Below are 60,948 nucleotides of genomic sequence, written 5' to 3'. Positions count from 1 at the left end.
TGCTCCTCATGGAAGTCCCCGTTTCTAACTCACAAATGCGCGAAACAAGACCACGCATATGGGTCCAACCCCAATCCAACCAGTGCGTAAGTGTTACACAACCAGCAACGGACCGTGGCTGCTGTTAAAACTGAGAGAAAACGGGTGCTAACGAGTTTTATACATGAATGGCTTCGCATTTACAGACCGCCAGCGCTGCCTTGTTTTCTCTCAATTTTGTCAGGCTTGGGTTCAAAGGTCCCACACTTCTGAGACTGGAGATCCCAACACAAGTGGAATTATCCGTGATCTGGAGACTGCAGAAATGAACATTCATCCAGATTGAAACGAAACTGGAAATCCAGGAACACAGAACATTTTTCTAAAACAGTTTAATAAAAAAATCGTGAAGTCTCTTGAAAAATTGAAGAAACCCAAAGCATATCGTGTGTGTCACCTGTCTTAGTCACAAAGAAACACAATTGTCAAAAAAGATATTTAAGTTTAATACAAATTTTATACAAAGAAAATGTGAAAAAATACTTCCATATGCTAAAAGCAATTATGCTTCACAAATAAGGCCAGCTAGGCTATTTCTGACACAACTGCAATTCACGAATATTCTGTTCTCGCTTTTTTTCTTCTAATACATTTTTCCCTCTAATATGGGTACTAGCTGGAGACTGTACAAACCGCATTCTTTTATAAACAATGGGAGAAATCAACATGACTAAAATGTACAACAGAATGTACTGGAATGATATCATACAATTAATTTTCTCATATACATACATCACCTTTGCTTTGTTCAATGCTTTCGTTTTACACAACATACAAAATGGTACTACAGTATAAGTGTAACAGACGGCATTTTCAGGGGTTACTTTCTCTCATACTGTACTGTTTCATGCTTACATAAAAACATAAAATCCATCATATAAATAATACATGCTCTGAGCCCAGCATCAAAGTCCTTTGCCCATGTTTCCCGATCCACGTTTTTCTCCACACCTACTTCTTGCTCCATTCAAAAAGCTTTTCAAAGTCCTTTTTGGAGGATTTTAAAGGAAAGAAAACTGAACTGTGAAGCATAGCAAAAAACTTTACTTTTCTCAATCTTTGATATCAATGATCAGGGATCGCGCTACAACCAGCTGGTATTACACTTTCCAACTTTTCAGATATTAGACTGAAGGAAATTTTAACTTAATTGTAACCTGTAAACAATATAAATTTTCATAGTCTGGTCATTGTGAAAAACAGCGTAAATCTCTACGTATTTCAGGTCCATGGACTGGAAATGTCATAATTTGCCTAATAGAATTAACTGAAAAGATACCCTTCATCATTTGGTTGCTCAAAGAAATTCTACAAGAGTTTCAAAGTGCAGAAATTTTTTTTCAATCCAAATGCAAAACAGGTTGTTCGGATTCTCATGATTATATGATTTGATGCATAACTGCAATTTCCCAAGACCAGTTTTCAGTATTAGCTTGTGATAAGGCTCTTTTATACCTTCCTTTTCCAACTTCAAACGCTCTTTATAAGTTAAAGTCAATACAAATATAAAAAGGAGATGGTACTCTAACTTTAATGACATCCACAAATTGTACATATTTACAAAAGAAGCATAGATTTAATATGGATCTTACCTGTCCTCAGCTTTTCTAAGCCAGCGCTAATGCTTTACATTAATGTAGTGTAGTTAATGCTTTGTACACATATACAAAGCTAAAGTCTGAACCTTTGAGGTTAATCCAAAGAACTGTGTTTATTTTTCACATTTCTATTAGATTTATTTATTCCAACAATTGTATGGACTTCTTGTTAGCAGTTAGACTCTTCGTACTTGGACTGGCATTGTGGTCTGAACATACTGAACTCCAGTTCTCATTGCCACTGTCCCAGCAGAAGGACTTACCACTACAGGAATGGTCTGTGGATTAAAACCAAGAGAAACACATTGTTATGTTAAAGGTCACATAAACATGACCACAGAAATAATTTTTTTCCAGGGAAAATCCAGAACAAGTTCCAATTTTGTGCGAGAATTAATACCTTTATTACCGCAATATTACCTCATTCCAGGGTAGAAAGTAGTGTATTACTTTCCTACAGCCAAGAGGTTTTCTGTATTATTATTACTACTATGTAATTGCAGGGACAGGTGGTCCTAGAGGTAATGTACACACTCTGTCTGTGCTTGGAGAGTTAGGTTTTCATAGTTACATCCAGTTACGTATTTTCCCCAAACTAGTACATGGGAAGAGGAAAAAGGGCTAAGAAAATCCTTCGTCATTTGAAAAAGTTTTGACAAATCAAACTGGAGTACAAAAATACCCTTGTTTATAAGTATATTCTTGTTACACATTACTTAAATCTTTTTCCCCAAAAAGAACTCCCCCATGCATTCGGTCGACACAGAAGAGAACAAAGAACACCCATTTGAACAAAAAAGTACTTAAGTTAACTTTTGCACAAATCAATAACAAAAACATCAGCATTACTGGGAACTGTCTTATACACCCTGTAAAAATATTAATATAGAATAAACTTTTCACTTCCATCATACAGATCATGATTTATAAATCTCGACAAATGAAGTTTCAGGACATCTCTATAGGTGGTAACTGATTCTACAGATGCAGAGACAAAGGCACAAGAATGTTAAACAATCTGGTCAAGGTCACATCACTCTGGAAGATCTGGAAAAGGATTTATTGAATCTGAAGTCTGTATCTTAACCTTCCTCCAAAAACGTGAGAAAGTCTAGAAATGTCTATACCATACAAACTGCAAGTGTGTTTTGATACAATTCCAGTGATGCCCAACTGGCGATCAAACCAATGCATCCATTTCAGTTCACAATGTTTTGTGGAAGTAACAGGAAGTGAGATTTTGAGGAATCTGAAAGGGATGCACAGATCTTCCCCCGATGGTAGTGGGACATTCCACAGAGAACATGGAAGAAGAAATACAAGTTCACTGAAGCCCAGTGTTTCCCCACACTCTTCTAAGTAACCACGTTAGTGCCTTAATGGTATTCGACAGAGATTGCGAGTCTCCCTACTGAGATGGATCGCAGCCTAGAGTGTTCATCAGCTCCTTGGTGACAAAGTCTCTGCCTTCCAGAAGCCTACTCATTCCATTCCCTGGAATGCAAAGACGCTGAATTTGTATTTTTACATTATTTTAACTGCAGAAAGAATAACAACCAAACATGGAATTAACCTGCTAAATAAATTCAAGATTACTGCCATTTTGTAATGATTTCAGATGTGTATAGAGGGTTCAATGGAAACGGTACCCAGAAGATACACTGGAAGTTGTTCAGAGGAAGAAATTCCTAGTTGGAAACAAAGTGCAAACTGAACCTTAAATAAGCCATTCTGTAAGTCACTGTTAGTCCTACGGGTGGGGAAATTAAGGTTGCCACAGTCGCCTTTTAAATATACACACTTACACAAATGAAAAAATTAAGTTTCAGTTCTTATAGTGATCAGGATATGGAATGTGTGAGACTCTTAAATGTGTTAAGATCATTCCCTGAGAGGTAAATTTTCCACCTCTGCCAGTTTTACACATATGTACATTTTGCATACATATTAAACATGCACTAAGGTTTAAAATTCTTTAAATTGCACGTGCAGTCATTAGAATACAGAGGTGTCTGTAGCTGTGCAAGACTAATGCAAATGTGTACAAAGTTTTAAACATGCACAAATAAAGGCTGAAACCTTTCAGACGTTCCAATTAAGCTTTACAGAGCTCAATACACTTTGTATTACAGAAAACCGATGAAGGTAACTGCCATTTTTCTGAACATTACACAAAACCTCCTCATGATCTTACAACCTCTCAGCTATTCACAAATGAGCCTAACGTCTTTGTTGTTTGCTATTTGATTTTAAAACACATATAAAACCTTGTTGTTATGGCAATTCAGTCCAAGCAACTCAGGGCCAGTGCTGCAAAGGTACACAGTGCTCTCAGTTGAGACAAAATGAGTTGAGTTAAAACGCTCCTAGGAATGTGAAAAGTCATGATCCCCACTAAGAGCAATAACATTTGTGTGGAATAGAATGGCTATGAAATACTGTATGTACGTGTGCGGGTGGGTGTATTCATAGCCAGACGCACACAGAGACATGTACGCTGCAGCTGTGGGGTCGTGGTGTGGGGCCTCACAATCACAGTATGACTAAGGTACACTGTTAAATTAGTAGTTACTATTATAACTTATCTAACGTCAGACAGAAAACGGACAAAGGTTATCCACACATGGGCTTCTCTGTTGAAGCCATCACTGAGACGGAGCGTGCCGAGTTACCAGTGCAGTAGCAGCATCTTTCCTTTTGGTAAGAAGAATGTCAGCTCAGATGCCACGCTGACTCTGAGTGAGCACTGCAGAACATGACCAGTTGCAAGAATGGGATATTACGGTGCATAAAATACAAAAATGGAACTCAGTTCTGTCCCATCTCCTGTGATTGACTCTAGGGAATTCAAGTGTCCTTGGTTAAGTCTTTAATGGAAAAAACCAGGTCTGATTCCAATGCTATTTCTCATAATTTCCTAACGCTAATGTGCAAGACTGCATGGGAAATACACTACTGATGAATGCCTATTTTCTTTCATAGTTACTGAGATGTCACAGGAATATCAAGCATAGCTCAGAATTAATTAAATCTCTTTAGTATACCATAGACAAAAAAGGTATTTAAAAGATATTTTAAATGAATTCTATGTATTTACATTGATGGTGTGGTCAAGTATATACATGAAACGGACAAAGAACTAACGTAATAATGTAAAATGGAAGTCTGACTGTCCTCAGTGTCTTTGCTATACTTAGTGGCAATTTCTGAATCCCTGTAATAATGAATGATGAAATGAGAGGGTGGAATGTTGCACAGCAAAATAAGACATTTTGCACTGCAAGTTGAGACTATACCAGTGAATTCATATCTTGATAGAACAGCAGATGGAGACAACCCCCCAGAAATACTGAGCAATTTTAATGCCAGGAAAGTACTACTGCAGACTTTAAATGATGATATTGTACTTACAATTGTGGGTTGAGTAGTTGGAATATAGGTGGTGGTCTGCGGTACCTGGACCAGTTTTATAGGCTGGTTGCTTGTCACACCTGTTGCTATCTGCAGAGACAGCACAGGCAACCTCAGTAGAAGTCTCAGCTTTTACATAAATTCCACCTAGTTGTTATTATTATTATTGTAATATGAAATTTATGTTGGATGTTTTGTTTGTGTTAAAATTTTGCATCTTAATGAATTCACAGGTTACTGCTTTGTTAATAAAACAAAATTCAAATTATGAACATGATCAATGTATACAGCATGATGTTTCAGGTAGAACCTCTACATGAAAGCAATTCCAGATCTGTATAAGTGGAATACTCCCTGGCAAAAGTTTTACGTAATTGATTTTCTCCCATTCCCTATTTCCACAGTAATACAAAGGCTGTGCTGCCACAGACAATGCACATGAACATTGACTGAGCCAGAGTTTAACTAACTTCGACAAAGCACTCAGGTGGAACAGCACACCGTTTTTCCCCTCTTCAAATCTGTTTCCCACGTTACTCCCTTAGATGACATGTCAAGCCCAGAGATCTAACACCAGACAGTAGCAAAAGTGTCAAGAAATGAACACAGCTCTCTAGTTTACTATGCTTCCCAATTCTATAGGACTATCTCAATGAGACATCATGCTGGAATCACAATACTACAAAATTAGTTTGCTTTTAATATTTTAAAATACAACAAGGCTCCTACTGATGTGGGGGATCATGTGTAAGGGTTTGAAGGATCAGCCCCCCCCCCCTAAAATTTTTCATTTAATAAATCTTGCAAGGGCAGAAGAAAAACAATGCTGAAATTGCTAATAGTCAAGCCCTACCTATAAAGCAGAATCTTCTCTATAAACATTTTCTATATATGCAATGTTAAGTCCCTTTTATTAGAGCATTTGCTCATCCTTGCCTACTGAATACTATCAGAGTAGATGCTATGGAGGATTTCGTAACTGCACACTGCTCCGTTAACTGTAGATCCAGGTGAATTGTTGTATCAGTGTTATGGAACATTGTGGTACCCTAGTGGCAGTCTGTTGTGATAAAGTAAGTTGATTTGAATGCAGGTCTTGAGCTTGGCCTCTGAACCCCCAGGCAAGAAGGGCTTGGAAGTGCTGCAGTCAGTATTGCTTATCAGAAGGCAACTTGTATCGAAAGATCCAGACCAGAAGCTACACTGATGGGTCCTGGAGAGAGAGAGAGAAAGAGGTCCAGTCCCCTTTGGCTGGAAGGATGAGTCAAGCCAACACAAGTTTTTACCGGGAATCAGTGAAGGGGAAAGGGTGTTCCCAGAGGACAGAAGGAGATTTTTATTTTTTTTTTTTTGCCAGGATGAAGGAAAAAAACCCCACAACTCACTATCTCACTCCCCAAATCACACTCTTCGAAATACGCAAATGGTCATAAATTCCTGGCTGATCCAGGGAGGCTTTTAGGGGTAGGTTTCAGAGAAATCTTACATACTATTTTTGTTTGAAGTGACCACAATGATACTCACTGTAACACTCTCTTTGCTTTTATCAGCTGAACCTTCCTTTTCCTTAGGGGTGCTGGCTGTTTCTGCGGGCGTAGGCTGCACACTTGAACTGGGCTGAGATGATTTATTTAATGTTTCTGTGCTAATTTCAGTATCTGTTTCTTGCTGTGTTGCAGTAGCTAAAATAAAGGAAAAAAGATAAAGTAGCCACTACTCATGTACCAGTCCACAGTCACTCTTCACAGGCACATCTGCACCCATGCTAATGAAGAATATTGAGGCACTGTGTATTGCACCCACCCTCACCCCCCCTCAGCTGCAAAACAGGCAGCCCAGAGCAAGATTACCTGACTGTGTGCAAGATTTCATGTGCTCAGGCCAGTGAGCTTGTTGGCAGGGATAGTCACAGTAGCTAGTATTCCAACAGCAGTAAAAAATGGCCTCTTTCTTGCAGTTAGCACACCACTGCTTCTTTTTAGTTTCATCCACTGCTTGCTGCTTTTCCAATTCCAGCTGCTTCTTCACCTCAGCAATCAAGCGATCTCGTTCTTGTTCTAGACTCTGACGCATTTCAGCCATTGTCAGTTCTACTCGAAATGCAAAGAAAGATGGATTTTTCATTTTCTGCTCCCCAACAGCAAGGTGCAAACCAGTAATTTTCACGAGTTTAAAGACAACATGAAATTAAAACTAACAATCCAAGTAATTCCCTGAGTTTGGGCATCTCTGTTTCATACCTACTCAACAAATGAAAGTCTTCCATCTTCTTTTCTTATTCTGGCACCATGATTTTTACCCTTAACCATTACCTTCCATTTGTTTAACACTTTAGTTCTAGATGTCCCACACAGGATCAGAATCCAGGTGTACTAGCTGCAGCGTAAACACAAAAAGAAGGCACGCAGCTGCTGCTAACATACTGTGTCTTTACAAGCCCAAACTTTTGTTCTGCTCTAATATTCAGAAAATACAGAGAATTATATTTCTTCTCTTGGCTCAGAAATAAGTAACAGCAAATCAATTGTTCACTGGATCTCGTTTTTTTTACAAAGAAAAATGTGAAAGTTCCAAGAAATAAAATGTTACTAACAAACCAAAGACATGAGTCTGAATATGGAGTTATTCAGCCCTTAATTCACTTCAATTCCAGATCTGCTCTGCAAAAAGAGAGTCAAAAAGTGGATGAGGACTCTGTATTACACAGTCCTAAGGCTGTTTGTACTGCATGTAGCTTAAAGGAGACTTGATCACGTAATTGCAACCTTCTTCCCAGTCAGTGCATTAAAAAAGATAATTTAAGAGGAATCACATTTTAATCAAGGTTTCATTTCCGGCTCATATGGTTGAATGAATGTAGAGATGAAAATCCCCCTCCTAGGAATAATATTCTTTTATCTGTTTAAGTTAGTACTTTGACTTTATTTCACTGACAGTCTGGCACCAAGATTGAGTCAAGGCTGTCTATTCACTTTCAGTAAATGAACAAGTATATAGACCAGCAGCTGATCTGAACCAACATGTCAGCCACAATCTACAAAGATTCCAGAGGAAGCAGGTTCCCCCAGTGGCTGTATTAACAGAACCTGGTTCATATGAGAATTAGTACGAAATAATCAACACATAGTATCTCATGAAGAGGGACTACCCAATGATGCATTGGTAGTCAAATCAATGACTATCAAAAGCTCTCTTTAGACTAAATTTGTCTCAGAGGGCTGAACATCTGTAGTTCGACATGCACAGATAAAGTAATGCTGTATACATACTCGAAAGGTGTTTGCTAGCATCAGCACAGCACATTATATAAGGTTTTCTGTCCTTCATCTAGACAATTTGCAGTATCAGATGAGGAAGGTAATACATACTACAAGCATTTGGATTTTCTATTTATGGCAAAAAACTAACACACTATTTTGGACTAAATTTTCATACCTAGATTATGCTTCATTTCTGACAGTTCCTGTTGATGTAGCCATTGAAGTTTTTCTATCTCAATCCTCAAACGCCGAATCTAAAGATTAAAAATGTAATAGTTAGTAATAATAAACAGGGTGCAGTGTATAATACACAATTACTACACAGATAAACATGTCCAAAACGAAGAGCTTGATCATGACTTACATCAAGGCTCCTTCATATTAACATGAGGACAAGACCATAATAAATCCCAAACCAAAGTCTGATCTGGGCTTGATGGCTTACTGTTCTTGCTGCTTATCTTAGAGAGCCCATATGATATTTTTCCAGTGTTTTACTTCTAAAACAGCATAGAAATGAGGATCTCTAGACAGTCTTGATATATAATAAACTGTAGATATAGTTATATGGTACTTTTTATTTTATACCATTTTGCAACTTTCAAAGTTAAAATACAAGCAGTATTATTTATTTTACACTAACCTCAGCTATTGTACTGCCAGTAGTATTTTTTGAAAGATCATTGTATATTTCCGTCATTGTTCCTTTGATGGCATCCATCATCTGAAAGACAAAATGAAAAAAAATTCTTTGAGATATATGTTTCTTATGGATGACAACCTTTACTTTCTTTCAACTACTCTAATGTGAGCTTATATCACTATCAACGATGCCCCCTATCTCTCTACATATTTATCTGGGTCTACTTTTAGAGGACTATTTAGAAGGTAGAAGACAACACTTTTGATAAGGACTCTGATTTTTAAGTGTCCTGAACTGGTGGACTGCTTGACCTTCTACTTTTCCAAGAAATTGCCATTGATGTAATTTACAAACAAAAAAAATATAACCAGTAGTTTTGGGAAGAAACTAAATTAAAAAAAACCCCAACAACAACAACAAAACAAAACCAAAAAAAACGCCAAAGACATTTACTGACATTGCTGACCACTGACAATCCCACCCAGACCATACGGTTGAGCGAGAACACTGAAAGTTGACAGTCAAGATTAATTCCAGTGCTTTCAAGGCCTGAGTACTCAACTTTATTTCCTTATGTAGTATTCACCTTGATTTTTTAATTTAAAGTCTAAGACAGTACATGAAAAGCTAGTGTCTCATCCCTCACTGTCACTATTATGATACAAATATTACACCACATCTTCTCTTTAATAAATTAGCTTCTGTTTTAATACATGAATACACACTTATGACAAGCAACATCTGATAAAGCTATACAGTGTTTTAAGACAAAAGTACATTTTTGTCTATGTATTACTGGACACAGATGAAGAAATATGAAAGTTTACTGTAAATATGATACTGAGGGGATATCTACACCTTTAGGAGAAAACACAGAAAATGGTCCAAAACACATGCAATGTAAATAAGAAACAGCAGTGGGGGAAGAGACGGAAAAAGTCTAAAGTGTCTGAGCAGCTGAAGCCCATCATATACGCACTCTGGCTTGGAATGGCAGCATTCAGCCAGCTCTAAAACGATAGTGGGGCACTCTCATCAAAATCTAACAGTTCCTACCCTAGTAGAATGAATATGCAACATATGACAACCTGACAATAAAGTTATTGCAGAATTTGAAATGTCAAAATTTGAAAGTTCATTTCAAAATAAAATTCCAAGATGACCTTGCTCAATAACTTACTTTGCTAGTATACTTAGCAATATCTGCAGCCACATCAGCTGAAGCTGTTGCAATTGGCAAGTCTGTATTAACTGAGGAAGAAAGTGTACTTGCAGATCCAGAACTGGTAACCATAGAAATAGGTTGAGTACTTGTAACCAAGGTTATGGTGGATGTGGAAGTGCTCTGGGTGATCTCTTTTTGCTGCACAGCTAAGAAAAGAGAACACACGGCGGATCAATCACAAACAATTATGAAAATGAATAGTCAAACTTCTAACTTTGATGTCTAACTTAAATGCGTGCACGTAACCATTTCCAAGACTTATATTATTTATACAATGGTACCGTTTAATCAATTAATTATACAGCATCCAGCCACTGAACTTGTACATAACTGTAAAGCTTAAAGGTAATGAAGCAAATATATCTTTGAAACTTAGCATTTTAGACTGTCCAATGCAAAAGCTTCCCTCAGATCTGTATTCCTCCCACTTTGGGACTTTCCCCCCCCACTTCTTAGGAAGTCAATTCCTAACCCTTCAACTTGGAGAACTCCCAACTAATACCATACATATGAGCGTTAGTTAGACTTTGATATTTTCATTTGTCATAATTTTGAAAAATATTATTGAGTTTCTTTTTGCTTTGAAACAAGGTTTAGTGAGCCACGGTTGAAGAAAGCCTACTTTAGTAATACCTCCTGGTATTATTCCCATTCTTTTGTTATTAATGCTACTAATTATTACTAGTGTTGTGACAATTTAATATACATACATCCAGATCGACATTAGCCTTTGGTTGGCTGCAGAGCAAGGAATGTAACATTAGATTAACTCATTAAAGCAAAGAATTTATTCATAGTGTTAACTCAAACAGGATAAGAAAAGATTTCTCACCTTTGGTCAACATTTCAAATAATCTTAAGCAACGGGTAATTAAAAAAATGAGAGTACAAAGCTAAATGCAAAGACCTTTTAATCCCTAATGATTTACCTGACTTAAATACTTTTCAATCTATTTTAAAAGATTCACATTACAAAAGATGTCTTCATTGCCACTATCCTCAAAACAGGAATTACTGAAATAAAAAAGTTATTCAAGTTATCTGTGTGTACTATATTTTTGTTTATGCCAATTCAGTATACAAGAAATCTATGTATTTTATAGTTTTCATTTTATATATTTCTAGCACATAATATTTAAGATGGAACATAGTTATGATGCACTCAGTAGGAAACATATTGATAAGACAAACTCATAGGCTGAACATTTAAAGTTCATTCCATATTATTAAGCTCTCATATTAAAGTATGACTCTACTAAAAATAACACTTCTTCAAGTTTCACATTTATTTTTCTCACTGAGTATTTCTGTATCAAATTTGTGCAGCCTACAAATAGAAAGATACAGCTTCTTCAACACTTCTTAAATGACAGTCAGAATAGCAGTTCGGTACCAGAGAAACGTGCCGCTGGTTAACGTTTGTATGTGACACGTTACCTAAACTTCTCTTCTGTTTGAAATTACTGGCTTGCCAGCACTGTTAGCAGAATGGAGAACATCTACTCACAGGAAATAGTTCAGTTTATTAACTTGAAATTACAAATAAAACTACATTTGCATAAAGTTGCTGTTCTGTCAAGTGAAGCAATAGAAACATGGACTTATATTACCATGTGCCTACTACTAGTAAAACCTCTGGCAAAGGGCTGCTAAGAAAACAGTTATGAAAAAATTCTAAAATGCCATGGCTGTTTGCTCAGTAAACTAGCATCAAAGTCTTGTTAAGAGTTAAGCAATAGGGATTTCAAAGACACATGTAGCCTGGGTAATTTCACTGTTATCAAATTATACTCTATGAAAAACTGTACAGATCAGCTTCTTGTCAGACAAAACTGGATTCAGTTTGTAGATATTGAGGTGATAGTGGTAATCATGCAAGTGGAATAGAGTTAATGGTTTTATCATATAATCCAGAAAATAATTCAGTTCGCTCTCCCAAATCTGTGATGGCTAAGAATGGCAAAAATACTTATACAGATACACACACAAACTTTTTGTCATTAAAATAAGGAGACATGACTCTAAATACACACCAGAAAGAGCAGGTATCGTGAGTATGTTCTTGTATTTTAAAGTCACTTATCAGAGTAGAACCACACTTTGAGATTTTGTTTATATGGAAGAACTCCTGGTTGGGCAGCCTTGGAGCACTGAGATCATTACTGGGGAATTATGGCACCACAGGCACATTGAGTTAGAAAGTGTATACCTTTAACTGCTTGTCTTGTCTGATATCTTGTCCCTTGAGAGGACTGAGGTTGCTGTGACTGAGACTGCTGGCTCTGCTGCTGTTGCTGCTGTCTCTGCACCTTCTGCATGTGCCATTTCTGAGAAGATGTCTGAAATTTATTTGAAGAATTCCACACTACACGCTGCACAGCAGGGGCAGTTTCCTTAGGCAGCAAAGGCCTCTGCTTTTTCACAGGGCTTCCAGTGGCTGCAGATGGAGCACTAACAGTAGAAGAAGCACTAGTAGTTGCTGTTACACCAGCTGGTGGAGTCTGGGATGCAGAGCGGGTAAGTACTGGAGTTTCTGGTAGAGGCTGGGTGCTTGCACTGGAGGAAGGTGGAGTTTTACCTACAACTAAACAAACATAAAATGTAATGCCAGCTTTTCACCAACATATACAATTCATGTCAGTCTTCCAGTCTACTTTTAATTATTTTTCTCCAAAGGTAATTGATATTCTACGAGTAAACTCATTTCAGTCTACTTGAAGCTGGCAGCAATTCAGAAGCGCTAGCCATTAAGCAAAACAAATCAGAAAGTACAAAACCCAGAAAACCAGCCTGAGCTCCTTTGGAAGGTATGTGAGGTGTATGCATTTGTTAGGATGTTTCTGGGCTACCACTTAGATCCATCATCCCAGTTTTTTTCTCATTAATTGAGATAGTGTTTCTTTGTGTTGTTAAAAGGGGAAAGCAATCTCCAGGACAAATCATGTGATTTAGCTGTTCTTTTGATTATTACTGAGAGCATTTTTGTTGATTTCAATGGGATGTTATGCAATTTGTACGGTAAGGTCCAACTTCTTCTATACCTGCTATTTTGGGAGATCGATGGAAATGTAAAGATTCAACTGAAAGTCATAAAAATTGCAAAATAAATTCTAAATTTGAGACAGAACAAATATCATGGATATTCATAGTTTTTTGTTGATGAAAGAAAACTCAATGAAACATATCTTATTTAAAACAGAAACTACAATGGGGGCTGAAAACTTCTTTCGTAGTTAAAAAGAATGAAAGATCACTCAAAACACTGTTTTAGTACAGATATTTTTAACATCTTAATGCCAAAATAAAGCTAACAGCTCTGGCTTCGATAACAGCCCTATAGCACAGAAGAGAAAAGGAAGGAAAGAATTTCATCCTACCATCATGTTTAGGGGGAGTTTCTTTAGATTCTTTCTTAGTTTTCCTTCCTTCACGGCCACAATGATCATCTCCTAGATCGATGACAAGTTCACTCTCAGAATCGGAGTCCAGTCCTAGGTGCACAGTTGGAGAGTCCGTTTCATCTTTACCTTTTAGTTTTTCTTTTGCAGGATGCTGTAAACTTTTTCCCTTTTCAGAAAATTCTTTTTCATTGTCTGTAATTGCCTTTTCTTTGACCAGGTCATCTGTTTTCTCCACCTCCGGACTTGTGCTTTTAAGTTCCTCCTTGTCTTCATTCTGTGCTGGGGGCTTAGGTTTTTTTTTCAAGCTCAATGATTCTTTGTCACTTCTCGTACCTTCCTTGTCCTCTCCATCTTCTTGATCATTCTTTGATTTCTGATCCTCATCACTATATTCACTGTCACTGGTGTCGGATTTTTCAGAATCTTCAGAGTCACTGTGTTCTACTGCAGTATAAACAGCTTCAGATATTTCATTTATTCCTAATTGTGGGGAGGAAAGTACATTCCATGCTGACATCAGACTGACTGACATTACAAAAAAAAATACTCTATATACTGGAACAAAGCATATACATACTATTATCTTAACCATCAGTCCTTAAGCTATAAACACTTCCCGTAGTGCCCTATCTCAATACCAGAATGTATAAGAATTACCTTCCACATATTGCAATTGATACTTTTATTTCATTCAGTGCATTCCTTTCACTGCTTTTTTCCACTACCTGCAAGCTCTTTTGTTCAATTTAGGACCAGCTGGCAAATACAAAGAGGAATTCTTTTTATCCACAAGAAACCACCTTAAAATCAGTGACATTATTGACCTGATTAAAGTTACTTGCATGCATGTTTGCAGAATCAATTTTAGACTGTGCAAGTTTTGCAAGGAGAATCTGTAATTTTTTCTAGTGATTAAAAAGTCTTAATTAAGTGCTAGACAACACTAATGTTTTTAACAGCATTCAGCTCCTATGTGACTGGATATACTCATTTGTGCAACTGACATAAGTTACGTAGTTCTTGAACTCAATTTACAAAGGAAATAGCGAGACTATAATTCTGTCATAGTATCTACATCAGCCTGGTACAAAAGCAGATTAAAAGATGAAAGCTTTTTGACAAAAATTTGAAACATCAGGTCTCACTGTATTTTAAATTAAACTAGTCAGTGCACTCTACTTGCCTCAAAGAGTTCAAATATCCTCTACTCTTGTGTTAATGCATAAAATATTTAAGGTTTTACTATTTGAAAACTTTTAAATTCCAATCAACATTTTCTCAAGTGTATCCTTCAGATGTCCATTGTTTTCTTGAGATATACTTACCAAGTTGTGCTTTACAACTCTCTATTGTCTTGTCAAGATTAAGCTGGAACCTACTACGTATCTGTCGTTTTGGTGAAATGAGTTGCACAGGAGTGGTCTGCTGTTGGACTGACTCACTCAACTCTTTCAGATCCATCTCAGCTTTGCTACGATCTAGAAAAAGAAAAAGGAACTAAGAAAAAATATTTTACAAAAAGAAAGAAAGATCGCTATCCAGATAAAACATATTTTACTGGGTAACAATGCAGAGACAATCTGAAACATATTTCACTAGTTTTATAATTATGGGCTACATAATAATTATAAAATTACTTTACTACAAACAACGGATTATTCCTCTCTGATGCTACATATTTCACAGGCAAAAGGCATGCATGAATTACATGGACATTTTCTTCATCAATGTGAAATTATCAAAAAATCATCGTTCAGGTCTGTAAGCTGGCTGACAGTACTTCTAGTAAGGTACTGCTGTTATTTACTACTAGTAGTAATTTTTTCACTAACAAAATTAAATATTAATAAAAATCCTTATAGTCACCATTTAAAATTCAAACAATAAATCATGAGAATAGAAACATAAATGTGGATCGTTACACTAGACAGATTAATAAACTTAAAATAGTAGGTTTTCAATGTATGTCAGCAAAATCTTCTCTTGAGTTCTCCTATGCACGTAGAAAATTTTTCACTCTGAAACATACAGATCTGTCTGCAAAGAGTACAGACTACAGTGCTAAAGCTAAAACTGTCTTAGCAACCAAGTTCCACATTTTTGCTTTAATTTTTCAATTTCAGAGGTTGTATTTCTGCTCCATAGTCCTGTCCTTTACCCCTTGCCAACAGTGCTGACACTCCATTAGTGTTCAGGGCACTAAACCAGTCTGGAGTTAGTTGCTTGTTTGGAGGAAGAGGAAGGGGACATGAAGAAGGGGGAAGGAATGGAGAAAAGAATTACATCTGGCCAGTTTAGCTCCCTGAACTGGCTCATGGTAGGATGAAAAGGGCTGGTGCCATATACTGGAAAAGGACAGGGGCCATGGAGAAGACAAAAGGCAACACTGGCACAATGTGTGTTTGTGCTTCATTTAGAGTCTCATTCCACAGCAGTTAAAGATGTCACAGTATTGCCTTAATTTACTTAAGAAAAAAAAAACCTCACCACATGTATTTATAAGACATTTTTTGTTGATGTACAACTCTGAGAAAAGTGAAATAAATATGAAGGGCTGAGCCAATGATTCCTCTGACCAGACATTCTTTACAAGTTTGGAACTTAACATCAAGGTATATTCCACATCTAAAATTTTAAAGCCATAGTACATAATGACTCAACTTCAGCAGTAGAGTTGTCTCAATCAGGCCTGGCCACTCTATCTCCTATCAGATTGCAAACAGAACCTCTATTACAGCTAGAGCAGGTACAGAAGAAAACATTCAAGTATTCATGCAGTTTTTGTTTACTGCTAAAATAACGGTTCCTCATCTCTTCCTAGAGAGAGGCAGCAACTTGTGTGGTGCAATCCCACAAGCCAAATATACAGGTTATAATTCGGATCATCCTGGCTTATAAAGTATATGCATTATAGTGTACACAAATTCAGTCTAAATAACACTTAATCATCCTTTCTAGTCACAGTGAAATGGTCCTAAAAGTAATACCAAATCTCACACTCTTTAAGTCACATATTCATACTGGAAGACACTAAACATAATACAAACTCTATCATTTTCAGGGCAGTGTAAATTTTGCAAATAGAAATGAAGGTTCTACATCACTTAAGTACTTTTGAAAAATTTTTTCCTTGTATTTGAAACGCTTACTAAACCAGGTGCTAACTACATCACCGAATCCACACTAATTCCATAGCAGTAATGGTTCTATCACCCTTAGTATAGAATTTGATTGAAGGCCTTCATAGCCTTAGTTAACTATGTGACAGGATACAAACAGAAGAAAAAAAGGAGAAGGGGGAAAGATGAAGACAAGACACTATAATACCTCCCCAGGGAACCCTATATCTTGATACATGAAAGAAGTCTCACAATCTCTACATAACCCCTATGTAACCTACAAGGAGGTCTCACTGAGAAGATCTGGATTTCCGATCTGCCTCATTAATGTCAAAGCATTAGTAAAAAGAAAACAGAACAAAGGGCAGACAAGCTAACTGTGGAGAAATCTGCAAGTGCTCATCTCCAAAGTCTTTACTTTTTCTCATTACCGATCTGAAAATTTTCTCTCCTTACTGGGTCAAACTTGTTGCTATATCTTTTCTACCTCTTTTATACAAGGACAGGTCCTATACTATCTGGAATATATATTTTCCCCAAGCAACCTGTGCATAGGTGGGTCATTCACACCTCCATTTTTCCATTTAGCCTGTCTGCTCATTTCTGTTAACTTTCCCTTCCTTATTGTTGAATTGGAGGACAATCACAGAGTCCTCCTAGTACTCTGCTCAAGGTACATAAGTGCCTTTGCTTTCTGGACTTTTACTTTTGTTTTTTTCAGAGAGGAACCCTGTTCACATTATGTATGACAATGAGACACAAATAAGCCAGATCTAAAATCCATAGGATTCACAGATTAATCTAAGTCTAGCACAGCTGACACTATTAAATTAAGAAGGGTTGCCATTTTCATTCCTAGCACCAAAGAGTATATTCAGCAAAGGAAACTCCCCTAAAACTGAAAAAATAACTGATATTCTACTTGAAAGCATACTGGCTGTTCTTTTGTGGTATTGCTCAGGGACCGTAACACTGGATTTTCTGATCCACGCTACTTACTCAAAATATTCTATGCTCCAGCTCATGTCGCCCATCTGTGTCTCAAACTACCGCAGGGCTACATATTTCTTAACATTTTTACAAACACATTGTCACCTCAGATAAGACAACAAACAGCTGCAGTGCAGCAGAAGGAATTAATTCTAAGGTTATGTCCACACAGATAGATTAACACACTGAAAAATAGACTTTGAGCTTGGATCCAGAATCGGAATATCTGTAACTCACTGAAAACATGAATTCAACATTTGAGCTCAAGCCTTCCGGAACTATTCGGATAACACCTAAGGGGCAAAATCCTGTTTCTCCATGTAATATTGTGTGAAGCTAAGAAGTAGCCAGAACTGAATCAGAATAGTCACAGGAACAAAGCATGACTGAGGAAACTGATTTACATCTGTTTGGCTTTCAGAACTATTTTACCAACTTGGTACTTACCTACTTCATCTTTCAAAATTCCAGAATCCCAAAATTTACTTCTAGGGAGTTTCAAGACATCTGCTAATTCCTTTCATCCATCTATCTCCCTAGAGAGGGATGGTCAGTGAGGAGGTGATGTGAAGTCAGCAAGAGAGAAGCCCTAGTAAATCCTAAATCCTAAACACCACAAGAAAACCTTGCCAGCAATTCACTTGAGAGACTGAGGGGTGAAAAGCAGCAACGTTCATGTAATTACAACCTTTAGAAACTTACCTACTGTTTAAAAACATTGGTTTGTACAATTCAGCTAAAAAAAAAAAAAAAATCATCCTTTAACTACTTCCTTTCATCAACAAGAAGAAACAATAACAGGAATTTTAATTTATAAAAAAAAACACCAGCCTATTTGATGAAACAATAATTACGCATGTGCCTCATTTAAAGCCCTTAGCTCATTCAAAGCCACATACAAGCAAGTTTGTTCATATTATGTTGCACTGACACCACTGTAATTTATTCAGCTGTAAGAGTATTAGATTTTCAAAGGTCAAGACTAACCAAGATTAAGATTCAGAATGCTTCCTGGAGTGGAAGTTCTTTCTTGCTTAGCAGAAATTGGCGTTGACGCTTGAGGAGAGAAAGGTTTGGGGCTGCCTGACAAACTCCCTGCTTGACCTGTTCTTGTTGCTGCTGGAGAAGCTGAAAAAGTACAAAATTAATAAAGACAGATTTAAAAATAATCACTATAAAGCCATATTCACTGTGACAAAACAGCTTTTAAACCTACACAAGCAGGGAAAGGATTTTTGTTTAATCTTTTCAACAGTGTCTTATACCTCCATTCTAAGTTACAACTATCCCTTTAATTTTAGTTTAATAAAGAAAGAAATTGTAAGGAAAATATTTTATTGCAGCTATACAGTTGGGCCAAATGTGTGCTTACCCTCAAAAACCACTGTGTTTGCAGTGACACAAAGATTCTAGCTTTCAATATTTGGTTATTTTAGATGTTAACAAATTCTGACACTCTAAATTGCCATCTATTTTAATTCATGTAGGTAAGTAAACATACAAAACCCACTTATGCCATTTTCTAGCTACATTAACAGAGAATTAAAAGTACAAACCGTAGTAAGTTTAACCAGTACAGCTGGAGATCAGCAACCAAACGTCTCCAATAAGGTAACAGAATATTATAATGTAATTCATTCAGATTTTAAGCAAAATCCTATGTTCTGAGCTTTAAAATCTCCATGAAATAATGTTTCAAAACCACACTTCTGGAAAGAACCAAATAGCCTAGGAACGGAAGCATCTGCAGGCCATTACCTAAATAAAAAGAACTAATTTCTGTCAGCAAGAGACTAATTTCTGTTTGTTACATCTCTACTTAATGCTCTGAAAATGTCATCATAAACTCACTACCGGACACTTTTTCTTCCCCAGTACATCCAGGATTGTCTATCTATTTTCAGATTCCTAAACAGTAGCGATTTCTGCTGTTTCAGTAACTGGTTCCAAGTTATTTTCTACACACCACTCAAAATACACAACAGAGACATCCAAATAAAAATGTTCCTGTCTAAAGATACGCAGTCATACTACTTGAAATATTTTTAACAGCAAACAAGTGATTTCATTTACATTTGATTGAAACATGCAGATTCCAGTAACAGGACAGCTAAGTTTATACATATAGTAAATATTACAAAAGTTAGTATTTGTAACAATATGTAAGTAGAAATCCCAGGGGGGGAACTGAATATTCTGGTTTAACTGCTGTTAAATCAAATATAGCATTTCTATGCACTAGGATAGATGATAGTAAGGCCTGAGGAAAAGTTAGAAAAATTCCCCAGAATTGCTATGATAATCAAGAATCCACAGTAATACAATAACATCTGTCACCTTCTTTTACCTTTATCTGACAAAACAGCTTTAATCTGATTTTCCATTATTACCTCCACTACTATAAAGGAATAATAATGTGGTATAATAAAAGCTCTGTACTTTGGACACAAAATAGTAGCTGTTAGCTACACCTTATATATATAAAAGCTGTACATACATATATACCTGATAATTTATGTAAAATTTAATTATTCCTTTTGACATGTTACCCTACTGAAAAATCCAATTATTTTCATATATTTAAATTCATACAGTTACTTTGTCATCACTTTAAGATGGACAGGATCGTATCACAAGACACTTTTGTACCCAAAGGTAGCTTCACAGCCTAGCCTTTATTGGCTAGAAAGGATAAGATCATAATCAATAAATAAATAACAGCATTTTACCTAAAAACTGCAACAGAACATATTGATGTAGTTTTCTACACAAAGACATCCTTTCACCAAAATCAGAGTTTTAAACCACTCACATTAGTTAACATACTGCATCATTTTTTTCAGATAGTGATGAACTTTCTTTATGAATGAAAAAAACCTAATACAAAGTAGTTTGCTTGAGTGTGATAAAAATTAGCTAGCATTTGGTCTTTGACTACATATAATTCTGAGAAGTCCAAATTTTGTATCCTACACTCCTTTTTCTCTTTATCCATTCTGTTTATGGAACTGTAGTTTTATCATATTTTAGCTACTCAGGAACACTTATAAATTACTCTCACAGCCTATCAAATTTTAAATACAATACCTCCTAATCATGATAATTCTAACTCTTTTTGTATTTACTTCCACTCTCCATTCATTTTAATAATTACAACTATACCTGCTATATAAACTGAAGGGGTTTGGTCACTTTTCAAGGTTATTTATTCCTTCTCAGTAGGATAGAAAGGACTGTAATTTCTTATCTGTGATGCTGCAAGTTAAACCCATCTTTTTTTCTAAAATCTCTTCATAAAATGAGTCATAATACAGTCTGTCTTTAAAAAGTACATGGAATAAAAATAAGGCATTAACGAAATGCAAAGTCCTGTACCCCCCTCTTTTTTTTTTTTACCTGTATTTTTCTCAATAAAGTCCATGGATTCCTCACTGGCACTAAAATGGCTGGAAGTTGCTTTTTTCTCCGCGTCCTGTTCAACATCAGATCCAGTGTGAACTGATGAGTTTGTACTCATTGGTGACCGTGGCATATCTGTCAATGAAATCCTACGACCAGTGCTACTGCTCAGCATAGACTTGCTCATTAGAATCTTGGGCGATGCTGTCATATCAAAGTTCAGTTTGATTTTCTCTTGTTTGTCTGTCTTTGCAGTTCCAGCAGTTGGGTTTGCAGGGTCTAATAACATTTGGTATTGATTGTTGGGAGTATATGGTGTCCGGAAAGGTGCGTAATTAAATACTCCAAATTTTCTACGAATGTTATCAACATAAACCTCCATTTCTTGCATTGCACTATTGAAGATGCTTTTAGTCTTTTTCACAGAAAAAGGAATTTCTTTAGACATGAGGTAGCAATTATTTATTGGAACCCAGGCCCTACATATAAAACAGAAAAATAAAAGATAATGTAACTACATTTCACACTGTGGATTGGCACTGGCAACTCTTGTGCACATACTAGTTTATTTTAGCCTAATCATAAAGATATGCATACCTCAGATCATTTCAAAGGACCATCGCTACCTTCTTCTTTTAATAGTTCAGTGCTTAGTTTTGGTAAGTAAATTGCATGTCTTAGATTATCACTAGTTTATTTTACTCTACCCATTAACACCTAAAACATGAATAAACACTGGTCAAATAGGACAAAATATTCCTAATAAGAACAGTCTGTGTAACTAAGACAACCATTACTAAACAGTCTTTCCATCCGTCATAGTTAGTAGAAAAACACAAAAAGCAGGTTAGGAGAAAAAGACTTCACAAACACATTCTTAAAACCTTAATATTCTATTTTACAAGCCATGTCAGGGTGACCAAACTCCTCAATGCCAGGAAAAGTTCCATCAACTAGTATTGGACTGATTTTACTTATCATGAAACGAGGCAGACTCTAAAACCGTGCCTTCCAAGACACTAAAATACCAGGAGCTTTCACTTAATCCTTTCATGGCCCTATACTTTTTTTTTTACAGTACATGTTTTTATAACTGTATAGTTTTATATTTTCAATTCATGATAAATCAACTTCCATTCACCATGGCTTTCTCCACTTAGGCAAAGCAGAGGGTTCACAAGTACAGAAAACTTAACTCCTTTCAGAGCAAAACTGGCGTCTTCAACACATTGTATTTTCTATATTTTTTTAAATCTACAGTTGTGTGTTTATTCCCATAGTGTTTAAACAACATAAACAACTTTATTGGCCTCTTCCACCCTTAAGAACTACAGGTCTCTGCAGCACAAAACCAGACACAGGAATTAACTTGCATATTGACTGAGATTATTAATGTATTAATCTTACAAACATATGACTTATATTCTACGGACGTCATGTAAGAAACTAGAACTGTATATGCTACAATATTATACAGTTTATTATTGTCAAGGTTCAAAAGACAAGATCCAAAAACTCAGAGCATAAAATTACAACACAAATTCCCTAAGTACAGCCGAAGACATTCTTTGGTTAAATTCCCACCTGTCATGTTGGCCAAAGAAACGGGCATCAACTTGCCCATCTTTATCCCTCAGTGCTTTAGCAGGCCAGAATGGAAAGCCCTTGAGTTTAGCCCAGACCAAAGGGTGGGGATTGCTCTAGAGGAAGAGGCAAAATACACAGTAAGAAGACACAAGTGGTATTACCTTCACATCTGATAAACAACATTATTTTTTTTAATTGCATGTATTACTTAGATTCGATGAAGACCCAATATGCACAAGGCACTGGACAATACAAGATTCCATTTAACTATATACTTGATCTATATATAATAAATCCTGAGAGAACAAAATAATTTAAAAAAAAAACAAAACACATAAAACTAAGTATCTCGAACGCATCATAATTGTGCTTTTTTATTAATTTCTGTTTTATTAGTCCCCTCCAAATAGGTAGCATAACAAAAGTTAGAATAGGACCAATCTTTCAAATTCTTTAATTTTCACTTAAGTCTGAGAGAGGACTTGATGGATTATACACTTCTACTTAAGAATCTTAAGAAGTCTTCCCAAGTTTGGTGCAGCATTAAACACAAACAGAAAACAACCTATTAATAGTTCATGAGAGAAAAATCAAGTCTAAATTCTCAGATCCACACCTGCAGAAACAGACATTCACATTTCAGAAATTTTACTCTGAGTGCAAGTACTGCACGCAAGCACAGATGACTCAGGAGCAGATCTTATACTTGAGGTCAGAAAAATTGCCATCTGCTTGCTGACACTCTTTACAATTATTTCTGATGGAACCAATCCTTTTGTGAAAGCATGCAGCCTTACAGCTAAATATCTTGAGATAGCCTGACTCCACAAAGAGCACAATGAGCAAGCACAAGCTACTTGGTAAACTACAGCAGCCTTCCTTGACTCAGTAACCACCATATTTAAAACAATGCAGGGATAACAAGCAACAGTCAAATCAGAAAGGCTAGTTTAATGTATTAGCTAGACTACCATAATCCTTAACTTACACAAGGCTCACAAAACCAATTATCTCGTTTTTGGCAAGCAGCTAAATAACATTCCGGACATACTTCAATTTCATTCATCTGAAAAGAAAAACAGTTATTGGAGAGCTTACACACAGTCCAAAGTGTGATCAGTACTATTATGTTAGTCTGCCTAGTTTGCCAGCATCATTTCCCCACGAATTTGTGGTCATAAATCAACATTTACTTGCTCTGAAATCAACACCGTTTTGATAGACACCCATCTTTTTCTACCCCTGTAACGCATGCATTCCATTTAATAAACCAGACACATTTTTACATCCTTCATCAAACTGTATGCTACTGTCATTTACCCCAATCAAAAAAAAATATATCCTTTCTTTCATGTTGTATTTATTCTAGTGATAAAGAATTATTTATCATAATTTCTCCTAGTGGCAAAAATATAACCTCAACTGGACATTTAATTTCATAATTTATGCAGAACCAACAATGAAATATTTTATTCCTTATGCTCATATTATATAAACTAGTTAAAGTATCAGGCTCGGTTACACATGTAATTTGTTCTGTTAAGAATTGATAAATTCTCAGAATTTATGTGAATCATTGATATTGCTGTGTCAACTTGTGGATGGAGAAAGCAATTCCATAAATACTAAGGGTCAGATCATCAGATAATTTGTATCAATGAAATAGTGTTCAAATACATTAAATTTAGAATAGCAAGTTTTTGTGATACTAAACATTATGGATTGTCACTGAAAAACAAATCAGTGCAAACGATCAGTTAAGAATGCATGCAGACATTTTTGCATTTATTCAGAGGTATACCATATTGTTACAGCAAAAGAATACCAAAAATGCATATATGAATCAGAAGATATGGGTCTATTTTTCCAACTCCAAATACTCATTTAGAAGATAGGTGTCTCTATGCAGAATCCCTATGTCCACTTTCTTCTCTTCCCACCCTGCGTCTTAATTATAGATAATGAATATCCTAATGGAAGACATATTAGCAATACCCTTACCAAAAATCATTCTGTAGGCCATGGATATGCATATCTAAATATAAGAAAGCCTACAAAAATTATAGTTATGCAATACACACCCTAAAAAACACATATTATTTCACTCATGAATACATGGAATGTAACACTTTAAAAATACAGAACAATTAAGTTAATCAGGGCACAAATACCTCATGCTCACAGATTTTGATGATGACTTTTGCTGTTTGTGTCAATTTGTGATTTCCTGAGGAAACAATAAAATGCTTTAACCAATAAAATTGTTATGCTAGAATTATGATAAAATCAACAGTTTTTGCATTTAAAAGTTAACATTAAAGACAAAAGAGAACATCTAAAGAGGCGACGTAAAACACATATGTTAAAACTACCTGCTTGCAAAAGCAGAAGGTAGGCACTTTTCTTCTCAACACAACATGGTAGCAATCTCTACATGTCCCCTTTTGAAGCCTACTGCAGCCTGCTCACCACTGATACACTCTTTCAGTGAGGGACATGCTGTACCATCTCCTCAATTAGGTCTCCTATAAAGCGTTGCACAATGCAAACTGCTAGAGTAACATGAGGGTTTGAACCAGGTGATGGGGGCTGGAACCCTATGATCTTTAAGGTCCCTTCTAACCCAAGCTATTCTATGATTCTAACTTATGTGTATTATTTTTTTTTAAAGTGGAATGAGCACAGGTTGTATTTGGTCCTACAGTTTTATGTATGACAGTTGTTAAAAAAAAACAACTGTGTTTAGGCACTATGGTCATCAACAGGAAGATAGTTTCAGCGTTTGCCAACTAGAAGTCTACAAATTGCTCTATGACTTTAACTATTTCAAAGTTTCATATTTTAGGACATAAGTACACATTAATGCTCACCCCCATTGTAAATAATGCAGTTGTGCAAAATCCATTTGGCATCAGCCAAAAATGCTTCAGTGCAACCGTACATTTTCTTTTTAACATTCTGTAAAGAAAAAAAATGAAGAATGTATCAGGAAACAGAAATAAGTAAAAAGTCACAGCTTCTTCTTGAACATTGTTTTCTATCAGTCATACAATCAATAAAATTGACTGTATTTACTGTAAGAATTATGATCCTAAATACTTAAGAATCTGTCAAATTCAGGGTGTCTTCTGACTCACTTCTGCCCTGAAAATGTATGAACTGTCTAAATTAACTTTAAATAATGAATTATTTAGATCAGCATCTTCAACATTTCCAAAAAAAGTGTTCATTTCCTGAAACAGTGTTCCATTCCACATCTCTTCAGAAAACTGAGTCCTTGATTTCTTCTACTGACATAATTGCTCCACAGTATTTTTATTTTTAAATTTATACAAGACCCAGAAAAAAAGTATTGGTCATAGTACATAAGACAGTACATTTGATATTCCAGTCTACCCACTGGGTAAAGTAATTCAATTAAATAAAATCAGTCACGTGGATGCTACATCTTTATACCACAAAGACATCAACCTGCCCTGTAAGGACGGGGAGAATGAAAACTTGCTGTCTCTCCACCAGGCCCTAGCAGAACAAAGCTCTGCAATGCTTCAGTCTTCGTTAAGCAGCAGAGAACTGAGAACTTCTTCATGATTTGAAACTTTTAAATTATTATCGAACTGAGAATGAAAGTCCCATTATCCATCTCTTGACTGTTTCTTTGTTCTTCCACACCTCAGGTACAGTGGAGGTTACGGTATTTGTTGAATGATCAGTAACAGAGTCTGGAATGACCCCTGGATATACACTAAAATGGTCCCACATTAATGGACCAGTGATCCCTTAAGAGCTTAAAGTATGATGATCAAATGCAAACTCTGGTTAATGAAGTCTCCCCACAGGATCATTCCTGGAATTAGATGAATTTATATAGGAGGAAGTCAACAGTGTAAGCTTGTCTCTTTCATACTGTTTTTCCTGAGCATTTGTTACTGGCTCAGACAAAACACTGGACTTGTTCCATTGACATATGATTGTTTTAATGCTATAACTGAAGTCATATTTATAACAAAAAAAAATAAAAAAGCAGCATGTCAATTATTTCAAGCAACATCTCTCCCCTTTCCATCAAACACTACAGAAATCTTAATGACAGCAATCAAACTCAAGGAACCTTCCTCCCTTGGCCTCATACAAACCTTCTCTAATGTACAAAGGTCCATTGGATGAAAGATGTATTCTGCATAATCTGGGTGTTGATCCAGTGAAACTGGCTTTTGAAATGGCTCTGTCTGTTAGGAAAAAAAAATAAATATATCACACTGCTTATTAACACTTAACAGTTTTAGCAATGACACAATACTCATTCCTTTTCTAATACTACTTCCGGCTGTGATGTCAGAGAAAATTCTTTAAAGGTACTTATAAAATTTTGTGAAGTAATAAATAATGGCAGAACAAAAGGAAGTAAAAGGTCTCATTTATCTGATTTTTCATAAGCTGGAAGTAGTGATTTGCAAAAGTTAGGAGTTTTGTAAAATGTACTGTTATTATTTACAGTAGGTTTTTTTTTGTGGGGAATGTTGGGTGAGGCTCAATGGACAGCTTTTAGCAGAATAAAGACAATAAATTATTTCCGATTCACTAGACTCGTCTTTTTCAGACTCTCATTAGAATCATAACTTTCAAAACAATGGTGGCTTGGTACTTCCAAACACATTCAAAATCAGTAGGACTCTACATTTTATGTGCTAATGTGGAGGGACTGCAATTCTTCAAATACAATCAAAACAACAGGTTATTAGTAAAATGCGTAAAGGGCAAAATATCTCAATAGCATTCATTAAACATTAACTTTTTAAGCACATTTTCAAAACTCTTTTTGAATTCAATATAAGCGAACACTGACACTTTGCTTCTGAAAAGCAGCACTTAAAGCTTCTAATGGCTCCTTCTAAGACGATAGTATTTACCACTCCAGAGTAAAACAATTCCAAGAGCCAAAATCTGCCAGGATTTAAGAGTAACCTTCCCAGAAATTGCCACTATTGTTCTGCTAAAATACTTAGAAAGATACAGAGTTGCAGAGAGTCTATGATTCTGCACATCTATTTTTTCCCCAACATATTTTACTATAACAGTGCAGGCAGAGACACTTCCCCTGCTCTAACTTCTGTATAGAAACAAGAAGGCAACAGAAGTTAAGACAACGCTTGGTAATTCATCACATCATATTTTGATTAACTGTTTTCTTCACACGTGTGAAAACTAGGTAATGCTTGCATGGTGAAGAATAACTGACCAGAATTGTTAAAATTTAGAAGCAAGAATGAGTAACTGGAATAGCTGAAACTTTGAGGCATGGTGATTTTGAAAAGTGAGTCCCAGACAGACATATGGAGATAGGTGCAAGTTGGAAGAAAACCAATTTTACCTCCATGATAAAAATTCATAGAACAGCACCTCATACTGCATGAGCATTAATGGCATAGGTTTTCACCACGCTGAGGAAAATTTCTTCAGTGTTTTAGAAGTATATGATACAACTAACTTTTGTGGCAAGAACAATTTCTACTAACAGATGGAAGCCAGGTTTTCAACAGGTATAATCAATAACGTAACAGTGTCTGTGCCTGGGGTTCCTGCCCACAGAACTGTATTGGCAAGAGATCATGTCTCCTCATTCCCCTTTTATCTCAGAAACAGCATTGGCCACTTTCGGTGAGTGAGAAATCACCACATCCCACTGGAAAGCCGCATTATATTTTCACTACACCTACTGAAACTACGTCCAGAAGTTACATCAAGGAACTACATTTTAAATGCACTCCAAAACAGTATATACAGACTAAAATGATCTGTCTGTACTAGACAGGTGGCAGACAGCATAGAAGCTGTCACATAGAATCTGATAAAACAAACTACATTCATAATCCACAAAAGGAAGCAAAACTCAGGATTATGACAAATATATGATCCAAGCATCAAAAAAAAGAATTTTCCTTACCCCTGGCTGTTTCATTTTCTGTAGTGCAAACTTCAGTAAATATGATAGCTGTTCAATGGTGAGCATTGTCATAGCTTTACTCTGTGTTTCTATGCATTCTGCGACTGTGATTTTCTAAAAGTTAAGATTAAAAAAAATATTTCATTAGCAAACATTTCTAGGTAAATTCTTCTACGCTGAAATACTCTAGCATTGAAATGGAAAATAATAACTCTTACAAGAAACAAAACATTTCTGATGACCCATTTACTTGGGTTTTGTTCTGGTTATGTTAAAAAAAAGAAATTAAAAAAAGGGAAAAGATCAGAAATTATCCATCATCTTCAAAATCACACAAACTGAATGTGTGAATACATAGAATTCCCAAATACAATGCAGGTTCACAGCAATGTGAATGAGTGAAAAGGTCACCTGGGCTCTAATACAGTAAGTGATCAAAGCAAAACATGCAATAAACCACTTTGCTTTCATTAAAGATACTTCAATGCTAAATATTCTCTTCTCAGGAATCATTGGAGAGGAATGATTAAATTCTTCCTCAGCCCTGCAGAAAAAAATAGTCATAAAATACCCACTTGTTTAGGTAGACCATACAGTGCAATTTTTTTCTGCACTGCTGCAGAGCTGATCAGCCCACTAGAAGAAGCACAAGTTAAACTAGTCAAACCTGCAGAATGTTTTCATAATTAGAAATGCCTGATGAAGAGATCACTCTTTGAAATGGTGCCTTCTCTAGAGATGGAAACACAAAGGAAATTTAAGACTCGTGGTAAGAAGGCAAACACAATCCAGGTACACACAGAAAAAGTGGTGAAGCACCAACAAATGCCTCCTCTTCTATACAAACTTTTCTGGCACCTTTACCAAGACGAAATATAGGAATAAACCATAAACATTTCAGAATGCAAAAAAAGCTGCTTACATCTCACAAACAAGAAATCCACTCCTTATATCAAACTAACCTCACATTCTGGGCAAAACCAATCCCCCTCTGGTTCCGCTGTCAGTTTCAGACACTTAGCATGATAAACCCGAGGACAGAGTTCACAGCAGAGGACTTGGCCTTCCCGATGACAAACCCAGCAATAGAAATCATTCCGTCCATCCTGTGGTACAACATCAACAGGGTCTGTGGTGAGTGGCTGCTTCATATAGTAAAACGGACCATGTCTTAGTTCTGACTGAAATGTAGGCAAGAAAAACAGGTTTGGTTTCAAAACAAATTTGCATTTTTTCAAATAATAATATTCATAATATATAAGCAAACAGCAGTTTACAGAGTTTGATTAACATTTATGCAAGCACAGTAGCACAGTATCTTACTCATTGCACTAAATCACAAAGAGTTTTACTTCTTATTCAGGTGTCAAATGCCAGTTTACACTCAAGACTGAAAATAAGTGCAAGACATGGAATACAACAAAAGTCAGTAAACACTTTTATCTTCAAGAAAGAAGTATTGCTATAGAAGCTATGGGGTTCTCCAAACTCAGGATTCCATGGGGCTGTGCAAGCTAAATACTGAGATATTTAGTGGTGCCTAAACCTGGGACAACTGAAGAAGTTAGTCCTGAGACAGGAAGTTGAACACCATGCAAATCTGTTCTAAGCTGCAGCAGTTCACAACTTCGTACAATGAAGCAAGGCAGTGCCGATTTTGACTAATAAGGCAAACTGTAGAGTAGGATGACAAAAGAGCAAATTCACATCCTGAACAGCCACTTCTGCTACGGGAGCAGGAACACAGGGAGAGATTTAATCCACCATTTAAATGGATATCAAGAATTTAAGACTCAGTCTCCACTGGTTTGCCTGCACTAGAGCACAGTTAACAGTTAACTTTGTAAACTGCGTGAACTAGTCTTCCACTTGAGTCCCAGACAGCTCAAAGATGACATAGCTCATGCCAAAACACAAGAAGCGAAGAGCCTGGGATGGCTAAAATGGGTTCCCAGATACGTAAGGTTTGTTAGATCAGCTTTGAAAAACTGTTAACATTTACTGGAAAACTACATTCTATTTATTAATCACAAGGGAACTTAAGTTTTCTGTTTGGTGTTAATTATAGAGGTGGTTTGCTGAGGAGGGCATGGAGGGAAACAATCGAGTTTCAGGTAGTTTATTTACTGTGATTTTTTTGTTTGATGCAAAACCATTTCCTTATGAAATTACTTCTAACCATCCAAATGGCTGCTTGTAGTTTACAGAACCATTTTGTTTGGTTCTTGGGTAATTTTGCATGCATCCCATACCATTTACACAACTGCAAGTTTTTAGACCCTTGTGCTGTCACATGCCCACATGACCCATCGAACAGTGCAACTATATGCATGTTCCACACCTTTGCAGCATCCTGTACAAAATTAGTCACACGGGGCATAAATTAATGTCACCAGAAATGACCAGCATGCCTGCTTGAACCGTGATATTTCTAGATTTCTAAAGTTACAAAGGACAAGGCCTAATTATTTGTATTAATAGAGGACCTTCAATTAGATGGTCCTCTAATTAGATAATACAGAAGTGACAACCCAGCTGAAGATATTATATCTCAAAATATACACCAGAGAAGATATAATCTGCGATTATCTAGCATTTTATAATATTTTAGGCAAAGAAAGGATGTTACCCACAAACATTCCCTCCCAAAGCATTCTGCTACCTAAAATTTCACTTGAATTTCTATCGGTTCTGGTTCTTTTCGTTCTCTGTTCTACAGATGCTACAGCTACTAAAAAGATACTTTGTTCCCACCACGGAAATGAGCAAAGTGTTATTTTCTGTACGCTCTGTATATGATTAAATAATCATATAACATGACAAGACTTTCAGAAGGAAGGTTCTATGAGACCCTGTGGAATAAGAGGGACAGCATAAGGCTTTAACTACATTTCAAATGTATTACTACTACGATCATTCAAACAGATACAAAGGCATATGGAAACCCAGAATGAAGAATGGAAAGTTGCCATTTACAGTACAGGAATGTGTTTTGTTTGCAGCTGTATGCACCACAGCTGACAGACCAAAAGTCTCAATAGCGTATACATGGAGATGCAGCTATGGGGCATTTCCTCAACTGCAGATAAAGGAAATTACCAGAACGTAATACATATTCTGACTTTGAAGTGGGTATAAGCAGTATATCCACAGTAACTTCCTAACAATCAAAGATACTGCTTTAAGACGAATATAAAACCTGTGAAACTATCCCATAGAAATCAGCTCATAACATCCAAACTGAAGAGAAGTCCATTTTTGCTAGAGCATGAGAGGAATTAATTTTCTGTTCAAGCATGCTTATATCTTTTAGACATCCAGCACCTTGTTTTGCCTAAGTCAAGTTTAAGAACAAAAAAAAAAAAAGGTTCCAAGACTCAAAAAAGACACAAATAACATAACTGAAGTACTGGAAATGAATGATTCAATTGCATCAAAGGACCTTTTCACTTGTTCTAATCAGAGTAAAATGTTTTAAGAGTTTAAATTTTAACAGTTATGAAAGAAAACCTTTGTTTTCTCAACCGTTTCACAGCTCAAATAACTGGTAGCTTGTTTTAAAGTCTTTATTAAAGTTATTAAGACCATAGAATGACATAGAAAACTGAAGAAAAAACAACAGTACTGTTGTGTTGTTTTGGGGAGAAAAAGATTCCTATTTATATTTAGTTTCAATTAGTAGTAAACAAGCTGACAACTTCCATTACATTGTAACTGATTAATGAGTGTCAGAAGTTCCTGATTTTTAACCTGTCTTAGCTACATTCTACAATTCCATAATTCTTTGCCCTTATTTCAACACTTCAAATACCTGTTGGCACCATTCTGAAGGTCTGTTACTGCATCCACAATATGTAATACAAAGCTTCATGCAACTATAATTTTAGTAATGGTATCTTGAAATACTCAAATATCACAAAACACTTCGTAATGTAGAATATTAAGTTGGAGGTTTCCAGTGGTGTTGTCATACCTCAAAATGGATTTATCAGCTAATCAGAACCACAGCTATCAGCTACATTCTACTTGAAACTTAACCTGAGAGCAAAACAAGTAACTGTATGCTTAGCTGACATCTGTTCAGCAGCAAAACAATCTTTAAGAACTTCTGCTACCATGTAGAGCAGAGTTTTACACCTACTCTAGAAACAATCATCTTCAGGCATGCCCATTTCATATTTGACATGCAAGACAACACTAAATTAGAAACAACTTGTAATAGCTAAACAAAACTAAACAGATGATATTTTCTTGCTAACTTGTAATAAATACAGCAAAATAAGCAAGTCTGATTGCTTTTCTTCATTAGATATACAACTTTATTCTATCCTGTAATATTTCAGGTCTGAGATACCTGGAAAACAGAAAAGGATTTACCGAGGGGAATGTACCAAGATCAACAACTGTGATTGTGTTTTCACATATATTTTTAAATGCATGAATAAAATGTGGAAACTAATACCCTAAGATTCAATCCCACTGTTTGGAAAATTATCTCTACACTGCACAGTTAGAAGCTCAGACTTCAGTGAGGCAACATCTCCCCAGTAAAAGTCCAGGATGTAGAGGAATTTATACAGCCTGCACTGAAACTCAGTAACAGCCAAACTGGCCACATTAAACTAGTGCAAGTATGCCTACACATGATATTACTAGACCTCCCAATTATCCTTAAATAAAATATGCTTGACACTGTAAGACTGCCCTCTGGCAAGGCCTGATTTATTGACAGTCCTTGTTCCAGGACAACTGCAGTGATTAGAAATTTCATTTTCTTTCTTAACCTGTGCAATTGTACCAGTATAATATTTAATGTGGATGCTGTTACACCAGGAAAAAAGTGCTTTAAACCCTCAGAACTTAATCCTGTGTTTATATAACCCTGGCAAAAAACATTGACACACAAAAGCACTTTGAGAAATACACAGGCGTGTCATTATTAAATTAGATGAGAGATACTTTCAGTAAGGCTAAAGACTGGTTTCATGTAGTCTCCTCCAAGATGATGCAGGTGCTTTGCAGCATTTGCTATTCAATACACTTCATATAATTCTTGCATCATACAATGAATCAGAAACTGTCAGAGTCTTATGGAGTCAAGTTCTTCTAAGAACTACAACAAATGCTATAAATTCAGTACTCAGAAGACACTGAAAATAAAGTTTCAAGCATGAATACTGAAAAGTACTATCAGTGTTACCCTTTGATCTAACTAGTTTGGTAGGAGCGTACACTGCCCAGCAATTTAAAGGAAGGGGAAGGAATCTGCAGAGGACCAAGGAAGGAGCTGGACTTCTGTTAATAATTGTCAGTAGGACTGAAAGCAGATGAGGGACTTTGCTTGACTTTATGAGATCTTAATCTAGGATATCACGCCACTGAACATTTATTTCCTTTTTATGGTTTTAATTAATAACAGCTATTATTGCTGTATTGTTATTATATTCCTTCATAATCCTTTTGTTCAAAATTGCACTTATTGGTTATATATCTTATTAGCTTTATGAAATCAAAAAACAGGACACAGGTGGTCTTTCTCAAACATGTACAACAGAAATAAAAGAACATTCAAACCCAACTTATAATGCCACCTCCTACACCCACTGCAATCAAAAATTGCATCCTCTTCTCAGAGTACAGAAATGGAGCTTTCTAAAGAGGAGAGAGCTCCTGATCAGCTGGCTTTACATCCTTCATTGTTTCATATTCTAGCATAACAATACCATGACTTCTCTTACCTGCTCTTTATTATTACTGTTCAATAGACCAGGTTTCTTTTTCTTTTTTATAGGACTTGTTGATGCATCTTGTGGTGAGTGGCCATTAGAGGAATGTGGAGGGCTGGGAAATTTCCTTTTTTGTGCTGTGCGTTCGGCAGAGCCAGGATCTATAACAGGTACAAACAATATGATTGAAGATTGCGTATTGATGAAAAACATACGAACAAGGTTATGGTTTGTCATTCACACTCCTTCACTGAACAGAATAAAAATTCTCAATTGTCTTTCACCCAGTCTCTGAAGAAACTGGAAGCACAGCCTTGCGAAGCAATGCCACTGTTAAGTGAATTCTCAATATAGTAATTTGTATTGACATTAAATATTTTTTTCTTTTCCAACAGCATTCTAGCCATTCATCTTATGTCAAATTTTAGCATCTTTTAAAATATAACAATTATTTCTGTAGTTTAGCAGAGTGCTATGCTAATTTATGTCAATACACTTTAAAAGCAGACAAACAACATTAACAGTTCCTGACAGCTTTGCTCATGTAATTTAGGAACATAAGCAACAGAAGTTAAAACATGTCAGAAGGTAAGAAGAAAGTCAGTCCTCACCATTTTTTTTTCATATTTAAATAAACTTATTGAAATATGTCAATAGAAAAACAATTAAATTGTCCTATAGTCTGAAAATAAGCATGCTACCTCAAATACTTAGTCATTTGTAGTACATGCTAAATTGGACTGTAAAAAGATAAAATTAAGACAAGACTCCCAGTCAAGTAGTAACTTTTGACAGCAAAGTTACAGAAATGCTGGTTTTGGTATTAATGCCACTTTAAAGTTTTTTCTGTCAAATTGCAGTTTTTGGCAGCTATTTGACAGAAGCCAAAGGCAATCAAACTGCTGGTTGCAATGATCCTATATCCTTTCCCTCCTGGATCTGTATTCCTGCCTTCCAGGCCTCGCTGGGTGATGGACTGAGCTGTCTTGGGTTGCCAAGTCACCAAAACTTCACTGAAACACTTCACCTGAAGTCTCCAATGAACATCAGAGGTACCAGAACAACAACCAGTAACTGGATCAACTTATCAGAGTATGTCTATTATCAATAGAACTAAATTAACTATAAAACAGTCCACCAAAAAATACTGAAAGTTCCCCAAATAGAAAAATACTGAAAACCACAGCATTAGACCATTTCACATAGGGAGCCGATAAACACCTTTCTCCCACAAATGCCTCCCAATCTGACTTTTAACTATCTATTGAATGAGACAATTTTGTTGAGCTACAACATTCCTCTCAGGAAATGATTTTAATACATTTAAGGGGTCTCACACACAATATTGCCATTGACACATGGTGCTATATGTTGATTTCTGATTGACCAAAAGCTTGGTAACGTGTCAAGATAATGATTAAGAATAAAGAGAACTATAAATAAACATAAAACAATATATGAAAAGATAGATGAAGAAGATATAACTGAAGGAGGGAAGAGAAATGTAGGAGCATTTGCCCATCCCGAGTTTTATTCATCTACAATAGCTACACCAGGCTAACAACACAGGAAATGTCAACAATCCAAGGAAAAGTGTCTGCCACTAGATTTACATAGGCACAGCTATTTCAGCAGTGCTGCCTAGCAGAAATGTAGTGTTGGCTCTCAGAGCAATTTTTCTATTGAAATAAGTTATAAAATTTTGGTAAAACGTAGGTAAACTGGTTTAAATAAACAAACAAAAACCTTTAAATGTTTTTAATTTCTTTGATACTAAGAAATGTGGTGGTTTTTTTCCTTTCTACCCCACCCCTTTTACAGTTGTAGGCAGCATTTAGGACCAGTTATATTCTGACATGCCAAGGCTGAACTAAAAAAAATACAATGTGGCTGAGACCATTCTTGTTATTTGTTTCAATTTAAGTGAATCTGCCTCCCACTCCATTTAGGCCAAAATTTAGATTAATTTGACAATAGAAAGAATTGCCAGGTAAGGTATGTCACCTAAACGTGTGAAATATATAATGTCTGCCTCCTCCCCTCATTAAGTAATTATGATAATAAAAATCCTAATACAGGTACAACTATGCTCACAGATGACTAGGGTGGGTTTTTTTCAGTTTAGCTAATTACGCACAGAAGGTGGCAGAAGAACTCCTTTGGCTGGCATATGCTTCATAGATCCCAAGAGAGCTGAGCCAATACAGCTATCCTGGATGAAACATTGCGGCATCAGTGTCAGCTAAAACAAAACCCACAACTTAACCAAAGCGATCAAACCTAAAACCAAAACAAGCTCTGAATTCTATTTTTTTTCACTAAAGCAGAACAGAGCTTATTCAGCATGGGAACTGTTTGCATTCAGAGTGATCAGCAAAACCAGCATCATACCATATCTCTTCTCATCTTTCCATTACCACGTGGCTCAGAACAGCATGTACAATATAAGTCAGTGTTCTTTATTAGGATTTGTAATTTTCAACAGAGACTTTCCATACATTCCTAAAGGCATTCATAAGAAAATTACTCCTACTATGAAGTGCTGACCATGCCTTAATCCTTGTTTTCCCAATGCAGAGAGATCTGCAGAATTGTCTCCCTCTACAGCAAACATCATCCTCAAAGTACTTGCAAGGATCTCCGAGCCTGAGTTTCTCTCCAGCAAATAAAGCCCTCACCATAACTCACTGAAGAGACTTAGGCTTTTATTTCCAGACTCTACAAATGCAGGCACAGCTTAAACCAGGAGAGCAACAGGAGGGTATAGTTTTCTGCCCTTTGGCTGCCATTTCTTACTCCCAGGCACAAAACTGCCACCAGTGGAGCACACCAGTTTCCTTTCAGCTCTTCAGCCCCAAATTGTGGAGATTACAAAGAAGCTGCCTGTGACACTGCACATAGTGCCTCAGCTCCAAATGTGAAAGAAGAAAATCAGGTGTAAAGTTTCTCATCATCGGCCTGCCCCCATAATGTGATGCTGCTCACTTTTAAATGTTATTTCTTCCTAAACTAGCTCATTCAGGGTCAGGAAAAGGGTTAAACTCTTATTGGCTAAACCAGAACTGAATTACAATTCATCACAGACAAATCCAAACCACACTTCAACAGAAAAGGTACCAACTCAATACTGACTAAACCAATCAATTACACCAAATGATCAATCACACAGACATATATGCTTGGTTAAGTGATTTCAAAAACTACTTAAAACTACTGTAATTTTCTTCTGTGGTTCAAGCCTGGGCATGCTAGGGATTTTCAAATAAACTAGTGGTGACTCATAGACAACACACAAAAACTGACCCAAAATATATCTCTCTTTTTTTTTTTCTCAACTGGCAAGTTATTGAAATGCATGGAGATTTTCTTCAGGAAATGTAAGACACAACTGGAAAAATTAAGCAATGGACAGGCATTTTCTTTCAGATTTAATTGTGCTAGTGGAATATGCTAATAACTACCACTATATGTTATGAATTTACCAATCTGTGAGGGACCTAATAATACGAAAAATCTTTTAATTCAGTTCAAGTAAAATAAGAATGGTAGCACCTACTTAAACTGTTTGGGTTACCATTTCCAATTCTAATTAAGATAAAAAATGCTCAAGTTGCATTTTGTGTGAATTTCTTTCAACAGCAGTGCCTCAGTTAGCACACACTGCTGCTTCTTCCTCCTCGGCTCTTCCAGCTGTGTTAGCAGAGTTTGTGTAGCTGTGCTGTGAACCAGATCAAGAAATTAATCCCCATTAAAATAACCCATTAGGAGGAAAGTTAATTCACTTTCCCAATGTAGTTTAATTTAATATTTATTACCTGAACAAAGTCAAACAAATCCAAGAGGAAAGAACTAAAAAGACTAAATTTAAACTACGCAATAACTTTGTGACTAGGAACCAGTTACTTACAAGGTGATTCAAGTTTCTGCTCCAAAAAGGAACAGCGAGAATTTGTGTGATTTCTTCTTTGTCAAGCAAATGTTTTTAAAAAGGTGTTTAATGAGCAAGAATGGTCTCACTTTGAGAGTATCTCACCATGCCACTTTGTCACCAGTTAGCACATACCCCTGCAATCTCCCTGCTTTTTCCACAAAACTCCTGTCATATACTGAGCGAGTCAATCTGAACCAAACTTTCCAGATAGGCATCCATTTGTGCATCCACCTTTTCTAACTGAAAAGGCTGAGATCACTTGCAGTTACTCAGCACTCAGAACGTTAATAAGAAATGAGATGTTCTGTGTACTAAATGAAAGACGTTACAATAAAATAATAAATGAAGATTTAATTGATAAACCAGTTGTACTAACAAACTAATATGCCAAGCAACCTTACTCCACTTATTTCTTGATTTTTGAGTGTGTGACTTTGCTTTCTTAGCATTATTTCAAAATCGTGTTTCCAGCACTAGTGAAAAAATAGACGCCTGAAAAAACTTTTTTAATTCTCATTAAAAGTTACCTGGTTTTACATCACCAGGTTATTGTTAATTGTAATGTTGCCACGGTCGACACAAGCACCTATGAGTGCTCTCAAAAACTATCCATTGGGGAGCAACAAGCCAACCTGAGCTTCACCTAAAGTTTAAAATCTTTGTTTCAGTATGCCACCATGTAACTAAAGGATTAGTAACTAGCTCCCAGGAGACAGACTAAAGCATACTTAAACCCTAAAGCAACTTAATTTCACACTTTATGACTATTTTAGAAATCCAATTTTATGTGATAGTAATGCAATTTTTAAGCAGATAAACTATGATACTAACTTAATACAGTTTAGCTTAGAAAAAACTGTAACAAACAAACAGAAGTATGTTAATTACTCTATATCAGGGATCTTATCTTGCTGCAGCACACGGAGCATGGACCAAAAACATATCTTCTATGTTCTATACATTGCCAAGTGCTGTACTGCAAGCATTCAATATCAACAATCTCTGACAACTAATTGAGAAGTCTCACTTTTCTCAATGGAAGCATGTGCCAACTCAGAAAATGTGTAAAAGCAAAATGTTGCTTTCCTTGCTTTTCCCATGATACTCAAATGTAATTCTTCCAAAAAAAAAAAAAAAAGTAACATCAACATGCCTTACTGGAAAAACACAGCATAAACATAAATAGATACACGCCCTCACGCCCTCCTTTCCATATACCTTTTTCTTGTTTTTAATTTTAAACCTTGCTTAAGCTAAATGCAATCAAAGTAATTCCAAACTAGAACCAGAATGAAACGGTGTCCATATATGTGTTTGTAAGCATTTGTTACACTTGCATTAGTTTCTCTGCCAATAAGGCCTTAATGAGAGCTGAAATCCACAGCAAGTTACAGAGATTAAGTTAAGGTTCCACAGTTCCCTTCCACAGATACACTTTCTTCCCTTTTCCTTTCTCTGGCACAGTTATTTGTTCACCCAGGATGCAATATGGTTTAGGTAAGTGATACAGCCAAAACCAACAAAAACCTAAAAATTAATTTCAGCTGAATCAGCACACCAACAAGTCCCAGAGTTGCCAGTGCCAGTATAAAGGAAATGGTTAGAAATGTCGTTGCCATGAAGAAGCACGTCAGCACGGCAGGTCTGACTTAGATCAGCATTTATTGCCTTAGTGTTGCATCCTCAGTGCAATGGATAGCAAGTCATTTAAGAAAAGCCTGAATAAATCAGGATTTCTCTACGCCATGCTTTTCAAATTCAACCTCACAAAAAGGTTAGGCAAACAAAACAAAAACCTTCCCAAAAAGTATGGAAATTGCAGGATAAAGGCTTTTTACTGTCAGCAAAGAATTACCCTTTTTCTGATCTGGTGTGGAAGGGAAGAAAAGTTTTGCATTTCAAAATAACGCACAGACAACCAGAAAACATATCTTTATCTTAACTTCATCAAGTTTACTGTACTTACATGAAGAGTATTAGTTATTCCAATTCTGTACCTAGTTTTGTTGTATTTTAATGAAAAATGAGTTGTTATAAAGTGGTAACATCTACTACTTGTAGAAAAAATTCTTCTGTTGTGGAAATTTTCAGAAAGTGGGGGGGGCGCGGAGAGGAACTCAGAAACATGTTTGTTTAAACAGTAAAAAAAAAATTAAAAATAAATCAAAAGCTTTTCAACATGAGTTGTGATAAAGATGGTAAAATTAGCAATCATTTTGGTTATCCAGGAGCCAGAAACAGCAATGTATTTTTTTCAGTGAAAGCACTGTTTAGTCTTCCAAGAACAGTATTAGATACCAGTAAACTGAGACTTAGTTACACCAACAATAGTTTTCTGTGATGTAAGTACATTTTTGCTATCTCAATGCAAGTGGATCAAATGTGCAAAATTCTGAATAACGTTTCCAATTAGAAACCTAGACAATTGTTCTATGTAAGTTAGACACTCAGTGGAAGCGTTACTTACAAAGAGTCAGCCCAAGGCTACTTCTGTTAACATTAATTCCCAGTCCCATGCCATCCCTTTTATTCTGACACAAATAGTTCTGCCAACATTTGGTGAACCAGATCAAGGAATTAAATTAGATTAAATGTAACAGAACAAAAGAACAAAAATTTCACGAAGAATTAATTTGATGGCTGTAAGAAACAGCTAGGCTAGCTTAAAAAAGAAGGCAGCAGTGAGAGAAGGTTCAAAAATACAAAGCTGACTGAAGATTGCTTCAGCTGTCATTACCCCACAGAAATGCATAAATATGCCTTTAAAAGGAACAAGAACAAAAACAGAAACTGACTTCCACCTAGAAGGTCATTTCTCTCTTCATCAAAAGCTCTGAATGCATGTTCTTTAAACGGTGTTGAGGGAAATCAATGAAGAATTCTGAGAGAAAAAGGAGCAACACTAACTCCATTGTCAGCATCATTACAGTCCATTTTGATAGAACGGGCTTCAAGTAATAATTTATATGGATTCCAGAACTGTAAAATCTCCCAGTTATATTTACTATCCTGAATGGTTGCTAAGATTTTTATGATTTTTCAATTCCATTACCTATAATACAACAGCAAGCTTAATTATCTTCAAAACACCTGACAAAATCATGGATAAATCTGTTAGAACTTATACCCAACTCTGAGGCATTTTAATCTTATGCCAGAATTTTGAAATATGATGCAGTTGCAATCGACCACTAAAGCCCTGTTTACATTCCAGAAATTTCAACTGATGCAATTAACCCAAACCAGTTGCTAATGTAATAAATAACAGAGGTTAGCCATGGTTGTGTAAATCCTGATGAACCCCCTACTGCATTACAATTTTACACAAGCACAAAAAGACACCGTTACTTGTTTCTTCATTGTAGGACTTTGGAAGATAAAAAAAGAGAAACACTTCCCAACAACTTGCAATATAAGAGGTGTAAGCTGTTTATAAACTAGAGCCTGGCTGTAGGGGGACTTGTTGCCCCAAGGCACTCCTGAAGAGCCCCTGTTGATTACTAAGTAACAAGGGCTCTACACTAGAGATAAAGCCTCAGGCTATACTACTGTTCACTGGAGGATTCTCAAATTACCTTTCACATTGGAGTAAGAAACTCATCTCTATGTGATTAAATACTTGGTAACACTGCACTGAAAGTTGCTAGACAATATACTATTATGAAACTGTTACAAAATATAAAACGTATACTGGAAATTCCATTTTACTAGCTATTTTGCATTTATATTTATAATATCTGAACCTTTTATCACTGAGAGAAGCCCCCGAGACCAAAGCCTTCAACACAAACCTGCAGCAATGCAAAAGCTATGAAAGTCAGAATTCTCGCCACTAAGGAGTCCTGTCTCAGTGTATGATTTTATGACAAGGTAAGACCATCTAACGATTAGCTGTCACTGATGGGGGCAGGTCTGCTCCTAGCAATGACATCTGACCAACTCCTTAGTAATCTGGTTCAGGGAGATAAGCAGGTAGAAAACTACTTCTATACCCAAGTCCTTAACTGATTCAGAAGAGGACTGGCTAAGAGCCATCAGAGATGCAAAGGAAATATAAGGGATGTATGACTGATGATGGGAAGAAAAGTTAAAGAGCTCCTTTTGACTAGTCATTAGACAGGCAATGGTTACTGTACTAGCAGAAACATATGAAACCTAAATGTAAGTCCATCTGCCACCACACCTAACTACTGTTCGTAGGTAAGTAACGTAAATTAGCAGAAAACTAACCTGAAAATTAAAAAAAAAAAAAAAAAAATTCTTCCAGGTTAGTAGGATGAAAAAGCCCAGTGGAGAGTTCACTGCCACCCAAAGAGAACAAGCGCATGTAAAGACAGAACTGCACCAAACGATTAAGTTGGTTATGCTGCTCTGGAAACACAACCTGGAAATACTCAGAAAATTCTCCAGAAAGCCTTGCAAGACCCATCTTGAAACATTTAATAAACAAGGCTAAAAAGTAGGCCATGGGTCTGTAACAGAAATGTAACAAGATGTTTCTGTCAGACATGTTAATGTATGATACGCAGAGGACAAAATAGTATAATCTAATCCCCGGCATTTCTCCTTTGCTAAACAGCAATCCTCTGCTGACTCCATTTTGTGTTTTTCCACTCATTTTTTTTCTTTTTAAGCTGTCATTTCCCATTTCCAGTTCTCAGATGCCTTATGCCTTCTTGCTCTGATCAAGAGTATTTTAAAACCTCATCTTTATTAAAGCTGAACATGCACAGCTTATAAACTGATCTAAATTACAACTGTTACAGTAACTCTCCTCCTTTTCCCTTCCCCACCTCACTAGATGTCTGCCCCACAATGTTTTGCAGACAGGCACTTGTGTGTAATAGTAGGGTTAATCAGTTCATGATTCAGGCAAAAACTAATACTACAAAAAATGGTCAATTTCCAGCTAGATCAGCTGCTTGATATAGCTTACTCTGCAACAGCATAAGTATCTGTGCCAGCCTAAGGAGAAGGACAGAAAAATGCAGCTGAAGATGAGTGTGGAGATCTGTATAGCTCTGACCACAGCTATAAAGTCACTCTTACATATCACGTTATAAAGTAAGAAGTCTCAGCTATGGTCTTAAGCTCTAGTTTCATTACCGCCTAACCCTATCTAAACGCTGGCTAACAAAGCTCTATACTTCCTGCACCCAACTGGCATATTCCTGCCCTCTCTCTTACACCATTTCTGGCAGTCTACCAAGCCATTTCAGCACAGAAAACTATTCATGTTTTATGGTTCAGTTAGTTTCCTGCCAGCTTAGGTATGGAAGGAAGTGGATAAAACTGCTGCATCGAGCAGTTTGACCAGCTTAGGCTGCTTTGAAACCACCACCTTACTTAAACCGATTCAAAAGGCTACGTTAACACCCTTGTTACAGATTAAACAATGCATGTTTCATCAGCTTAAACTGAACTGGAATTGATTTATAGCAGTTAAAATTAAACTGCTTATACCAAAACAGAATGTTCATGAAGAGGCTAATTGGTTTTAAAGCAATTTAATTTATTTTCCTACAACTTTCTTTAGACACAACCTCGCGTGAGCTGTACAAACGATTGTAGCACAGCAAGTTAGGTTACAAACTTGCAGCATTTCAGCTTCTCCAGGACAAGTGTGAAGTTACACAATACCACTAATTGATCTCCTGCACAGGCTTCTCGGACCATCAAAAAACCCAAACAAACCAAAAGCAGCTGTATGCTTTCCTTACAGGTTTGTCTCTATAGGGTCAATTTTCTCAACTACATCCTTTCTAAAGCACACAAAGCAAAACTGTGAACAATATTAATGTTACAAGAGGAAACATTGCTACCGCTATCCCACCAGTTTAGAACCTTGCTGCACTTTTTCTACCTTAGATGAGTATAACAACAGCTTTAAAACTCTGGTTTGTGACTTTTCTGCTGCAGAAACACCACACTGAACTAACAGAGAAACTTGTCTCAATTCAAATAACAGAAGACCAGAAAGATTAAGTTTAGCACGTCTGTAATACAACCAGTTCTTGCACTAAGCAGATGACATCTGTGATTCTTTTGCTTTCTATGCAAAACTACATATTCAACTAGTATAAAGTTCTACCACCAATTCATAGATTAGCTGAGAATACAACAAAGCAAGATGGCTTATAGACAAGTCCCCAAATTTCCTTACAACACACATCACCTCTTCACTGAAAAAAATATATACCTGTAAGGGCTTGGCATGTGTGGTTGTTATTCTTGCCCTTAGGGCGGTGCTGGCATGGGTTTCATCAACATACATGTCAAATTTAACAAACCAATTAAAGCAAATCAGTATTCAGTTAAATAAATTCCATTATTATTATTCAATTAATACAACCTCTGTTAAGTTTTATCTTTACTATGGCCATTCAGATCACTCTCACTGGTGTTTAAAACACTTAAGAGTCCTACTGCATACAGACCAGCAACTTCCACACAATGACAACTTGGGCCAATCTAAAGTAGCACTGTGGTGATCCTGGCTTTGTCTTCCAAACCACCTTCCTTCCAATCACTACCAGAACCTGCCTATGAGCTTGTTCAGGGAGTTGTATCAACATGAGTCTTTTTCTGCCAGGTTAGCTCCCTCTGAATTGACCAATTTGAACTGATCAAAGCCCACAAAACAAAGGAGCTGCAAGATCACATGGCTGAGAAGGTTGGGAGATGAAAGACTGATGCTTTCAATAACCATGAGGTATTAAATGAGTTCACCATCCTGGGAAACTTAATCTTAACCCTACTGGAAAAAAAAAAAAGAAAAAATAAAAGTAGAAAGTTTTCTGTGGGCTTACTTGATTGAAATGGTACACCTTGAGGTCAGATCAGCACTAGAACTAATGAAAGGGAATCACAAGTTTTTGTATGGCCCATACACCTGTTTCTGGGCTGAGTAAAGCAACAGCACTAAAACACAGACACCTACATAAATAGGTATCAGACTCAAAAATAACTTCTAGACATTGATTATGTCAGAGTGACATAAGTAATAGTTTAGCTCTTGGTCCATATGAAATTCTTATTAGTACTAACATGTGGGCCAAAGTCTTACTAAGGAGAAATGAAAGTGAGATTTTATGGACAGCTAAACACATTTAATAACCTGTTTTGTCTCTTGTATTGTGTTCCCATACTCATACTGTTTCTGCAAACAAACTGATTGCTACAACAGCAGACAAACGTTTCAGTTTTTAAGTTGGCTATAAAGTTCAAGTGGCTGGGATCTGACAACCACCACAAAGGAAGTAGGCAGTGGGAATACAAAGCTGGGAGCTTACCCCATTCAGTAGCAATCATTAAAGCACCAAAAAATAGTTTACTTTCTGCTGGTTTACAAAACTGAAACACAGAGATAAGTAAACATCAAAAGCAGTCCAGTGATGGAGGCTGACATGCAAGACCAGAAGCAGAGAAGGGAGAAAAGGACAGGGAGAAGGAACAAAAAGGAGCAAGTGAATCTCTTCTGAGCTGTCAGATTGTATGTACTACCTCATTTAACCACACCATAAGAACTGAAACAAGAAATTTACTGTCTGTTAGCACAAATAAGACTTAAATACAATTTTACAACCACGTTACCTACCCAAGCTACCTCATTAAAAACAAAAGGAATGCAGATGATCTGTGCCATGCTTTCAAGACAATTACATCTGCACATTCAGCATTAACTGGACTTATGATCCATGTAGTAGAAATGTGAAGAATAAGTGGGTATGTGCCAGATTTTAGAAAGGATGGTGGTAGCCATTGCTGACATTTTACAGAAATGGCTTTCAAGGAAACTGAGCTGCAAAGTCAGCTGCAAGTACAAAGGGAGATGGACAGGCAGCCGGCAGCCGATTACAATGAACTGGAGTAAACAATTCCGTGCAAGTATTCTGATTGAAGGGCATTTCTCTCCCCTCACTCCACATGACTTGTGAGAATATTTACAGTGATACAGGTGGTTACATATTTGGCTTTTTTATACCCAGTGATAACATCATTTGCCTGTAGTAACTCATTCATAGAAAAAACTCCAGAAACCGAAGGACAGAAATTCTCAAACACCTGCAATTCCACCACCAAGCTGAATTCATGTCAGGGTAATAGGGACACATAAATGTCCATGAAATACATACTGCTCAGGAGACCAATTTTTGTGGAAACAGAAATGTTACTATGTTTATTCTTAGGAAAATTAGTATTCATTACTGTAGGAAATACTACCTTATGATTATTATTACTACTACTACTATTTTCTCCTGTATTGCAAATCTAAACGTACTTTAAATGAAGCCATGATAAGTGAGATGATACAAGAGGCTGATGTTTTTTCATCATTTAACCTAAGTTAGTTATTCATACACCAGAAATAACAAGAGGGCGGGGGGGGGGGGGGGGTGTTTGACATGTAATGACAACCAAGCAAAAATTAAAACACTTCCTAATGTACAATAGTCATTGTAAAAAATACAACAAATCTTGAGTCTTCACTCAAGAGCAACTTCATGGTAGATTACACAGTTTCACTATCCTGGTTTATAAATATTTGTATGTTGTAGAACAGAGATGAAATACTCCTCCTTACTCACCTTTGGATCGAGTGGAGATATCCATCCCCTCCACCACCTCCTGCTCTGCCTTTATTTCCTCTTCAGCCAAGCTGTAGGATTCAAAAAGGTGAATTAGAATAGTTACAGATTGTATTATTCCCATGTCTAACTTCATGTACAGAAGTTCAACATAACACTGTCAAATACAACTATATTAAAACTTCTGATGAAATGAGAGGTTTGCTGTTTGCCAGACAACAGCTGTTTGGCCAAAACACGTACAGAAACAATCCAGGTACACATGTATGCTGCATGTTACCAATCACAAAGGTAACATTTTCATACTGATGACAGTCCTGTAACATTTACTGAAGATTATGTCACTTTATGGATAAATTGTATGTGACAGACAAACGGGAATTCTGTTCCCTGTCGTTCCTAATCTAAGGCCTCTATAAACTGTGTGGACAGATGCCTGCTAAAATTTAAACACTCACCAGCATTAGTGAACAGATTCGCTGAAGTAACAGAGTCAGCAACACAGAACAGCTTGCCAAATTAGAAGGTAAGATGCAATTTTAAAAACTATTAAATAAATAATTTCAAGGATTTTGAAACCAGACTATATAACATAAACCTGAATATTTATAATTTACTGGCAATAAAATACCACCAATTATTAACTATAACAAAGAGTAAACGGAACAGAGTTGTTACTATCATTCAACAAGTCAATCTTCCACAAATGGTTTTAACCATTTAATTCTGTCTGGAGTAAATTAAGTAGACGACAAACTATATCTGACTTGTTGATATTCTACTTTCTTATAGTGATGCCATTCAAGAAAATAACTCAATTAATTTGGCTAGTTAAGTCAGTTTGGGGAAGGAAGGTGGAAGGATGAAGAAAAAAGAACTTGAATGAATATTGAGTTACACACCATTTTCGGAGATCTGACTATCGCAAATGAAGGGTAAAAGAAAACATATTATGTTGAAGCAAGGCCAAATTCACAAGAGACAAATGAGGTTATGGTGCCTGAAACAGGTATCAGAGTTGTCCATTAATACCACCAGAGCACAGCAGCAAAGCAGGATGTAGATCTTTTCCTCTGTAGTAAGAGCTTACTGTCCAGTCTCTTAATGTAAGTTGTTGCTGATACCAGTTTACAGCGATATGGCAGACTGCAAGCTACTGCTGCTATGGAGTGGACTGAGATTCCATTCAGCCATCCCAGCTCTGGGGACAGCTATTTCTACTGCAGAGGCCAAGAGGACAGCTAGAGACCTTTGCTTTAGCAACTGTGGTTAAATCTGCCCAGGACAGCTAATCAGAGCTCGGAAACAACACCGAGGACTTGGTTACATTTATATCAGAGAAACTCTTCAGCCTGACAAACAGTTTATATTAGCAGGAGTTTTGTTACTGGTATAAGTTAAAACAGCTTCATAAACAAAGTAAAACTTACCAGCAGAAGGACTTTTTAGTCTGGTATTTGTCAAAACTACTTTTAATCAACTATCAGCTATTGGGGGGTTGGGTTGCAATTCCTTTCACACTTCTAAACAGGACAGTTACATCAGCAAAAATTTTAAATGCAAATTAAGCAAGTTCAGTGTATGGAAGGCCCAAAGCTGAGAAGATCCATGAAATCCAGAAATCATTATTCTTTACTTGCCATTTGTATATAGCAATAATTTACAAATTAAGCTCTTTAAAGTCATAAAACACTGAAGAGAAGTTCTATTCCACCAGCATTCAGTCTCTCAGCTCATGGACTACGCTAATAATTTCAGTAGCAAGGAAAGGCACCCATGTGACCAGAATTATGGTAAATGTGTAGCACAGTTGACCGTAGCACAATGCTGCTTAGATTCATTTTGCATAGGCAGATTAAATGCATAACATAGTTGACTGTACTACAATGCTCACCGATTTACTATGCATGGGCAGATCAATTATACTGCACATTTGTTACACCCTTTCCCAGAGGGCTTCCAGCAAAGAGGAGCTGGCAGTGTGTTGCAGACACCAAAACATTTCATGCACCACTTGCCCTTGCCCATTCTCTTTCCTAAGCAATGGAAAGGGATGGGCTCACAGGATGGTTTCTTCATTCTCTTCCCATGTTGCATTGTTTTTTTCTTCCCCTACCCCCTTATAAAATCCTATTTCAATATCATCACACTGTAACAAAACCCACATTTTTAAAACATCATGTATATATGATTAATAATGCACACAGGTAAATATGTAACAATACACACTGATTCTGTCAAGAATGAAGTAATTTGGCAGTACACATTACCTGGTTTTAAAATATAGATCCAGTTTCAGCCACAGACTAGGACATACAATTCTTTATGAGACTCAGGTTGAAGTCATAAGATCATTTTACACAGGTTGCTACTAAAAGGAATGGTTTCCCCAATCCCTAACCTCATGTTCCAGAAATCACGTTCCTTTTAACTGAATCAGTTCTGTGATCTAGCTCACTGTGCAGCTGGATGTGCAGAAAAGAGGAAATGGGAGTGTACCACATGTGGGGAAGGGGGGGAAAGAGTAATATCCTTTTAGCGGCAGCTCACATTTAAGTTCCATTAAAGCAATCATAACATTCCAGACTCATCCAAATCTATCGGGTGCCATTTTGTTCAAGTCACAACCTCAGAGGAACATGATACAACAAGACACAGTATTAAAGTCAGTATTAAAAGACACAGAGTTGAGAAATGGGCATGACATTTCAATACAGCGACAGAGTAGCAGGACCTGTCCCTACATCCCTGACCCCAGCAGCAGAGGAAGCCAGAGCCAAGTGAGGATGCTCTGCACCTGTGGGCCCAAACCTCGCACTGTGGGAGGGTTACAGGTCAGCACTCCTACATATTAGTTACAGCATACGAGGTTTCTTCATCCCTAAATCTGTCTCTCCCCATCTAATGAGTTTAATTTATGAAATTCAGCCAGCTTCCTCCAACACCTTTTTGAGTGTTCTTTCAATAGATCTATAGAGACAAGAAAAACATTCTTCATAACGAGTTCCAAGACGAACAAAGTATCTTGACTTGACACATCTCTGATACATCACATACAAGATGCCTGAAGACAGCTTTCCCAAGGATTTGTAGTATAACTGAACAGTCAAAAGTGCATTCACCACTTGACACAAAGGTTCTTCATTTTTTTTAGCCATGGAGGTGCATATACCCTATACACACATACGCACGCTGTGCGTCACCCACAACTAAAACAAAACTCAGCAATTATCTGCTATACTATGAAAACTGAGCCTGAGGAACAGATTGCATCTCCATATTCTCTACTATAATTAATCTCGCTCAATCTTTTAAGGGCATAAACATTTAAGCATGTAAGAGAATCACTAAGACTGCTCTGAAAAAAATAAAAATGTTGGGGGGAAACAACAAGATGCTCTTCAGAAGCATCTCCCATTGTTTTATTTGTTGCAGTGTATTATGACTTGCACTACACGACATTGTTTGAATGGTGGCAGTGATGATTGTAGTGGTAATCTTTAAGGCTCAAGTTTGTAAATACATGCTAGCAATTCACAGCAAGTTTACAGTAACTTTTCTAAAGCTGACAGATCTTTCCACCTTTGCATCTTCCATCAAAATAAGCAATATTCTGAAAAGGCGTTATAAAGCACAAACTTCCAAATGCAGAAATCTCATTGGCAAAAGATTTCAAATTAAATAATTCAAGAAAAACAGGTCCTTAATGACAGGTACCTTATGATTACCCACAATAAAATAAAAAGAAAATTAAACCCAGCAGCAAAATAATTATGAACAAGCATTAGTTCTATGGAGACAATAGAATTAGATCAAGTAGACTATTTTACAGAACTTTATTTTGAGAATTCATTTTTGCAGGGCTTAGAGCTGTTACTTCAGATAGCATGCATTACTATCATGCATGTGTACTATGAATGTGATGGTCTGAGGCTGCGGATCAGAAATGATACTGGTATATATTCCAATTAAGTGCCTACATACAATAAATACCGTATGTCATTCTGAAAGCTACTCTTATTTCCTCATTAAGATGAGTGAACACAGAGGAACATATTTTAAGAATACAATTGAAATTTAAGCTTTGCCAGTTTCACTGTCAATTGACTAGAACACCAATTAATCACTTAAAACTTCCCTACTTGTATTGACAAAACTTAAAAACAAAAAAAAAAAGAAAAGAGAAGAAATTGTTTTCTAAAATATTAAACTAATTTGTTTCATACAAATTATTTTAACACGTCTGAATGAGGGAAGAAGGGGTGGAGGTTATTCCTAGTTGAGGGCAGAAAGAAAAAAAAATAAGGATTGCAAACATAAAAGATTTATTGATACTTAGGTTAAAATGCAAAAAGAACTTAGCAGCCTAATTTTTAAGTATGTTCTCTATTAAACTGAAGAGAGGGTGGGTTTTTTAATATGAAATTCAGTGTTTTGAATTTCAGACCAGGAAATTAAATACTGACTTTTCTGCTTAGGAAAATCATTCCTGTATTATTAATAGTACTTACCTGAAAAAATGCACATATACAAAAATATTTAAAGCTGCTCTAACCTATATTAACTACAAAGAGCAATTAAAAGTTGCAGATGAACTACTGCACCCTGACATTTAACCAAGAAAAACTGACAGATATGGAAAACCACTCGAAACAGCTAATGCCCACATACACAACCTAGATCTACATTAGGGAATAAACACATCAATTTAAAAACAAGAACTATATATTTATGGAATTAATTTTTCCTTTTAATTAATAGAAAACAAAACAAAAAAAACTGATTTAAGACTATAAGCACTAAAACTGAATTTCATAAGATAATTCCTGCCTCTCCTATATCACATTTGTGAGTAGCAATTCTAAATAATGATTTCAAAAAACTGCATTCAATAAAAATGTGAAAAAAATATTTGCATGCCATTGCTGAATAAATAGCAGCTTTGTATAAGCACTCACCTATAACAGTCTCTTACTCATCGGTAGCTATGCTATTTATGCAGGATTCTTAAAATGGCGTCTGACAGCACTGCACTGCCTCATTCCTGTACTGTAGCTAAAATGGTAGCAGTTTATTCAATAACAGTATCTCTTGTTTAAACAGCAGTGCTATATTCGAAGCAAGTACCTAAATATCAGAAATGGTGAAATATAACAAAAGGACACCTGACATCCAAATGTTTAACTAAAAAGGCATAAGATAGGGAGTTTGTGAAGTCACAGGTTACTAAGGGAATTACTCAATTTTAGATTCATTTTCCAGTTTGAGCACCTCATATTTTAAATTTCCTTTTACAGAATTCCCTGCAAAATGCTCAACTTGTATTAAGCAATTAACATACACAAAATGCTTGTTCAGATATCTACATACAGTAATGTTTAAGCTAGTTACCTCTGATAACAAGCAAAGTAAATATATAGATAGATACATAGATACAGATATTTAACTTAAAGAACATTTAGGTTCTTTTAAAAACCTTACTCTTATTCAGTGTGCATTCAAAACAGCTCCACAAAAGAGAAAATCAGGGGAGGGAGGGAGATCCTCGGTGTCATAGCGTCTTCTTTAAGATTATAAACTACAGAGCTGAGGCCCAAGGCAAGGCAACCAGAATAGCTATAGATTTCAGATGCTAAACACATAATTTAAGAACAATCATATTAGAAAGTAAAGGTTTATACTGGCTAAATTAATGTTAACATCCTGCTACAGCATGGTTCTAATCTTACAGTATGACACAGATGCTATGACAACTGGCAACAAAGGGTTAACATATGAATGACTGACAACTTCTATCAAATCAATAAAACTCAGTTCCTATGTAGCTATTTTTAAATCAGACTTTAACCCATGAATACAAGACATGTTTATTAATAAATATATTTTAAATACTTTCTTAATACAATTTAAAGGGCCAGGCTTGATGGCCTACTACACGGTTTGCAGACCAGTGTACTGCTACTAAGGGGTTTACAGACAATAACTAAGTAAATCAAACCCAGTCTAACAGGTTTAAATTCACTACAATGGGACTCATGTGCCCATGGGAAAAATATTAGGGATCCACAAATAACAACATTTGAAAATTGCTGTCTACTACATTCTACATTGACAAAGGTTATGTTCAACTTCCAAGATATTTAGGTGATTCAAATTAATACCCTGAATTCCAGATGGAGAAGATGAGAGCTTTTACTGAGATTTATCAACCTTTAATCAATTATGCTGGAGTGGCACCATTACTATGGAAAACTGACCATGACCTATCACTTTACAGCTACTGGATCCACACGGCCAATACACTTGAAAACAAAGCAAAATGGGGGGCTGGGGGGGAGAACAGGAACAAAAAAAAACCCAAACAAATGAAAAAGAAAAAAAAAAACCAAAACCAGCAAAAGTAATATTATCACACAATGGAAGACAGCTCAGGAAGATGAGCCAATCAAAGTTTGTGGACACTGATATAAAGGGCTAAATTTTTAATGTAATCTACCTGTTTATGATTTTTGAGCATGGAGTTCCTTTTATTACACGCTTCCTTAGTAGCAATGTAGGTTTTCCCCTACAATTCAATACTCCTTCCTGATGTGAGGGGGGGAAATGTCACATTTGGAGTGGTTTATACACTGCATTCTTTTCATTTTCAGTATGTTAAGTAGTGTCATTTATTTAAAGAAATCACTCGTTTTTTCCCTAGCACTACTTAGCTTCCAACTAAAACAGTTTGCCTGCAAAGAATGAGAAAGGCATGTAGCTTTTTAAAAGCTACTGTTTTCATCATAATTTATAATCCAGATCACCCCTTTGTTTTCCCCCCATTGCATTTTTTGTCCAGATAATCACAAAAGTAACTGGATGTTGGGACTAAATAATAATGGCTAATCATATTCATCCTGGGCAATTCAAATTACTCTTTAGTAGCCAGAAAACTTAAAGTGCAATTAGACGATTAACTGCTAGTTACATTCGAATAATGGCCATTTGCTACAAGCTGAATAAAGCTCAGCTACTTTGTTTCATATATGTCCTGTCTAATTGTGATATTAACCAGATCCAGTCCTGTAAAATCTTGGGTAGAAAGAATACGTGCTTTTTCCCCACGTCTATCACTTAAACAAAACCCCACATTCCATCTGCCCTGAACAGTAGAAAAATCGGCACAGAGTGCTTCTTATTATGCAATCTATGAAAGTGAGTGATAACATCATACCTTGACAAAGCACCAAAAATATATGAAATTCTTCAGCTTGGCTGAATTTGCTTTACTTAGATGGAACAAAGATGGTAGAAATTTCCAGAAGGCCTTTCTCAGTCTTGCCACTGCAATTGTCAATCTTTAACCTACCCTCTGCTGCTATTGGCTCAAGTACTCCATGGAGCAGCGCGATTGGGCTGATCTGTAAAACAACACTGCTGTCTCTACCTTGCCTCAGACATCTTGCTGCAATGCAGACATTTATTTTTTGTGAACTATAAAAGAATTATATTTGAGTGATTAAAAATGGTGAACTTTAACAGACTCACGATGCTATGTTTCATTACATGCGCAAGGGCAGCTTACACAAATATGCTTCACTGTCAGCAGTGTGTCTGGAGGTGCAGATTTGAAACAGATCCTAGTTTAACAAAACCTGTGGGAGCCATTTTAATACAAGCTTTCTGATTGCAGATCACTTACTCCTGCTTCCTCATATTAAACAAATATTATGTTGTACACTATTTAAGACTAAAAGTAAACTGCTAATGTGTATAAACTACTGCTAGGAAAATTACGTCCAAATGTAATTTCTGTTTTTAGCAACTGAAGAACAAAAACCAGAATAACTTCTTAGCTGTGTTAGCACTTTTATGTATGCTGAAAAATGCATTAAAATTGCATACAAAAATGCTATCACATTAAACTCAGTGGTACAACCCAGCAGTGTTTCAGGTTGCAAACTGAACTAGACATTCTCATAATCTAATCCTTGGGGGGGTGGGGTGGGGGAAGCTGCTAAGCAAAGTGAGATATTCAAAATAAGATACTCACACTGGCAAACAAGTAACCACAGGTAAATTGCTATGTTACAGAATGTTATCAAATACATGGCAACCTATAAAAGTTAGCATGTAACTGTGCCAGGCTGCAGTCATTTGCAAAGCTAGCTTAGCTCTAAGTTCTTTCCTAAAATCATGAACGTGTATGGACTGTTAAAACAAGTGCAAAAATTATATTAAAAGCACAAAAGAGTATCCTTCCTTTGCTTTTGTAACAATACTGGTGATCACTGAAAAACAGCTTGTTAAAACAAGCATGCCAGCACTACAATTAAAATCTTAAAGGGCACAAAATGTTCTAAATTAGTTATAAATCAAGCAAGTTTGTCTGAGATTATACTTTGTATAGTATCAGAAACATATGCCCATTAAGCATTATTTACTTTACTTCATAAGGTCACTTCATTGCTGAGTACTAGCACTTTCATCACACCTCAAAAACCCAAGGAACAACGAAAATGCGCTTTACCCTACAAACATGGTAATTAATGATCTATGAACGAATAGCAAGTAGGATATTTTTCACTGGCCTGAGGTAAACAGGAAGTATAAGGTTCAAACTTTAGAGGCAAATTATCAAAAAAATAGTGCATTCAAATTGGAACAGTTTACAAGTACAAGTCCCTTAAAATGGACGCTAAGCAAATCTGATTTTTTATATAACTAACCACTAACATTACTTCATCTACTGGACTAACTGACCTAGTAAAAACAAAATGTTTGGAAAACTATTAAAAATGTTCAGAGAGTAGCATGCTGCTTACTTACCAACTGTTCAAGCACCCATCTCATTTTTCCAGTTAAGAAGATACAACAGGCTGGCAGATTTGGGAATTGATCAAAAAGGAATTTCTTGAAATAATTGCGTAGCATTAAACCAAAAGTTTAAAAAAAGAAAAAAAGGAAAAAACCAAGAACGAACAACATGTACTACTGTCATGAACCACACATGATTTTATATCCTCTGGACTCCACAACACAGAACTGTGGCTGATACAGTGTAAAACAAAAAGGCACAGATAAGAGGTACATTAGTTTATTCGAACTACGTAAAACAAGAAATCTAACAGTTCAAAAACATTTTTCATAAAGAATCAGATTTGTAAACAGATGTGCTGCTGCATTTTATTGAGCAGCAACCCATTTCCAAAATCTGCAGCATAAAAACTCCCTTTTAAAGGAACAAAATATTAACCATACATTGTCCCTCAGAAAGAGAAACACGTTGGATTAATTACTCCTGCAAGAAAAAAGGTTCAATAATCATTTTAAGTTAAGATAAGCTGCATTAAAAACATGATGCAACAGCACACCACCACCTAGGCCCAATATCTACAATCTGCCATTAGCACTTTTTGCTGATGTCTAGGTTTTTAAAAATCCCATATTCTCTGAGAGATAACTTATCTTAGCTATTCCATTCACTGTTTAGAAAGGTAAACTTGCCTGTTCTTCTGTCTGCCATTATCCCTGCTTGACTCCCTGTAGGGCAGTTAAATGCATCTGCTCCCTAGCTTCCATTTTCTCTTCAGCAGGCATGTGACACAACAGACAATAGTGCTGGCAAACTGCTCAGAGAGAGAAAGCTTCTTTGGAATACCAGGATCTTGATAAACTCTAAAAACACCATCCTCCTGTGAAGAAGTAGGTATGCCAAGGTTTTACCAGTCTGCAAAATAAAGCTGTGGCTAATGGCTACTAACCATGTGACCCAAGAAAGCAAATTTAAACAGTTCCAACTTAATAAAGTGCTGTGGTGTGAGTTTTGCACAACAAATCACAGAGAACCACACTCTCAACCCACAACTCATAGGTCTTAGAGAAAAAAAAATGTAAAAAGTAAGGCTTACCTCTGTGGATGCATTGTTAACACAGTGTTATGTCAATACTTATAAAACATGGAGGACAGGCTCTCAGTACTCAGGCAGAAAGGGCTTGGCACTTCAGCTTGATGATCTGTCTTCCTAATAAAAGCTAATCCCGGATTGGCTACTTCGGTAAATCTGAATGTAAAGCTTCAGGGGATTGGCTGAAACACTTCCTGAGCGATTATCTTTGTGCAGCTCTGGCAAGCAGGAGCCATCCTGTGCATAGAGAAGACAGGCTAAGCTAGGCCCGTTTCAGCAAAAGAAACTCCAAAAGAAACCCCAAACGCGCGCTCCCCATGTAAAATACACAGATTTTCAAGCAGAGGGAAGTGATCGCGAACTGCCTGCCTGAGCAAATGTGTCTCAACATGCCACTGCTGAAGGCATTTGGATATTTTAAACCTGAAGGAGGAAGAGTTCACTCGGGTCACAAAAGCTATTCTTCATAAACAAAAAGCTAAATTCACTTTGCTGGGGTTCTGCAACGTGTTGCACGGAGAAAGCAAGGCCACAGAAAGAGAGCAGAACATAGCGAAAGTGAACATGCACAGGAGGGACTGAAATTAATAACTGAAAACTCAGAGAGAATCCTCCGATTCCAGAATTTAAATATATTAACACCTACCGTACAATCTTATACCGACAGTGTGATTTCTTTGGATACTATGATAAGCCGAGCCTTAAATAGGAAAAACTTCATGTCTCATTTCCACAAAAACTATTATACCATTGAATTTGCATTATCACAGGGGGTCGCTGCCATTCAGCGCGTGCCCTCCCTGTTTATAAAAACAGTGCAGAGCATAACCAAAAAATACCAGTATCACACCAGATACTGTACTCTCAAATTCCACCCCCCCCTCCCCCGCCTCGGCCCCCACCTTTCTCCTGCCCAGGCTGTCTGTTACACAAAAATCTGACTTCCGTATTAGTCGGCTGCAGCTGCAGTTTCCTGTCCATTAACCCTGTAGGACTTGGTACTTTTTAAGATACAATGCAGGCCCTAAAAAGACATAGGTTTCTCTACGTGGCGAGTTATCTCCCTGCTTTCACAAAAACATTAACATAGCTTCTCACATGTTTTTGCTTTACCTTTTATCTTTTACCGAAATTCTGCAAATGAAACAAAATGAGAAAACAGCATGTAAGCAAACAGTTTGATCTTAGGCCAATTTGCAAGCATTTGATTAAAAAATGTGATTCAGTTTTCTTCCCTAATGCAGTGAAAGTGGGAGGATTTCTCAGTATGCCAGGAAGGCAGAAAGTCTTAACTCCAGATGAAGATTTAAAAGGTCAAATCTTTAGAAAGGCCCCAACAAGCCTTAACATTTTTGTTCAAAATTCTGCACCTGTATCAGGTAGCTTAGCATTATCATTCTATAGCCATGAACAAATTACAATAAACCAAGATGAAAGGGTGATTCTGAAGCTTCTTGCATGTTATCAAAGGGATTATTTATTAAAAAGAAGAAAAAAAAACAAAGCCAAAACCAAATGGAGCACTAGAGGGAGAGGTTTAATATTAAAACAATAATTATTAAATAATGAGCTAAAATAACCAAAGCACAATAAACATTCTTTCAATACAGCATGCAAGATCTAGGATTGTGCAAAACCAACTATAGAAAACCCTCTCCCATAAATCAAGGCCAGTTGCAAACAGAATACGCACTTCACTCTACCTTTACTGGAGTGCTAATGATCCCAGAAACAATCACCACAAATAAAACTAATGCCCTCCCTTAGCTCCCACCAGCACCTTTCATGATATAACTACTTTACCACACAAACCTCTTTGCTTGAGACCCGACGTGAATTATAACTACGCAGCTCAGTAAAACTAATAATCCTACTCTGCATTGTCCCATACCGCATTCAGATTTTTTCTTGAGATACCATTGTCACAGGAAAACTGGCAAACCAGCCTATCACTGTGCTTACATTTTTTTGTGTTCTTGTGTTTTAGGCTGCAACAGCGGATTAGCAGCCCAGAGTATAAATTCTCATCTCATAAGTAATTCTGGAGTCCCTGCTGGAAGCGTTTTCCCTTTTTAGCTTTGGCAACGTTTTTCAGGGCAGGGAGCAGGAAGGCTCATGGATTACACTGGCAGTTTGTTCTGTTTTAGGAATGTAGCAGAAACTAGAGAGAGTGCTGCTATAAAGGGAATCGTACAGCCCACCACAGCAGCAAGAACACACTGGAAATGCATGACATTCTAGTGCATATTTGCATCAGTTTTAGCAGTTCAAACCATTCAAGATATGTTTCTTTTTAATTGCATACCTAAAGGCCTATGTCATTCAGAGATACCACCCCCAACACATAACCATCCAAATTTTGATTCCTCCATGCAGTAAGTGTGAGGATTGTCAGTCATTAACATTTATGCTCATTGTTTGACTGCTCTACTCAATATTATTCTATTTAAAAAAAAAAAAAACAAAAAAACAAAAAACACAAAAAACCACAAAAAAACAACCAAACAAAAAAACCCCAAAAAATCCTAATCCTTATGAAGTACAGCAAGGGAGCAAAACTAAATACACTGAATTTGTCAATGCTTTGTGTTAACCAAGACCCGGCTCTGGGAATGCAGTAATGCTGATGGTGACTGGGAACACTGCCAAAGCGACACACTCGGACCTATCAGAGACAATCAGTGTGCAGCAGATAGAAGCAAAAACAGAAGCAGCCTTAGCAAAGGCCTAAGGTCCTATCCTCTTGATTCAAGGAAATAGCGGCCCAAATGCAAAAGAAAAATTTACAAACCTTCAGTCATTAGCAAGAACAAAAACCTAGAAAGCGTATCGGACAGAATATAGCATTTGTATTCAGCCACTAGGCTACTCTGCTAAAATAGAAAAAAGAATTCCATCAGGAGTCAGAAAGAGAAAGCTTGAAATATCATTCACTTTATTTTCTTGTCCATACACATATTTTGTAACAGGAGGTATAAGTCTGGTATAACAACATACGGGTACATCTGAAAAATTCAGATGATTTTGTCTGTTAAACCACAATGACTGATTGCATGCCCGACTGCAGCTTGACCGATTCTTTTACATAGGAGGGGTGAATTTTTTGGAGGGGGAAGGGAAAGAAAGGTAAAGAAAACAAAGAAGAGAGACGGGGAAGCTAAAAGCTTTGTTAAAGCAGAAGAGAGGGCGGAGAGATTAGATTAGCTAGTATTTGCCCTTTTCAATGCCTTGGAGATGTTAAGGGAAAACAGCGCTGTGAGGTAGCGAAAAAGAAAAGGCTAAAGAGAGAAACTAAAGGAAAGACAGAAAGCACAAATTCAGTCAAAAGGAAATTAAAAGACAACAGTGTTAGAAGTGCAAGCTACTATATTTAGAGTTCTTTGCAAAGAACTCTGCCCATTGTGCAGAATCTCCAGAAAGTGTGGACATCAAGCACCAGAGTGTTGTAAGGGACTGTACTACATAATATATAGTGAAAACCTCAAAAATAAACAAATACCAGTAAGGAAGAGATTTGTCTAAATGACAGAAATAGGGGTTTTGATATGTACCTCTATAGGGGGTGAATCATCACTGACAGAAGGGAACAGTAGGTGATGGACAAAAGATGGAGCTTTAAAAATAACATTTTGAACAGATTCACAAAAGGAAAGGGGGATGTTATATTTTCCAAGGATAATAAAAATTAAAAAAAAAATAAACAGTGCAAAAAAATTGCATTACGGGTTTGGAGCTTGTCCTGGATTTCCAAGTCATTGACTGACAACCCTAATTTCTAGAATAAGAACATGAAACATTGTAATTCCGTGTCTTTCTTTTTAAGAGTTTTTTTCCCCCTTTCCCCTTTATCCTGAATCTGACAAAGTATCAGTAACTGCTTAAAGACCAGAAGATAAGACTGCCAACTGATACAGAATCCAACAATAAATGTCTATAAAGGCAGTTCCTGAATTTTTAAAAGTTGGCTGAGCGCTAAAATCAGTGACCGAAGAATGTTGGTCATTTTGTAAATTATCAGAAACTGCTGGAGAATGTGTTTATGCCCAGTAGGTATCTGATTTGCCCATAAACTTAAAAGGCTTTGTGGCCAGATGCATGCATGCATTTGTCCTTCTGAACAATATCTTTGAATACTTTTGGTTTACATTACTTGTTCTGAATCACAATGGTCACTCATTGTCTGCAGATTAAAAAGCTGAT

At 36.5% G+C, this 60,948-nt stretch overlaps 1 protein-coding gene across 8 annotated transcripts; it reads right to left on the bottom strand.

The window, feature by feature from the left end:
- Positions 1–1,749: 1,749 nt before the first annotated feature.
- On the bottom strand, positions 1,750–57,533 carry ZMYND8 (zinc finger MYND-type containing 8). 8 transcript variants are annotated; one of them, XR_008468961.1, is made up of 23 exons: positions 57,395–57,532; positions 56,752–56,985; positions 46,862–46,932; positions 34,355–34,503; positions 29,579–29,797; positions 28,617–28,730; positions 26,809–26,901; positions 25,543–25,630; positions 24,844–24,899; positions 23,661–23,738; positions 22,670–22,785; positions 21,083–21,564; positions 18,674–18,814; positions 14,903–15,055; positions 13,554–14,057; positions 12,386–12,760; positions 10,132–10,322; positions 8,952–9,032; positions 8,484–8,562; positions 6,899–7,138; positions 6,573–6,730; positions 5,049–6,261; positions 1,750–1,915 (listed from the first exon to the last, which is right to left on the bottom strand). XR_008468961.1 is itself a non-coding variant. In XM_054218097.1 (23 exons), exons 4-23 carry the CDS (start codon positions 46,884–46,886, stop codon positions 1,814–1,816), a joined length of 3,444 nt encoding a protein of 1,147 aa, XP_054074072.1. In that variant the 5' UTR covers positions 46,887–46,932; positions 56,348–56,535; positions 56,752–56,985; positions 57,395–57,533; the 3' UTR covers positions 1,750–1,813. The 8 variants fall into 8 exon arrangements, 6 of the variants coding, with proteins under 6 accessions (XP_054074072.1, XP_054074070.1, XP_054074075.1 ...); XR_008468962.1 differs by having other exon boundaries at positions 1,750–5,138; positions 5,902–6,261; XM_054218097.1 differs by lacking the exon at positions 5,049–6,261 and adding an exon at positions 56,348–56,535 and having other exon boundaries at positions 57,395–57,533.
- Positions 57,534–60,948: the final 3,415 nt, after the last annotated feature.

This window comes from Rissa tridactyla, chromosome 12 (genome assembly GCF_028500815.1).
Source record: "Rissa tridactyla isolate bRisTri1 chromosome 12, bRisTri1.patW.cur.20221130, whole genome shotgun sequence".
NCBI lineage: Eukaryota > Metazoa > Chordata > Aves > Charadriiformes > Laridae > Rissa > Rissa tridactyla.
The sequence above is the reverse complement of the archived record's forward strand: the minus strand, read 5'-3'. Positions and strand labels throughout refer to the sequence as shown.

What these genes read in the sequence shown, in the direction of transcription:
- ZMYND8 (XM_054218095.1), bottom strand. An exon ending in CTGCATTATTTACAATGGGG is followed by an intron (nt 24,900 to 25,542) that starts GTGAGCATTAAT and finishes TTGTTTCCTCAG; the next exon opens with GAAATCACAAATTGACACAA. An exon ending in TTCTTTGGCCAACATGACAG is followed by an intron (nt 21,565 to 22,669) that starts GTGGGAATTTAA and finishes TTTTATATGTAG; the next exon opens with GGCCTGGGTTCCAATAAATA.